General features: G+C 41.4%; 1 pseudogene across 1 annotated transcript; it reads left to right on the forward strand.

Annotated features, from left to right (window-relative positions):
• Window positions 1-29,929: 29,929 nt before the first annotated feature.
• Window positions 29,930-60,590, forward strand: LOC306877112 (polypeptide N-acetylgalactosaminyltransferase 5-like; annotated as a pseudogene). Its single transcript has 7 exons — window positions 29,930-31,067; window positions 31,172-31,338; window positions 37,700-37,819; window positions 38,015-38,150; window positions 50,452-50,571; window positions 59,268-59,385; window positions 60,543-60,590. The product of its transcript is annotated as a polypeptide N-acetylgalactosaminyltransferase 5-like (transcript).
• The last annotated feature ends 1,334 nt before the right edge of the window (window positions 60,591-61,924 follow it).

The raw sequence follows: 61,924 nt of genomic DNA on the forward strand, positions 1-61,924 counted from the left end.
GAAGAGCCTCATTGAAAGCGGCAGTGCGTTTGTTAACCACAGCACGAATTGTTCTGTCCACCCACGGTTTCTGATTGGAGAAGGTCCTTATAGTTATTGTTTCTGTAGCTTACTCGGTTAACGTGTTTACAAAGCTTAATGCTACATCCTTCAACTCGCTGACTTCAGATGAACTCGCCCGGAACATGTCCCAGTCGACGTCATCAAGAGCCGCCTGTTGCATAGCTTCTGAGTGGGAGGACCAGCGCATCACTACTCTCTGCACCGGAGGATCCTGAACGTGCCTTTGTTTATATTCCGGTGTGAGGAAAATGGCGGCATGGTCCGATTTGCCAAAAGCCGGTAGTGAGCGGGCTTTGTAGCTATTCTTAAACTGAGAGTAGAAGTGATCCAGTTTATTTGGTCCTCTAGTTGGACAGGATACATGTTGATGAAAGTTCGGCATGACCTGCCTGAGGCTAGCTTTGTTAAAGTCTCCCGCAATGATAAAGGCAGCGTCAGGATGTTTGTTAATGTAGCCGCTGAGCACATCGTGAAGCTTAAACAAAGCCAAGCCGGTGTCTGCCTGTGGTGGAATGTAAACAGCAGTAACAATGATCGAAGAAAACTCCCGGGGCAGATAAAATGGGCAGAAAATAATGGAAAGATGTTCCAGATGAGGCGAGCAGGAACGCGACAGAATGGAGATATTCCTGGGGTCACACCATTTCTTGTTGATCATGAAACACACTCCTCCACCCCTGGATTTACCAGCCTCTGCTGTTCTGTCCATCCGAAAAACAGAAAAGTTATCACTCGGCATTACAGCAGTGTCCGGGACCGAGGGCGTAAGCCATGTTTCAGACAAACAAAGGATGTTACAGTCCCTTATGTCCCGTTGGAAACTTATCCTTGCTCTAAGATTGTCCATCTTATTCTCCAAGAATTGGACATTTGTGAGCAGAATGCTCGGAAGAGGAGGATTATGAGCCCTTTTCCTGAGTCTGTCTTGAATCCCAGCGCTTTTCCCGCGGTGTTTCTTGATCCGTCGCCTCGGGGGGTTATTCGAGTGGCCATTGTTCATCTCCGCGTTCTGAAGAATCTCCAGTGGCCATGATGAATTCATGGATAATGTGTCCTGGAACAGGTTAGGGCGGTTTCCAATGTCCAAAAGTGTTTCTTTGTCATAAGTGATCAGTGCTGACGTTAAATGTATAAAAAGAGAAACTAAAAGTAAGTAAAAAAGTAAATAAAATCACAATCTAAGCGGAGCAACCTGGACGGCTTCCGAACTCAGCGGCGCCATCTTGGAGAAAGTCCCGCCCCCGAAAGTTCCAGACCTTTGAAAAAGTACTACCTCGCGAGCAGGTATTTTCTGAGGGGCATATTTGTACCCGGAACTTTATTTAGATCCTGGTTCCTGCAGTGGAAACACACCAAGTACCGGCCCAAAGTCCCTAGTTCCTGGATAAAATTCCTGCTGTGGAAAAGGGGCTAAAGAAAGGAAAAAAGGGGTAGCGCTGTAAAATTATTAAATAAATATGAAATAAATAGTGATAGTAATACACTATTTGCTTAAAGTTGTTTTGTGTTTGATGCGAAATAAACCCAAAACCTTAAGATTATTTTAATCAGTTTGTACATAAAGAAAGTTTTAATTCATTAAAGAATAGTCCAATGGCGGACACGACAAGTATAAAAGGCTTGTCCGTTTGGGAAGGATCGCGCTGCAGAGCTAGGCAAAAGTATAAATCCCACTTTAGATGCTAAGTTCTCAGGAAGCTTTGCAGCTGTGTTACAGAAAGCTGACAGAAAGCAAGATGTGATGCGTTACGGCAAAACCACACAGAATCCATTATATTCTGTTATTCCCAGTGCTTAAAGTGGGGAAAAAAATAATAATAAATATTACCAGAACTCTCTTGTGCACCAGCTGGCATATGCATTATTATTTCATTTAAAATATCTGGAATGACAAAAACATAATTTGTATTTTGTCGAGATAAAAGGACATTTCTGAGTGCCCCCTGCTGGGAAGTGTGATTTATAAAGTATCATTCCTAATCACCCAGACACTGATACTATGATATGGCCAGAGCTGGGTAGATTACTTACAAACTGTAATCCTTTACTGATTCCAGATTACATGACAAAAATTGTAGTCAGTAATGTAATCCGTTAAATTACAAATTTTAGGTAATATAATCAGATTACTTTAAGATTACTTTTAAATTACTTTTGATTTAACTTGTTTATCACATTGATTTAAATAGCATTATCTTGTACCATAATGATGTAAAAAATGCAAAGAGTAAGAAAACTTATAACATGAAGTGCATTAAACATTATATTACGTCAAAGTTTCCCAAACTAGGGTTCGTAAAGGAACTGCAGGGGGGTTGTGAGTTTAATGAAAAGCTGACAATTAATTAAATCATAAAAAATTTAAATGAAAATAAATCATTTTAATTCCCTTTCGAGAAAAGTCTCTTCACTCGGCGGCCATATTTTCACTTTGCTGTTTCTCCCATTCATAAATATAGGAGTGAACTGTCTTTGTATTTCTATAATCTTTGTTTTAAATAAAACAATTATTGTAAAAAAGATTAAATATTTTTATTTACCTGCATGCCATGTGATCATTAATCAACATCAAAGAAACTGTGAACATGCAAATGTGATACTTAATTATTTAAATATTTATTTTAAAATCTCAGGGGTAATTAAAGCAAATATATTTGGTGAATAAGGTTTAGATTACAACAAGTTTTGGAATGCCTGCATTACATGTAACTAAGAAATAACGTGAATATGTGTATTTTAATTAGTTATAATTAATAATTAATGGTTAAAAAAAGTAATAATTCAAATAAAAATAAATGTGTTCATCAGTAGCTGATGCAATGTTGAAACCCTTCTTAAACCTGAAATTATTTTTGTAAATCCAGTGGCCAAATGCTGTCACCACCTGAATAATGACTGATCTTTGTGTGAATGTCCACAAAACTGGACTATATATACATATATAATATGTTTGTAATCGGTAGGCTATTTTAGAAAGGGAAATTTAAAAGATGAAAAATAGAAATTAGGGAGAATCAATGAATTATGAATAATTTATTGCTATTGTGTGAATAATATGTAATCATGTAATCAATAAAAAAGTAACTGTAGTCTGATTATTGAGTATTGAGTTATTGAGTACTGATTACTGAGTATTTTAAAATGTAATTTACTCTAATTACAAGTACTTAATTTTTGGAATCTGATTACGTAATCCAGATTACATGTAATCAGTTACTACCCAGCTCTGGATAAGGCAAAGTACCGGCAATATGTGAGAAGCGGGGGTACATAAAAAAAAGTGAATGTACACAAAATATTAAAATATAGAAGTGCCGCTAGTGTGTACTGGTGTGTACCAACCCATTTCGCTGAATTTGCACGTTATTTGAGAATGGTTTAACTAATCAACTTGAATGCAATAACTTTTTGGCAGGGTCTAAAAATGCTTCGAATTTTGGGAAAATCAGAGCAACTGTCAAGGAGGAGTTTGAAACAAAAAAAAAAAAGTTTTTTTTTTCAAAAAATTCCAAATAATGGGAAATTACATAATGGGGTGCAATTAAATCGTCTTGAGCCAAGGAATCCAAGAAAAACAACAATAATTGTAAAAATAAATAAATAAATAATAATAATGGAAAAGTTTTGAAAATGGTAAAAATCTTTCACTGCTTTTAGGTTTGGGATTTTTATTTTTTTCAGTTTTATCCTGGCTTCATTTGCATATCCTGCAAATCCTCCTTTTATGTGTTATAGAAATGGCCATCCAAATAATAGCCAAAATAACTATTACAACCTAAATGGACATAACATAACCAAAATATTTTAATGTATTATAATTTGTTACATTTATTCATGACCTGATATTACAAGGATTTTATAACGCATTAAGAATTAAGAATTCACTTACAATCCATTATAAATACAGGCTTCCAAGAAACTGTTACTGAATGTCTAACATAAAACAGCACTAATAAGGAGAATAATCCATGGATTTGTATACACAGTAAATATAAATGTATGAACATAAGTTATCTTCATTTTCGCAGTAAATTTCTCAACAGGTATTTTACCGTCTAACCAGTCATAAAATATGAGTCAGGTCTCCTTTGAGGTCTGTATATACTCCTCCTGATTAAGGAGCTTGCCTGGAGCTCTACTTCCTTCAGTAAATATTTATCTGTGCGGACAAGCTTTCTCTTTCTGTCTGTGCCATATCTGTGGATGTAGACCAGCCTTCGTTCAATACGCACCACTGTAAGGGCTCTTGTGTCTGGAGGGTATATGCGGATTAACCCTTGCAACACACCGACGAGAAGAACAATGAGAGAAAGGTTGAGTATAAACTTGGCATCCCCCTCTCCTCCATGCAGTCCCCTAAAACCCCAACCCCCAACTCCATCTTCTGCCTCACCGTTCTCCAGAATCAGTTGTTGTAATATGCCTGGGCTACATCACAAAGCATTACAAATCACTACTCCAGTGCCCACAGAAACCAATCATTATAGCCACCAAACACAAACAAAAATATATGGCTATCCAATGAGAAATGTGGGGGAATGGTATTTTTCACATTCTAATACAATGGGAACACAAGAGCTCCATATATCAGGTTATGTGGCTGTAGCCCTGGGACATGCACAGCAGGCTGATATTAGTTTTAAATACAGATTGTGAGCAATAAAGCAGCAGAAGGGGTTCTGTTCCCACTGCACGCAGAATCAGAGACCAGCTCCTTCTCTACCAGAGAGCTTCAATCACAGACTGGAAATAAATGCACTTGTTGGTTCTGTCATGTATAAACTGTTATTGATCTCTCAAATGAAATTTGTTCATGCTGATCGATCAAACGCATTATCTTGTTTTTTTTGTTTCCCTTCCTCTACAGTCTATTAGCTGTTACACAGCCACCTCCCCAGGCGCTGAGAGCACAGAGGGCTCTGGGTGAAGTGGATTCCAGGCTGAGAGTGGTGGTAGAGTTGTTAAAGTCAAATAGCACTCTCTATTCTAATTTTATTTTATCTATATGTCTTTTTATTTAAAAAAATAAATAATAAATAATAATAATAATAATAATAATAATTATCTGTACTGCATTAGGCTAACCAAGACTTGTAATAGCACTTCCACGTTGTTGCTCTTTTGTTGGTTTTGATTGCTTCTTATGTCCTCATTTGTAAGTCGCTTCGGATAAAAGCGTCTGCTAAATAAATAAATAAATAAACTAAATAAATAAAGTCAGCCAGCAGACATAAGCACCAGTACTTAAAGGTAATGGAGTAACACCATGACTAAACAGCAGGGGCCTGAGGTGCAAAGCTCGATCCCCCCACACAGCCCCGTCAACCCGCCTCCCCAAACCCCAAGGCATAAGCCCGCCAGCTGGCATATCTCAGCACTTGGCAGGTCAAACAGACACGCGAGTTAAACCTATATGGCTTGTGTTACCCGTGCTCAAGTATCAGTGGAGAGCAGGATGACACTAGGGACAGTTCAATACTATCAGCTTGTGTTGGCTACAGGCCCACAAACATGTTCAGCTCACTGAAGGAGGAAAGTTTTAAAAGGAAAGTCTGTCCTGTATACGAGCAAGTTGGTTGGACAGGGCAATATCAAAATCAGTGTTAAAGGTGTTGTGTTAATGACTTTCATGGTTTCTTCGGGGTTGTTCCGAACGAGAAACTGTGATGTTTTAAAGGCTAAATCTCCTCTAGGGACACAGCAAAGATAATCCACTCATTCCACAGTGTGACTCAAAATGAGAAAGAAAAAAAAGTTAACAGTGTACGCAGAGGTGTCTGTCTCAGCACACACAAATACATACAAATGCATGTAGACACCAACACACAGACGTAGAAGGGTCCCTGTCACGTAACAGAAACGAGGTCTGGGTCCAAGAATGCAGGGAGGTGTCTTTAATAAAACAAACTAACACAAAGGCCAACACGGCACAATAAACAGAAACCAAAACATAACATTAGCAGATCTCAGAACATGAAGCAGGACATGAATCACGGGTAACAAACATATAATGAAAGCACACAGAGTGGTGAGAAGGCGGAAGCTATATAGTCCGTGGTGATGGGGATCAGCTGTGGGTGTAATGATTAGCCAGGTGTGTGCAATGAAACAGGTGTATGCGTGTAATCCTGTGAGTGGAGTCCGGGAGGAAGGGAGATGGCGACCTCTGGTGGGGAAGGGCAGACCTGCAGTCCGGCCTCGTGACAGTACCCCACCTTAAAGGAACGACTTCCAGACGTTCCCCAAGATCCAACAGTCCGGAGGGGGGTGAAACAGTGAACAGGGGGAGGGGTGGCGGGCCAGGTCCGTGTGGGGGCAGAGGGTCTGGAGATGGAGGCAGCGCAGGAAGCCAGGGCGGGTCTGGAGGAACGGACCAGGGGGGCTCCAGCCCAACAGGAACCCCAGGGCCCAGCCAGGGTGGGGCCGGAGGGACAAACCAGGCAGTGAGTTTAAGAACGGCCTCTGTGGCCGTGACAGGGGAGACAGTGAGTTCAGGAGCGGCCTCTGTGGCCGTGACAGGGCAAACAGTGAGCTCAGGAACGGTCTCTGTGGCCGTGACAGGGCAGACAGAGAGCTCAGGAACGGTCTCTGTGGCCGTGACAGGGCAGACAGTGAGTTCAGGAACGGCCTCTGGCAGGGTAAGGAGCTCGAGTGGAGCCGGCAGGGCGAGAAGTTCGGGTAGAGCCGGCAAGGCGAGGAGCTCGGGTGGCGCCGGCAGGGCAAGGCGCTCGGGTGGCGCCGGCAGGGCAAGGAGTCTGGGTGGCGCCGGCAGGGCAAGGCGCTTGGGTGGCGCCGGCAGGGCGAGGAGTCTGGGTGGCGCCGGCAGGGCGAGGAGTCTGGGTGGCGCCGGCAGGGCGAGGAGCACGGGTGGCGCCGGCAGGGCGAGGAGCACGGGTGGCGCCGGCAGGGCGAGGAGCACGGGTGGCGCCGGCAGGGCGAGGAGCACGGGTGGCGCCGGCAGGGCGAGGAGCACGGGTGGCGCCGGCAGGGCGAGGAGCACGAGTGGCTCTAAGACGGCCTCCTGGCCAGCAGTGAGCTCTTGGGAGGCCTCCTGGCCTTGTGAGATGGAAGCCTTCTTCCGTCTCTTCCTCCGTTTCCGGGAGCGGGATGCCGTGGCATACTCAGCCTCCACAGTGGGCGCCGCTGCGGCATTCTCGGCCACCTCTGGGGGATAGAGAGCGGCCACCGCCGCCTCGGGAGCGCTGCGAGCGTGCCCCGCCGACATCTCCGCCGCTAACTCCACCCTGAAGGCTGAGCCGCTCACCTGAAGAATCCTGTCGATGTAACCATCCAACGACTCCTCAGGGTCCCAGTATGGTGCTCGGGACCTGAACGGCTCAGCTAGACCACTCCAGAAAAAGACCACGAGACACTCCTTCTCAACGGTCGACTGCCGAGCCAACCCGATGAACTCCTTGGAGTAATCCTCCACGCTCCGATCCCCCTGGCGCATGTTCAATAACCTCCCCGCTGGACCCATCTTTGGTGCTTTCATTCTGTCACGTAACAGAAACGAGGTCTGGGTCCAAGAATGCAGGGAGGTGTCTTTAATAAAACAAACTAACACAAAGGCCAACACGGCACAATAAACAGAAACCAAAACATAACATTAGCAGATCTCAGAACATGAAGCAGGACATGAATCACGGGTAACAAACATATAATGAAAGCACACAGAGTGGTGAGAAGGCGGAAGCTATATAGTCCGTGGTGATGGGGATCAGCTGTGGGTGTAATGATTAGCCAGGTGTGTGCAATGAAACAGGTGTATGCGTGTAATCCTGTGAGTGGAGTCCGGGAGGAAGGGAGATGGCGACCTCTGGTGGGGAAGGGCAGACCTGCAGTCCGGCCTCGTGACAGTCCCTGCTTGTTGACTATTGCTGATCTCTGGATGATTCTTCAATAAGTTTGAAGAAATGTGGAATATTATTTATAGATTGTTTTAGACTTTTGTAAATTTGAAGTTTAAATTTAGATTTATTGTCATATATAGTAGTCATACTAGTTGTAGTAGTAGTCGTATTTAGTTGTATAGAAAATTAAAGTGCCTCCCAGTTTCATTGGGGGTGTTGGGCACAAGGTGGCCTGTTTCATTTGAGTAGATCACAGTTTCTGATATGGCAATGCATATTCTAACAGGGTAAACGAGACAAGAGACGTGTGGATCAATTTGCAATCTTTATTATACAAAGACATGGTCAAAAACACAGGCAGGGTTGAAACACCAGCAAACAGGTATGGCAAGGGCGAAACACAAGAGCAGTCCAGTGAACAGACGAGGTCGATCGGTGGCGAACATAATTCAGGGAGCAAAACAAAGAGATCCAAATACACAGAAATAGTCCACGCAGGGGCAAACAGAGGCCAAACGACAAGGCAAGAGAAAAATCCAAGACAGGCTATAAACTTAAAGAATGAACAAGACTAAACTAAACTGGTCCATGTAAAGGTGTAAGACCTTGGGACTGAGGAGGGACCGGGAAAACAGGGGACCATGATGGGGCCGGCAGAAAGGGTGGAGCTGAGGACCACCACAGCAGAGCAAACGGGCCCGAGGATCCCCACAGCAGAGCAGAAGATCACCAGAGCAGGACAGAAGACCACCACGTCAGAGCAGAAGACCACCAAAGCCAGACGGAAGACCACCACGGCAAAGCAGATGGAGCAGAGGACCACCAGAGCCAGACAGAAGACCACCACAGATGATGAAGCAGGAGAGCATCATGACGGAACAAATTGATCAGGAACCCACAGCAGAGATTGGAGCCTAGGAAAAGCTGAGACACAAGAGACAGACATAGCATTTACGATCTCAAGGTCCAAGGCAGGGAATACAAGAAGTTCATCAACAGTTTCCCTGGTGACAACTGAGTGGGCAGACAATTCGTAAACAGGCTCGTTGACTGAAACTGGGCTGACAGGTAGTTCAAAATCTAACTCATTGACTGGAACTGCACAGGCAGACAGTTCAAAATCATGCTCTTTGACTGAAGCTGGACAGGCCGACAATTCACCCTCAGGTTCATTAGTTGAGACTGGGCAGACAGACAATTCAGAATCAGATTTAACTGCAGAGTTTAAACCAAATGACAGTTCACAAAAATGCATTGACTGACACTGGATTGGCAGACAGTTCAGTGATTGAAGCTGGGTAGACAGACAATTCATATTCAGACCCACTAACAGAAACTGGACAGACAGATGGTTTAACATCAGACTTACTGACTGAAACAGGACTGACACAAGGTTCAAAATCAGGTTTTTTAACTGAAACCAGATAGGTAGACAGTTCATAAATGGTCTCTATGGCAGTGACAGGGTTAACGGGACCGACATGGGGTGCATTTATAGTTTCTGGGCTCAAGACAGGCAGTTGTAAGAGTTTTAAGGTTTTTGGACTGTGACAGGCAGAAATGCAAACTTGAGTATTGGTTTCCTTGAGAGTGGCTGCACAGACAGACAGTTCAATATTAGACTGCTGGACTGGAACAGGACATACAGATAATTCAGAATTAGTTTCACGGACTGAGACTAGTAAGACAATACGTGCAGACACCAGCAGAGCATCCTTCACACTAGACACCAGACTGGGATACCGAAAGACTGACCTTGAAGATCTGGGTGCAGCAAACAGGAAGTAACCGGACTCTGGGCGATCAACAGCAACGAGGCGAGACTCTGGGCGATCAGCTGGGACATGACGAGACTCTGGGAGATCAGCTGAGATGTGATGAGACTCTGGGATGTCAGCTGAGATGTGATGAGACTCTGGGATGTCAGCTGAGACGTGACGAGACTCTGGGATGTCAGCTGAGATGTGACGAGACTCTGGGAGGTCAGCTGAGACGTGACGAGACTCATAACGATCAGCTGTGACTTGACTGGACTCACGAAGATCAGCTGTGACTTGACTGGACTCACGAAGATCAGCTGTGACTTGACTGGACTCACAAAGATCAGCTGTGACTTGACAGGGTGTTGTTGTGGCCGTCATTTCGTGAACGCGCTTCGGTGCATCCGCCATTTCACGGTGTCGCATTCTTCCTCTGCGACACCCACAGTAAACAAAGAGCCAACAGTCAACAAGGCATAATCCATAAAGTGAGCGAGTGACAAACGCGGCCCCTCACGTCTAAGCTCAGATCGTAGGGGTTGGTTGATGCCATCACAGAAAAACTATATAAAGAAAAGATCAGAATAGTTCACGATGGCTAAAATTTGCGTATATAGTTCTGCAGCGATCGCGGGCCTTGTTTAAGGGCTAATAAAATTATTGCCATGTCCATACCTGGCCAATGTTCTTTAGAAAAGCTGCTGGATCCTAATCTAATTGTAAATGCACTTCAGGTCTTGATGACCAATTCCGATTTTGTGACTATATAATTTTTTTTGGATGACGTGCATACATTTCTTTTAAGTGACCCGTATCCAATGTGTGCATTTTACACTGCACTTGGTGAAGCAAGCCAAAAATAGCATATATGACATCACAAATAAATTTGAATAGTACATTGAGTTTAATTTATTGACATGGAAGAAACGTTTTTAATGCAATACTTACATCTATACATCAAAATAATTATACAGCCTAGTACAAATTCTTCAGGACAGTGATGTACACAGCTTCGCTGAAAACTTGTGAATAATAGGTGGTTGTTATTGTTAAGCATGTCATATTTTCTGTGTTTTTTTAGTAATTAAAATCAAATGCGTTCATCAATGATTGTATATCAAAGGCAGGGACATGTTTGTGTGCATTTTATTTTGTGGTTTCAATGGAACGAACTGTGCACGAGCCGCCGTCACTGACAACAGCAGCAACGAACACCCAGCTTGATTTCAAAAGCAACAAATTTCAGCATCAGATCGCCTTTTATTTAACACAAAATAACAAAATTAATACTCTGTTACTCAACTAGAGATGTTTCATTTGTTACAGGTATGTCTGTACCACGAAATGTTTTTAAAAAACTAACTTTTCAATGACGCATGAGTCGCATTTACAAGGGAATATCCGATTTGTCCGCTTACACGGCAGGCACAAATGCACGTATCCTGCTTACATGGTCGTGGGCCATCTGTGCCACATGGGAGGAAAAAATCTGAACCATGAACCATGCAGTGTAAATGCGGCCAAAGAGAGATAATCCAAATGCACGGAAATAGTCCAGGCAGGGGCAAACAGAGTCCAAATGACAAGGCAAGAGAAAAATCCAAGGCAGGCTATAAACTTAAAGAATGAACAAGACTGAAACACGGAATGGTTCGGTATAGCAGCTATCACTAGGTGAGTGATAATTGAAAGAGGAAGATCTGAAAGAGGAAGTCCAGGGCTTATTGGTAGCAGATGTGAGTGTGTAATTAGTGTAATGGATGATGGGAACTGTAGTCCGGAGTGACATGTAACAGTCTGTGTAGTGTGAGAGTCAATGTAATGGAAGAGCGACCTCTGGTGGCAAGCCAGAAGTCCATGGACTGGATTTGTGACAGATATCATCAAATGCTATGCTGGAAGTTAACAGGGCATCACAACAAAACAAGATCTATCTCCTTGTCATCAACAGATGAATTTTTTATTTTTGTGTCTTTTTTGTTTTTGGAAAATGTTTAAACTAAACCTTTCTATCAAACAAATGTGTAGACATATTTATAACAATTACCTGTGTTCATTAAAATCTTCTCTAAGCTATTTTTAACTCTGTTGATTGCTATTGACACATTACTTTGGGAGAAGATTTTTCGGTGTGGCAGATTCTGTCGTAGTGCTTGTTTATGATTAACAGATTCAAATCACTGAACACTTACTGGCAGAGACTTGTTGACTTGAGACTTGAGACTTGAGACTTGAGACTTGAGACTTGTTGACCAAGTACACACACACACACACATATAATGTATAGATATGTACACATATAATTAGAATTACCTTAATATTTAATATTGATTTAGATGAAAAGAAAGCTATGTCGATACTCAGAATAAACATAAAAGCTAAAGTAGTAACAGGCGATTTAGTAGTCGACTTTTAACTAAAGCATTTATATCTTCCCCATTTTGGTATGCTACTCCACACCACCTCCTGTACCCTGTTAAAGAAGAACGGATGTGTTCACAATCTGAAAAACTTGCTGACTTGATGTAAAAAGAAGCACAGCAGACTCATTTCTGCCCTACGAGTGTCAATTAGAGTACACTGTATTTCCATATTTCTGCATGATTTATTATAAATACTGTATATCCAACTCACCTTGCTTAAAATATTCTAGAATCTCTGAAAATTATTTGTTGCAGAAAGTTAATATAGTATTGCTGTAGTTAATTATTTATTCTTAAATGTTACTATGTGTCTTGATATAATTATGTGTGTGTGCTGGAAGTTTCAATATCAATATAAATTCCTTGTGTGTGTAAGCAAGCTATTTTAAAAAGTAATCTTCAACCTGAAACATGAAACAGAAAGAGGCAACCCCATTAGACTTCTATTAGAAGACTATTTCAAACAGTGGAAAATATGTTTCAATCCTCCTTTTCTTTTCTTCCCCTCCCATGTGTCTCCAGTTTTCTGCCTCTATCACTGCGCTATTGATAAGATGTCTAAATTTATTGCAGAATAATTCTGAGGGAAAAGAGATAAAAGGTTTCTGAATAAAATATGAGGAACAGGCTGTAAATTGTAGCAATGCATATCATTTCATTCAAACGTAGGACGCAATTACCATCTGCGACGCTCATCAGCCCTTCCTTTATGGCTTAATTATATGTTTAATGCTATCAGATCAAGGAAAGGGCAAAACAGATGAATGAGTCAGAGACAGAAAAGATTCCACAACAAGACAAAAGGCATATGAAAAAGTAACATAAAGGATACAATTGATTTCATTTACTGCCAAATTGGAAAAGTTAATTTAGACACATTGTGTGCTCATCTTCTCTGTTGTATGATAATAAAAAGACATGTTTGGAAGTAGGCCTCATATGTAACAAAGGGTGTCAAGTTCCTCTAAAACCACCATATGTCTGGCTTTTGATGTAGAAGTATTCAACTTATAAATCTTTATAATAAAATAATAATTTCATGGGTTTGCAGATACAAATAAATGGGTTTGAGATGTTTGATAGTCTGGATGTTTTTTGTACTTTTGTCTCTCCACATCTCTACATGATTTTTAGACCTTAAAACATGGTCAACAGTTGAGGTCATTTCTAGTACAAATTCAGTGAAATAATATAATTTTGTGATGGAAGGAGGGGAGTGAGTTTGATCTTTATTATTTGTTTTTCCCACAACAATCCAGCAGAATGAACAAACCATAAATAAAACAGATAATTTTGTTCTTACTTCATCTATATTCAAAATAATATGTCACAGTTTATTCTAACTGTTATATAAATTTATATGCCAGTTTAATGCTGGCCACACTATTATATTTCTTTAATTCTATAAATGAATTGGCCACATCAACTAACAAACATGCAATTCAAAATAATGCTGTATACTAATATTTATGAAAATTCAAAATTGATAAACAGGTGTTTGAGAATGAATAATGTTCAAACTCTGTAGCATTAGGAGTCAGCCTGCTCATGAGGCTTCAGGCTGGCCACAGGGCATGGAGGGGCCAATAAAGCCTATGTCTAAACTCTGAGATGCTGTCCAGCTTGCATTACAGACTGACATTTAACTGCTGCCATGCAAACACCTGCCACTGTATCAGACCAACTCACACACAGTCAGGCCACATTGTACTGATTTACTCAAGTACTGTTGCTGATCAGATTTAAGGCACGGGTATTTAGTATTTAGTTAGTCTTTTACCAATGGATTATTCTATTTTTATTAGTTTCCTGTGTCCTGATGCTACACTGTAAAATGTTTTGTGAGGTTATTGTAACATCTAAATGAATAAGTTTTAGTCAAAAATCATCGCTGAGTCAGCTGAATGCACTCAAGAAGTATTTTATGAGTCAGATAATGAGTCAGGTAGAAATAGCCCTTAAAGGAAACAACAGCATTTGTACTTTTTACAGAGTAGAATATTCATACCACATTCACGGTAAGTGGTTACTGTTTATTAAAGCCTTTTAAACAAATGTAGACTTGCTTATTATTTTATAATAATTAACAGTTGTTGCTGGAGTAAATGTAGTCTATCAGTACTTATTAAAATGCATAATGACAGGAAGACTACGTTTCTGTTAGAGAAATGTGAAAATAGTAATCTTGTTAATTTTTGTGCAAATTTTTTATTATTTTAAAACTGTAATTTTAAATTACATACTGAAAATAACTTTTCTTTAGGATTCGAAAACATTTCACAAACTGATTAATTGTATTGCATTCTACGAGCTTCACATACGTGAGCAGGACTGTTTATAGCCCTTCATATATATATATATATATATATATATATATAGTGTTATGGATATATAAAGATAAATTGTTGTATCTGCAGTAGAATTGTGCACAAGCTACACGCAAAATAAAGAGCTGCTTCATAACTGACAAACGTTAGAGGACATTTAACAGTTTTGTTTCCTACAGTGTAGGATCTGTCTCATTAAGTATCCCATTACTACTGTATTTTGGTGTGAGAAACTGCTGCAAATGATTCAGTGTGTAAGTGAACTGTTCAAAGGAATAAAACTGAATTGTAAACAATTTCAGACTTTGCTGAAAATCTGTTTAACCGATTAAGATTCAAGATTTTTATTTGTCACATACACAATTATACAGGGTATAACCAGCAGTGAAATGTTAGTCAGGTCTGCTCCAAGGACAGTGCAATTATATAGAATACAAATAATAAGAAAAAGAAAAGTAGAAAAAATAAGAGGAATAAAATAAAATAAAAGATAAAAAAAATATAAATATAAATATAAATGTGCAGGTCAGTATGTTGTTGACTTAAATAGTAATAAGAGGAATGTGCAAAAAGTTGTCCAGAGTATTTAAATAGCAGCAATATGAGGTAGAGAAAAATTATGAATAGCTATTGATATAGTGGTATATACGTGGAGTCATGTGATGTTATGACACAGAGTTAGAGTTTAGGAGCCTGATGGCCTGGGGGAAGAAGCTCCTTCTAAGTCTCTCAGTTTTTGCCAAGATCAAGGTTTTTTAATTTGGCCTCACAATCACTACAAATTGTTATTACAGTGTATTTGACTAAGAACTATTTGTAACAACATGACACCATTAAATATTGTATATATCAATCCAATTAAAATCCATATGAAACAGTTCATATCTAACAGGTGCTACTCTTTTAAAGGGACAGTTCACCAAAATTATTAACCTTAAGACAGACTTCCGTCCTGTGGCTTCTGGCTTGGCACTGCTACTGTCCTAAAACTACTTGCACTGTGGGTCTGAAGCTGGATATATGGTGTACTAAACATTGAAAAGAAAACAAACGGCATGAAAATTCTCAGGTCAGTATATGGTAATCTCCATTGTCAGACAAGGATTTGTATTATAAATATATTTTATGTAATAATGCAATTAATTATATTTAAAAGTCATATTTCACTGGGGCTCATGTCTCAAAAAAAGGGTCTATTGATGCTCCAGAATGTGAGCATTTCTCAGCACAATTTAATGTTTTGGTACACTGGATATATTAGTTTACCTGGGATTAAAAGGACTAAGCCGCCATCTAGAGGCAGAGTGTTCAACAGCTGAAGAAGGAATGAATCTCCCCTCTATGCAGAGTTCCCACTCTAATTAAAGACACCTCAAGTCTTTGAGTTTACCAGAAAATGACAGCTAGGTGTGTTGGAGGAAAGTTAAAACTAAAGTCTGCAAGAAAGTGACTCTCCAAAATCAGGAATAAAGAATCCTGTAGAATTTCCTAACAGAAATGTTCATTAATTAGAAGGTGTCTACATACTGGACATATATTAATCAGTCTCTCCAGTTTAGTATGTCTCTGTATCATAATGCAATTATGACTTCCGAATGTCTCTAATCTGTTATTTAACATTTCATATATTTTATACTATACTGTTCTAAGCCTTTTGCTTTGTCTTTAGCTCTGATTAGTTAGAAGCTTCATTAGAAGCATTTGCAAATTTGCCACGCTGTTTTCATATGGTAAGAAAGAAAAATTTTAAATGAATTTCAGGTGGGCAAATATTGTGACAAAGTAAGCTCATTTATAACATTGAATGTAATAATGTGTGATATAACTAGACTATTTGTCATGCATTTTGCTACTTCTGCCTCTCTGCCTGCAAAAGAGTAATTTACATATGAGGCGAGCTACTGCTTAAAGGCTATAGTTATAGTCATAATAGCTGCACCATCTCAACCACAAACATTACTATCCAGGACTAATTAAGGTGGGTGCTGCAGTGTGAGCATATAGGAAACTAACAACAACCATTACAACAGCCAAATGCGTTTATTTGACTGCTGCCGTAGCAGAGAGGGGAGATGATCACTCACTACAGCTATTTACAGCCAGTCACAGCTTCAGGAAATAGCATACAGATTTCCCACATAGTGCCATACTAGTTAAAGGGAGTGAAAAGGAAGCAATTGATTTCAAATTAATTGTCTGAAAGGTTTTCTCGATGGGAGCCATCTGTCCAAACAACCTGAACGTTTCGTATAAAATGTAATCATAATTAATTAAAGCCCTAACAATTTGCATACATCATAGTTAACATGGGCAGATAGTACAGCAGGAAATGTTATGAAACAAATTAGCTCCAACAATGAAAGAAAATGACCTCACATAACTAAATATTACGGTCGTTTCCATGAGCCATATTTCTTAATGAATTCTCTAATTAATTTAATTCACACATTGTGCATAATTTGAAGCAAGAAATGTCACTGGGTCAGATTTAACCATAGTCATGCTGGCTGTCGGTTTCAACAAGAGACACATTAGCTAAACATGACCTCTATGCAAATGAAAGACCAACTGTTGTCATTTTAATTCCAAATCCCTAATTAGCATGTTATAAAGACATAATGCAAGATTGTTCCGCTCAACTCAGAACATGCCAGAGTCACTTTTTCAGGGACTGAAAAGATCTCAATTAAGGAGATGTCTGCATTACAGGGCTCATTTCAAGATAACATGTTCAACCACACTAATTACATCTTCCACTGTTAGAATAATATCAGGTAACAGAGATTTATTAATTTTAATATGAATATATTATAATATACTATAATGTCTATGTTTTATTAATTATATGTATTAATTATATTTAGACTCTATAATATTTAGATTATATAACAAAAACTAAAAAACAACACTTTTTTTAGCAGTTTACCTGCATATAAAACAACTGGCATTAAAAATAAAAGCATAACAGTAGTGTTAATTTTGTCAGCTGTTTTCAGTTTTAATCTTAGGATACGGTTGACTAAATATGATAAAAACTAAGGACTATTTAGTTTTAGTAAAATTTTTGTCAACTCTGGCCTGGTTTCACAGACAGGCCAGGATTAGGCCATAGTTAAATTAGGACATTTAAGTAATTTTTATAAACGTGCCTTAGAAAAAAACATTACTGGTGTGCATTTTGAGACTAAATAAAGGCAATGATATATTTTAAGATCAGTCAGAGCAAGTTTCTTTCAGTTGAAACAGCTCAGATTTAGATTTTAGTCTAGGATTAGGCTTAAACCTTGTCTGTGAAACCGGGGGTAAAAGTCTCAACATTTTAGTCTAGTTTTAGTCAAAGAAAACCTGAAGTATTTTAGTCTAGTTTTAGTCAATGAAAACTAGATATTTTAGCAATAAGATTATTATTAATTAACCGTACAGCAGTATTAATTTTGTCAGCCATTTTTATTTAGTTTTAATCCTTACTCATATGTACATTTTAGTTATCATACTTAGTCAACCTTGTCCTTTTTTGTTTCATCAATTTATGACAATGAAATGTATGAGCATATCAGTAAGGCTTTTGTAATGAGACGTGAGGCATGAGGATCCATTTGCAAGGCTTTATTAGAAGGTGTGGTCATGAAACAAGAATTGGTCAGTAAACAGCAAACAGACATAGACGAGGCAAGACAAAGATTAATCCTAGGGCAAGCGTAGGTCGGCGATCGGCGAACAATATCCAACAGGGCAAAACAGAGAGATAATCCAGGTACACGAGCAATAATCCAAACGAGGAGTAAACAGAGTCCGAACGGCAAGGCAAAGGGTTAATCCAGGAAACACGGGCAGATATCAAAACACGAGTAAACACACAAGGCAAGGAAAGACTATGACAACTCCACAAGGAACAGCTTCCAGACGCTCCTATACAATCCAGGGGGGCGGTGGAGCGGAGGCGGAAGAAGGGGAGGGACGGAGGTTCAGGTCCACGTGGAAGTGGGAAGACCGGGGACTGAGGCAGAGCAGGACACACAGGCAGAACCGGCGAAGCAGGAAGCCAGGGTGGAGCCGATGGAGCAGGAAACCAGGGTGGAACCGGAGACCAGGACGGAACAGGAGCCCACTCGGACAGAGCAGACGGTACAGGAGCCCACCAGGGCGGAGCAGACAGAGCAGGAGCCCACCAGAGCGGAGCAGATGGAGCAGGAGCCCACCAGACCGGGGTAGAAGACCACCACGGCGGAGCAGACGGAGCAGAAGACCACCAGACCTGAGCAGTAGACCACCACGGCGGAGCAGATGACCACCAGAGCCAGACAGCCAACCTTTACAGTGGAGCAGACAGAGCAGGAGCCCACCAGTGGCAGACAGGGCAGAAAACCTCCACGGCGGAGCAGACAGAGCAGGAGCCCACCAGTGCGGAGCAGGCAGGGTAGGAGACCTCCACGGCAGAGCAGACAGAGCAGGAGCCTACCAGTGCAGAGCAGACAGGGCAGGAGAGCACCACGACCGATCAGGAGAGCACCACTACAGATCAGAGGAGCACCACGGCGGACATTGGAGCCTATAATTAAAACTGAGACACACGAGACAGACATAGCATTTACGGTCTCAAGGACCGAGACAGGGAACATAAATAGTTAATCTATATTTTCCCCGGTGACAACGGAGCGGGCAGGCTCTTCAGTGACTGAAGTAGGACAGACAGACAGGTCATAATTAAATGCATTGGTTGGAATGGGATTAGCAGATAGTTCACAATAAAGAGCATTGACAGGGTCTGTAGTGGACAGTTCATTATTAGTTGTCTTAACTGAAGATGGACTGGTAGACATTTCAGTGACTGAATCTGGACAGACAGACAATTCATACTCAAATTGAACTGCAAAATTTAAACCAACAGACAGTTCGCAATTGGATGCATTGATTGACACTGGATTGGCAGACCGTTCAGCATAAAACTTGACTGAAACTGGACTGACACAAGGTTCAAATTTTTTTTCAAAAGTTGTTAAGTGAAATCAGATAGGTAGACAGTTCATGATCAGATTCATTGGTAGAAATGGGACAGACAGATAGTTTAGAAGTCAACTCATTGACTGACACAGGATGAGTAGGCAGTCCTTTAATGGTCTCTTTGACAATGACAGGGTTAACAGGGAATACAGAGGGTTCATTAAAGTCTTCCATGGCAGTGATAGGGTTAATGGGACAGATATGGGGTGCATTTATATTTTCTGAGCTCAAGACAGACAGTCCATGTTTAGATTCCTGTACAGAGACAGGCAAGACAGACAGTTTGAAATCAGACACCTTAGTTGAGGCGAGACAGACAGACAGTTTACAATCAGCTACCATGGCTGGTTCAGAATGGGGCGAGAGTTCAGAGATAGCTCTAGGCAAATGTTCAAAAGCGGCCTCCATGGCTGTGACAGAACAGGACGAGGATAGATAAGTGGATACCACTGACACCTCTGGAGGTTCTGCAGCAGTTGCCACCACCTCTGGAGGTTCTACAGTGGTAAACTCCGGACACAGGGAGAGTTCAGTAACGGTCTCTTTGACCTCAACACGACAGGCTGAGAGTAAATTGCTGGGCGCCACCACCATACAAGGAGCTGAAGCGAGCACCGCCACTTCAGGAGGTTCTGAAGCATGTGCCACCACCTCTGAAGAAGCTGAAGCAATTGCCACTACCCCAAGAGGTTCTGCAGCATCAGCCGCCACCTCTGGAGACATCACAGTGGACGTCGCCATCTCGGGCAGTTCTGTGGTGGTGTACGCAGCCCAAATGCAACACAAAGCGATCCCCATCATGGGGAACAGGGGAATTAGTGCAGGAGCAGGAGGGTTAAAGTAAGTGGGGTTGGGGATACCAGCTGCGCGTGCAGGCACCAGCGGTGCATCCCTCACACTGGAAACCAGACTGGGAAATCGAAGCACTGACCCTAAATATCTGGGTGTGACGGACAGGACATCACAAGGCTCTGGATGATCAGCTGTGATGTGACGTGGTTCTGGATGGTCTGCGGTGATGTGAAGAGACTCTGAAGGGTCAGCTGAGATGTGAAGCGACTCTGGAGGGTCGGTGGAGACATGACTTGCCTTGTGAAGATTAATTGTGACGTGGCGCGACTCTGGATGACCAGCTGTGACGTGGTGCGACTCTGGATGACCAGCTGTGACGAGAAGAGATTCTGGAAGATCAACGGTGACTTGGCTTGACTCACGACGATCAACTGTGGCTTGGCTTGACTCACGATGATCAACTGTGGCTTGGCTTGACTCACGAAGATCAATTGTGACTCAGAGCATTGTGAGATTGGTGACAGCTGTGTGTCGTCAGTGCAATGGATGATGGGAATTGTAGTCCAATGGTGAAGTGCAACAGTGGTATAGTGCAAGAGTCCATGCGGTGAGCGGGTAACCTCTGGTGGTGAGTGAACGGAAGTTCATGGACCGGATACGTGACAGTTTTAGTCAAATCCCAGTCACATTTTCATCATGCTGTATAATGGTTAAACTGATAAAATTCATTGTAATGATTGTTGTCATTTGAGAAATTTACTTTTGCATTTCAGGTACTGCACTTCACCAGTAAGCACAATTCAGTAGAATGTGGACTCATGGTGTATTTTACCTGATTTAGTGTACTGATTTATTATAGGCTTTTATTATATAAATTAATACCAAAGACTTGTGCAATCTCTCTGACTACATAATGAAAACTATTAAAACAAACAAAAAAATATTATAACCGTTAAATTCCAAGTAATTCCACTATAATTCCAAATTGCAATAGCATTTGTTTCTCTACTAAAACAACAGCAGTTGAGTGAGTGCATTTATTCAGCAAACAATATAGTCGAGATCTCATGACAGAACACAGACCGGCTGAGTGACGCTTTCATTTAGATCGGTAAACTCCAGCTTGTTTGTCAGTGTTTTCGTAGTCAAGCGTAGCCAGACTGACGGCTGAAGGTTTGGAATCTATGGTAGCTTTCATTGGCCAAGGCCCGCCCATAAGACCGTTTGACCGACATGTCAAACAACCAATCACAGTTAATTTCGTTAAGCATCACGTTTCGGGGCCTGGAAATGTCACCACAATAACTGTTTTTGTGTAAAACTCTCGGACGTATTTTAAAGATTCTATGCCGTGAACTTTAAATATTTCACATACTTTTGAAAATCCAGCGTTTATTTGATCCTGATAAGCGTTTGTTGTCACAGTTGTAAACACGACGGCTTTCTTCTTTCGTGAGGGAGTTTGGCGTGACAGCATTGTTTCCAGGCGGAACGTTAAAGAACGCAACACACATGTCTCCCGGAAATCCTCTATAATTCAAACAATCCGACAACAACTTTGGAACTCCTGAAGTGTTTCCACTTTCGTGTGCCATATGCATCAGACGTTTAGTCAACGTTCCGTGGGTGTGACATCTGAGGGAGGCTGAGACTAGTGTTTTCAGATCATCGGCGGCGGCGCTTCCACAATGAGGAGTGAGCGCGTGTGCACGCATTGCCAGATTTCTTAAAATAAGCAAAATAGAAAATGTATCCTTGTAACAGCAAAGCTCTGATTTGGGTACTTGAACTTTTTATATCTGGCATCCGCTTTCATGAAAGCTCGCGTAGTAGCGTTGTGTAGTCCGCAATAACATTTTGTCTCCTTTTTTGACGAAATTAAAGAGGTTTTAATTTTTTGGAATACATTTTAGTCTCATCTTATTTAGTCAACGAAACTGCATGTAGATATAGTAATAGTTATGGTTTATTGACCTTATTTTCATCTCGTCTTTGTCTCGTCTTAGTAGGGTGACCAGACCAGACATCCCGATTTTCCCGGAACAGTCCAGTATTTCAGCTATATTTTTAGTCACGACTTATTTTGAAAAAAAGTCATGTTTTGTCCTGTATTGCAAAATTTCTTTACTACTGGGTGATCAGCGCAAGCAGTAGAAGTGTTCTGTCACCCGAGAACAGCCTAATCGAAGGTAACCAAGCTCGTCGTAGAACAAAATTACCATCCAATCACAATTCGTCATCGATTAACTTGCAGTTTGTGAAGGCGAGATAGATAGGCGGAATCATGCTGAATGACACAACAGAGTCTCTCGGCTCTCTCTCTCGGAAATTAAAATGGTTGGCAGGTGGGTAGAACGCTTGGTTGAGCATTGCATGTTTCAAAATCGAAACCTGGTGCGGGTATTTTTATATCACTGTATTTCTGAAGGAAACCGACTGTCTTTAGAAAATTTTGGATGTCATTTTCATTTCATCTTGCATGTAATGTCTGATAAAGCAGCGTTTGTGAGCAGAGCGCTGCTTTGTGTACAGCATTACCACGGAAACCTTGCTCTCTACCACTCCAACAGCGCCTCCTGCTGGCAGAGAATTAATTTGCATATGCCACCACAAATAGTGTAAGTCTGTGGGACTTTGGCATAAATTCAACTGTATTACAGTTTCACTGCAATTCATGTTATAATCTTAGAATTAAAGAACAATAAACATAATACATATTACCGTTGCACTTATCTGTACCAGTGGTGGCCAGTAACGAAGTACCTACTTAAGTACATTTTTCAAGTATCTGTACTTTACTGGAGTAGTTTTATTTTGAATAACTTTTACTTTTACTTCACTACATTCCAAAGCATAAGATCGTACTTTTTACTTCACTACATTTCATAAAACACATCGTTACTCCTTAAAATATATCACGAGCTCCGAGATGCAGAAGCTGTGTCTGATTCATGAACAAACTGATTCTTTTTAATGAACCTGTTAAATCGGTTCGCAAATCGCAACAAACGATTCATTCACGAATTGGAATGATCCAATTGCAGCTGTTCTCGAGTCGACAACTCACTGATTCAAACGATCCGTTTAGAGCGAGTCTCCAGTGAACTGAACTCACAAGTAAACACTGGAGATCTTGTGAGCGCCCGCGCGCGCAACTGATGCTGCTAAAAGTAAGTTACTAATGTCGAATTTTAGGATTCATTATTGTAACTGAAAATCATATTTACGTCAAATCTTCTGTAAAGGGTGATCTATTTAAGCCCACTGAAATGCTTGAATGCAAACAGATCAATGACAGTGTCTCTATGTTTTAGGTCAAAAAATGAAACATTAAAATAACAAAGATTAAATAAAATAACTGATGCACGTTCATATTTCCTGCTGCTGTAACGTTAGCAGTTTATTAAAATGCTACATCTAGCCCTATGTTTTATATTGTTTATCAACAGTATACATTTTTATATTGTTTCGATCAACTAGCCGAGTAGACAGATATGAATGTTTATTCATAACCATACTGAAAATAAGTAAATATTGTTAGCTGATGCTAACTGTCTAGCTAGCAAGCTTGCTGGTGCCAAGTTGAGGAAATTTTTAAATATAAAGTCCAAATATTTTTATTCAACCACCTAGATAGATTCCATCTGAGGGAACAGAACATGGCAACTACAGTATCAAAGTGTGAAGTGATGCCCTCTGGGGGCATTTGGCCAGGGGGGTTTTTACACCACAGACAAGGTTTGAGAAGAAAAAAAAATCATTATGAAAATATAGTTATATTTTCCTTTAAATGTTCTTCCTAACTTCAGGCCTTATTCTCGTGTCATATGTGACATTCTGCAAAACAACAAGCTTTAAAACATTTTTTTTCTTACTGGTGAAAATTAGATGGTCAGATCAGTTTTCTCTCAGGTTCATTACAATGTAAGGTTCATAGTGAACATTACTACATCACTCTCATCAACATAGGCCATATCAACAACAAAATATATATCTTGACTCCATATAGTGGTTATTTTGGGAAAATCCCAGGTATTTTGAGCAGTAGGATTGTAAAAATATGCGTTAATATAAAATTAAATCAAGTAGTTTATAAAATTGCAAAATAAATCTATCTATCAGTACTTTTTTACTTAAGTACATAAAAAATTGAGTACTTTTGTACTTTCACTTGAGTAAAATTGAAAAAGCAGTAGCCTACTTTTACTGGAGTAATATTTTATAATACGTATCTGTACTTTTACTCAAGTACTTGATTTGTGTACTTCGTCCACCACTGATCTGTACATAGTAAATGCAGTTATTTTTAAGCTGTTGTTGACATCCTATTTAAAACATGATTTTAATATGATAAAAAACAATAACCACTTACCACTTTAATATGTCTTGCAATATCCGTGTGTGCAAAGGTTCTGCGCGATCCTCTTGTTCAATATTCTCGGGGTCTGAATCCGGCTCAAACTGATATGGCAATATTGATGAACTTGCTGCTTTGGCAAGGGGTGGTGCAGTACTGAAACGCCATCTAAGCTGTTCGTCAATCACAACGCACTGGGACAGCTAACCAATCACACCACATTTCAAAGGCGGGCCTTCGTCAAACCTGGAACTAATCAAGCCGTTTGTGACAGGCTGGGGAGAAAGGTATTGTAATATTGTAAATTATGTGAAAAATAATGTGATTTTCGAACCACCAAACATGAGAGCATGTTCTAGTACACCCCAAAACAAAATCAAGACTTTGTAAAAGAGCAATAGGACCACTTTAATGTTAATCAAACAACAAAAGATAAAATAAAGGTTAAATAAATGTATACATGTTAAACCTACTGAATTAGAAAAACGAGTTCATTTAATATTTGATTTGCATCTACTGTATTTGACTTATGGTTTGTAATTTGCTTCTTTATTTTTATATAAAAAAATAATATGTACGTGTGTGTGTGTGTGTATGTGTGTGTATATATATATATATATATATATATATATATATATATATATATATATACTGTATATGTAATGAGAATTAGATGTCATGAAATAAAAATTTTCATATCGTGGTCATATATAACTGGTTTCTCCCAAGGTTTTTTTCTCCATTCTGTCACCGATGGAGTCTTGGTTCCTTGCCGCTGTCGCCTCTGGCTTGCTTAGTTGAAGACACCTAATTTCCAGCGATATCGTCGACCTGATTGCAAACTGAACTGAGCTGGAAGATGACATCACTGAATTCAATAATGAAATGCCTTTAACTGAAAATTTAGTGTTTAATCTTGTCATTTTACATTATTGACACACTATTATTGACACACTTGTCATTTTACATTATTGACCGTTCCACCCATGCTTTTCTGGATGTGGTTGTTACCGGGTGATGGTCACGATCGCTGCTTCACGTGCCTGGGCATTTGGCATGCGTTCGTGGATGAATATATTCATTGTGGGAAAATGACCATTTCAGAGTTGCGGACCGGGCTCTGATTCCTCAAAATGAAAGTGACGTGTCATGTGGCCAAGTATGGTTACCCATAATCAGAATTTGTGCTCTGCATTTAACCCATCCATAGTGCACACACACAGCAGTGAACACACACCCGGAGCAGTGGGCAGCCATTTATGCTGTGGCGCCCGGGGAGCAGTTGGGGGTTCGGTGTCTTGCTCAAGGGCACCTCAGTCATGGTATTGGAGAGGAGAGAGGTGGAGAGAGCGCTGTACCTACAATTCCTGCTGGACGTGAGACTCGAACTCGCAACCTTTAGATTGACTCTCTAACCATTAGGCCATGACTTCCCCGGTGCCTCTGCCTCAATCTGTTTCTTTTCCTGGCAGAAGTCAGGAAAAGACAACTTTGGGTAGTCTGAGGATGACAGTGGCGGTGACCCCTCTGAGGAACCAACCTTCGAGGGACCATCACTCCTCTAGCACTCCGCAGCCAGTCGAGTTGTCCAAGGAACATGCTGGGCCCTCTAAAAGGAGCATACCAGCCATATCCTTTGGGGCTCCTCCCTGACGAGCGGATGTCGATCGCTGCATCAGAGGGCGAGACGGAGCTCTCTGGAGAGGAGGATTCGGCTGCGCTGCCACCCTCCGGGACAGTGGCAATGCCTGAATCGGATCCAGAGATGACGGCTATGCTTTCCTGGGCCGCCGAAAGAGTAGGGCTCAAGTGGAAAATTCCACAGTGTCCCGATCCCTCGAGGTTGGATGATTGGTTTCTCTGGGTGCCCCGCCCCGGTGCCTTTCTTTCTGGATGTGCATGAGGAGCTCACCAGGTTGTGGATGGCACCTTTTACTGCCAGAAACCGGCCTGCTGGCTCCTCTTCCCTCACCACTCTCGACAATGGTACAGCAAGGGGGTATACAGAGGTCCTCCCGGTGGAGCAGTCAGTAGCGATGCAGTTGTGTCCTAATACTGCCTCCAAGTGGCGGGGCAAACCATGCCTTCCCTCCCGGGCCTGTAGGTACTCATATGGTCTAACCAGGCAGTGCTTATGCAGCCTGTGGAGAAGCTGTCTCCACCCTACACGCTATGGTGTTACTGCAGGCTAAAGCACTGGAGGACCTGCACGAGTGTGGTCACGACCCAGAGGTTCTGAAAGAACTCTGAACCGCATTGACCTTGTGCCTCAAATGACAAAGGTCACCACAAGTCCTCCGGGTCGTGCGATGTTCACACTTGTGGTCCAGGAGAGCAATCTCTGGCTGTGGACGTCGACAAAGTTCGGTTCCTCAATGCCCCCTTGTCCCATGCTGGCCTCTTCAGTGACGCAGTCGAGAACTTTGCCCAGCAGTTCTCGGCTGCACAAAAGCAGACTGAAGTGATCAAACGCATCCTGCCCTGGTGGGCAGCTGCTGCCTCCACCCACCCACCGGCCACAGCGCCTCAATCTGCTCATCGCCAAGTGATTTTACAAAAGCACAAAGCTTTGTTGATATGATGAGCATACACAAACAAAAGTAGACCCTTTACAGATTCAAGTGATATATTACTTTTATGTGTCCAATCAAAAGTGACAGAGCATTTTAAGTTATTTTCTCTGTCATCTGTAAAATATGCAAGTGCTCCCACCGGTGCCTTTGCTGACCCCAGGCTGCTCCCTTCAGGAGTCACGTAGTGAACCTGCAAGCACTGCTCCCAGAGGAGGCAAACTCAGTCCTATCTTTGCTATATCCCATCTGTGCTCTAAGATTGTATGTGGACCGAACACAAAGCTTCAAGACCTCAGAACAGCTCTTTGTCTGTTATAGAGGTCATCAGAAGGGGAATGCCATCTCCAAGCAGAGGATGGCCCACTGGATAGTGGATGCCGTTGACCTGTCTTATCAGGCACAGGGTGTGCCCTGCCCGCTCAGGTTGCAAACTCACTCTACCAGGAGTGTTTCATCCTCCTGGGCACTGGTTGTGGCGCCTCACTAACAGATATTTATAGAGCTGCGGGCTGGGCGACCCCCAACGCGTTCACTAGATTCTAAAGCCATAATGTTGAGCCTCAAACGGGTAGAAGCACCGAGAGGCCCCGGCTAGTGTCGGCTTGCTATGTCACAAATTTGACAGAGTTTTTACAGAGTTCCTTTGCAGACCCTGTCAAGCTCCTCCATCACCCTCGACAGCCAGACGTGGCGGAGCGTCTGGCGCCAGGCCTTCACTCAATGTCTCCATGAAAACCGGTTGGAGGCTGGGTGCCGTATGTAGTGACCCAGAGGGGCTTTGGTAGGGATCCCCAATTCGTCAGTCATCAAGTAAAAAACATGCGTTGCATCTGTTGCCTATTTATACGTGCTGCAATCAGCAGCAGCTGGATGCAATCATCACGTGCCAATATGTTTAGTTTACACTCGAAGTAGATTGGCCTCTACATTTACATGTATGCATTTAGCAGACGCTTTTATCCAAAGCGACTTACAATTCGAGTTACAGTTTCTACATTTTATCAGCTCTTGCTTTCCCTGGGAATCGAACCCATGATCTTGGCGTTGCTAGCGCCATGCTCTACTATTTGAGCAACAGGAAAGCTCTACCGAGATTCCCAATTCATCGGTCATCGACGCGACGTCTCTATTTCCTCCTTCAGGGAATGAGGGTTACATATGTAACTGAGAAGTTTCAGGTCTTTTGTATTGTATCACAAGTTAGTTGTATTTACTGTCACAGGGTATAGCTGTAGTGTGTAGCTGTAGAGTTTTTTAAACAGTGATTAAATCTGCCATGACAGAAGACATAGAAATCCATATAATCTAACATAAAAAAACAAGCAATTGCATTAAATGTTTTTATTGTGTTTCCAATAACATTTCTTGTTTATTTACTTTTTATTACTGTTTACTTTTTATTTATATTATCTAGGCTCACATAAATAAATAAATAAATGACATTTCATCTAAACTACAGCATTCTTTTGTTTCTCCTTACAGATTGTGTGTGTACACCTGTACTGTATGGTTTAAAGTCTATTTTAGAGGAACAAACAGACAAGGCAGTCAGGTAGGCCTATTGCAATAAAACAGGTTAAACCAGACTTGATCTAAATACCAGTCTTTACAATCTTTCAACAGACTACACGAATATAAATATCTTAAAATGTTCCACTTTACATACTCTTCAAAAAATTACTGTGGCAGTGCCATGGTACAGGTAAGGTGTCATATGGCAATGGTGTGGCACTATGAAAAATATGGAACTGAATGATCATCCAGCAACTTCCATGGTATTTACTGAGAGTCAAAAGTTGGACAAACTGTTCCCCCATCCTAAAGACTAGCTTTAAATGTGTGTTTAACTCTAGCCACACCCTGATCGGGAATTCATTTCTTAGTGCGTCCAAATTATCGCTCTAAATATTGACATGTCGTCACATAGGCTAAGTGTGGGTACGTGTAAAACAGGGCAGGTCTGATGTTCAAAACGCCAGCAGGAACTGCGGATTTAAAGTAGGATGTCTAAAACACAGTGGAAGACATGAACACAACTGTGTGTGTGTGCTCAGAAGTATCAGAGAACTGTCGAGGTGAATCTCTCGGAATATCGAAATGAGTGCAGAAAACATTCATTTGAAAGGACCGGAGCAGCACGCCTCTCATCAAGGAACTTTAACACGACTATTTCAGAGTGTCATTTGAAACGAAAGCTCTAATATGAATATATTTTGCTAATATGTCTTTAAGTGTAAAACCACGAAAGTTTGGCAGGACAACAGAGTTTAGTTTCGGTCATAGGCTACGGCAGATGTTGCCACGCAGTCGTTTTTTAGTTCGGGATGCCCTTCTGTAGTTACATTCAGACACTCAGTGTTTGGCATTAACAGCATTCACTAACAAGTTGTGTGCCCTTAAATCGTCTATTTACAGCAGTCGTGAGGGTAATGAACATCGTCTGTGAGTAAACCACAATCTAATCCCGTTTTTATTATCGCGATAGTTTAAATAACGCTTGTAACCATAGCGATAGAGTGGTTTCATTTTAGTTCTGCTGGTCATTTCGTGCAACGTTCGCAGATTCTCTGCTTTGTTGTTAAAACTGATTCCATTTTAACCCACTGCGTTTGTCCCTTCTTAGCCAACATACTTAACAGAAGTCATATCTGTTTCTAATTTGTTTCCGACTTTTTTTTAACATTCAGAAAGTCACACTATAGAGTGTGGAATCACTCTCTTTCAGAACCGAACTGAGCGTGAACTGAAAAGACTTGAGAATAATTCATAGTACTAAAATGATGAAACTTAGGAATTATTTAAGGGGCAGTGGGAGGGTCTTGGCTTTTGTGTTTATCGCGTCTGTAATCTGGCTCCTTTTTGACATCGCAGCATTGCGGGTATCCATCAGTGATGTGAATCAGGATCTGAAAGAGAGATAGATTGTACTAAAACAGGGAAGAAGAAAAGACAATGTAGAGGATGTGCTCAAACACCCGATGCAAAAAGTAAACATAGACAAAAAGGAGTTTTTGAAAAACAGCATCAGGTTTGAAAGGAAAGTTGATAAGGTTTACAGAAAGAGGCCAATGGCAAGGCCAGACAATCAAGCTGAGTTAAAACAAGACAAACATTTCAATCCAATGTCTATGGCTGACAAGTCTTTTGTGAAACAAAATGAGGTAATTAATCAAAGTAAAGTGAATCTTATTGTGAACTCACTTGTAAAGGGAACAATTATTAGCATCCCTGAAAAAATAAACAAGACAAAAACTGTTATTAATGGCAGAGTGAAGAATATAACCACAAAGATAAACAAAATAAAAGCTGCTTTTAATGGACAGACAGATGCAAATCTAGATGTTAAAGTACATTTACTTACTAAAGCACTGCCTGTTATCCAGGAGAAAACGCATCCTCCTGCGCTCAAAGAAAACAGTGTGAAGAAAGTACATCATATTAATGATACAGTAGTGATGCCACATAATGAAGTACAGTACATGTAGATGTGGGTTTACAAAAGAACTTGAGTAATGAATTGCTGAAACCAGCAGAGGGCGATAAGCCGGAGAACATAATTGAAAATTCAGAGAAACATGGAAATACTTTCAACAAAACGAAAACAGATATTATTCAAAAACCAAGGGAACTGAGGGCTCAGGACCCAGCAGAGGAGGCATTACAAATACCGCAGTCTACAAGTGTGCGGGGAGGAGGTCAGGAGGGCATCATAAGGTTATGGCCCTTGATGTGACAGACAGGCCCAGAGATCCCAGGGCGGTGGGACAGTTTGGACAGCCTGCAAGAGTTCCCAGAGATAAAGAACTGGAGAGTCGAAGAAGCTGGAGTGAAGGATTTTTTAACGTATTCCTGAGTGAGCAGATACCTATAGTGCACGAAATGACCAGCAGAACTAAAATGAGACACCAGACCTCAAATGTGAGATTGAACCATAGATTATTTTTGTTGTAGTTCTGCAGGTCATGGCAAATTTTCTGTTTTGGCAAGGTATGTGTAACACCTCCATATCCTCTGTTGTTTAGATGTTCAGAAAACCTTGTTCATGATGACCTGCCCAGTACCAGCGTGATCTTCTGTTTTGTGGACGAGGTTTGGTCCACTCTGCTGCGTTCGGTGCACAGTGTGCTCAACAGGTCTCCTCCACAACTGCTCAAAGAGATCATTCTGGTGGACGACTGCAGCACCAAAGGTTTGAGCGATTTGCTCACATTTTAAAGAAATTATTTAATCAAGTGAGTTCAAATAGTTAATAGTTACAGGGTTTAATAGTTAAAAGCTTAAGTCCTTTACACAGCTTTAAAATTCAGTTGGTATACAAACTTGTGAGTGAGCAGCACTAAATTATAGGTAAATATGGCCCAAAACAAGCTAATGTTTCACAGATATCCATAAAGTAGGTAGCAGGCGTGGCTCGTCTACATGAATATCAAAATTTTCATCCACAACATAGACCTCTATATAAACTGAAACAATAATAAATTGTAAATGTGTTCAGCATTCTGCAACAAATGTTTTTCAGATTTTCGATACTATTTTAAGTCGTAAATTAAGCAGTATATATTAAAATCCCGTGCATGGCTTTAGCAGACATGTATACATGATACTACAGTTTGTTTGTTTTTTCAATTGCTAACAAGCGTTTACCAATACTTAAAGTACTTTTTCTAAACTCATAAAACAGCAACACACCTACATTTGACAGTTAGCCAAATAGTTAATTTTCTGGCCAAAAACACATTTTGTTAAATACAGTATCTCACAGCAGTGAGTACACCCCTCACATTTTTGTAAATATTTTATTATACCTTTTCATGTGACAACACTGAAGAAATGACACTTTGCTACAATGTAGTAGTGAGTGTACAGCTTGTATAACAGTGTACATTTGCTGTCCCCTCAAAATAACTCAACACATAGCCATTAATGTCTAAACCGCTGGCCACAAAAGTGAGTACACCCCTAAGTTAAAATGTCCAAATTGGGCCCAAAGTGTCAATATTTTGTGTGGCCGCCATTATTTTCCACTGCCTTAACCCTCTTGGGCATGGAGTTCCCCAGAGCTTCACAGGATGCCACTTTAGTCCTCTTCCACTCCTCCATGACGATATCACAGAGCTGGTGGATTTTAGAGACCTTGCGCTCCTCCACCTTCCGTTTGAAGATGCCCCACAGATGCTCAATAGGGTTTAGGTCTGGAGACATGCTTGGTCAGTCCATCACCTTTACCCTCAGCTTCTTTAGCAAGGCAGTGGTAGTCTTGTAGGTGTGTTTGGGGTCGTTATCATGTTGGAATACTTCCCTGCAGCCCAGTCTCTGCTTCAGTATGTCACAGTACATGTTGGCATTCATGGTCAATGAACTGTAGCTCCCTAGTGCAAGCAGCACTCATGCAGCCCCAGACCATGACACTCCCACCACCATGCTTGACTATAGGCAAGACACACTTTTCTTTGTACTCCTCACCTGGTTGCCGCCACACACGCTTGACACCATCTGAACCAAATAAGTTTATCTTGGTCTCATCAGACCACAGGACATGGTTTCAGTAATCCATGTCCTTAGTCTGCTTGTCTTCAGCAAACTGCTTGCGGGCTTTCTTGTGCATCATCTTTAGAAGAGGCTTCCTTCTGAGACGACAGCCATGCAGACCAATTTGATGCAGTGTGCGGCGTATGGTCTGAGCATTGACAGGCTGTACACTCACGACTTTACATTGTAGCAAAGTGTCATTTCTATAGTGTTGTCACATAAAAATATATAATAAAATATTTACAAAAAATGTGAGGGGTGTACTCACTTCTGTGAGATACTGTAAATACAAACTAGATAAAAAAGTTTGTCTCGACAAACTTTAAGTTGGCTTGAGAAAGCCGGACCAGAAAGTTTGAAAAAGTTTTAAGTTTGATGGTTTTCAGTATGAGATAGTTTAAAGTAGTTTTACAAGCTTAAGGCAATACAGTCTGTCAGATGATAGATAGATTGAATTTTGACAGTTGGACTTTGAATAGTCTTGGCTCATCGGAACATTCCGTCAATGTAAGTCTATGAGATTTTTATGATTTTTTTATCTTAATTTTTATGAAAACCATAAGTCGGATCAGTTAGAAAAGATATAGCACACTAAAGGCTAGTTCACACTACAGGATTTTAAGCCCGATTTGCAAGTTAACGACAGGTCGGGCTGTAATCGGGGGAAAATCAGGGGGTGATCGGCGCTCCGCAATCTTTATGTGTGAACTACACAACGATGCATCAAAGAGGCACGCTGACGCATCGCCGACACCTCGCAGATGCCAAACAAATATCTAGCATGCCAAATATCTAGACCGGTCGGCCGACTCAACATCACGTGGTGTCAGGTGTCGTGACGAGCTTCAGCCAATGAAAGAGCAAGGCATGGTTTGAGGTCACCGGAAGAAAAACAACAGCAGCAACTTCGCTTAAAGAAAAGTTAGGCTTTTATTTTTGCACATAAGTGTCTTTCACTCTCTTTCACAGGCTTTTGGCTGCTATATTTTTTATTAACCACCAATAGTTACTGTTGCCATGTTACAAACACTCTCAGACTACACATGTTCTTACGCAGTGAAAAACACATCGCAGAGCAAAGAGGAAACTGACAACACACCGACAGAGAAGATTACTGCTTATATGAAACAAGGTCTCGGGACTCTCAGCTTTTAAATTGAGTCATTTTAAAAGAAATTCAAACAATAAATACCGTTTTGTGGCTCTTCAATGTGTCGATAACTGTATTGCCTCAGTTCAAACACATGAACCGATCACATGTACAGCGCTCTCTCCACTCTCAATACCACGACTGAGGTGCCCTTGAGCAAGGCACGAACCCCCAACTGCTCCCTGGGCGCCGCAGCATAAATGGCTGCCCACTGCTCCGAGTGTGTGTTCACGGTGTGTGTGTGTTCACTGCTGTGTGTGTGCACGTTGGACGGGATAAATGTAGAGCATGAATTCTGAGTATGGGTCACCATACTTGGCCGTATGTCACTTCACTTTGACTTTCTTGCTGATCAGGAGTCATGCTGCAATAGTCCCAGTGAGACTTCGCAGTGGCAAAAGGTTTCTGGACACTCATGCAGTGTTGGACGACGGGTTTGAAAAAACAATCATGCTACCTGCAGCAGTTAAACATCTGCATTTGGAAGTGTTGGCTCTTCGAACAATAAGATATGATCTTGTTCAACTGAGAGGAACCACCGTCTTCTTTGAGGTATCAGGTCTGTCACACCTAAATGTAAAACACCAGATTCAGAATGCTTTCATAGTTGCAGATCTTAATCTCGCTGAGTAGTCTTGTCCAGTGGACGCGTTGAAGAGGAAATATGGACACCTCAGGGACATTCCTTTACAAAGCTTCACTAAATTATAGCCTCTGCTGCTCATAGGATCAGATTATCCGCAGCTGATGACACCAAACTGCCCAATCCGTATGGGTCCGCTTGGTAGCCCTATAGCAGTACACACACTGCTTGGCTGGACAGTTCAAGGACCAACAACCTTTCTCCAGCAACCCTCAAACATAAGCTCATGCCTCCACACCACATTCCTTTCACCTACAAAAGAGTTACGTCAACATGTTGAGCGATTGTGGCAGCTTGACATACTGCCAACGAGAAATGAGAAAGAAGTAGTCCGCTCCAGACAAGATAAAGCAGCACTTGGCATGTTGGAACAGAAAACGGTACATGTGACAGTTGACGGCGTGAATCGCTATGCTACTCCACTACTGCGAAAGGGGGATGCACCCAAATTTCAGGCATCACCAAACAGTGTCATGGCTCTTTTAAGAGCCACAGAACGCCGCCTGATTAAGGACATTAACCTGGCAAATGTGTATAACAAGGAGATACACAATCTAGAGGATGCAGGTTATGCAGTTCGAATAACCAGTACAGAAGCAGGCAATTCCAGTGAGTCGTGGTTTGTTCCTCACCACATTGTGCACCACAGTGGCAAAGCCGAGTAGTGTTTAACTGCTCTTTCAGCCACGAGCAGACAAACCTGAATGACAATCTACTGCCTGGTCCCACTCTTGGTCTACCACTGCTGGGAGTCCTGCTTAGGTTCAGACAGTATGCCGTTGCCATAAGTGGAGACATATGAGCCATGTTTCACCAGATCAGAATGCTACCTGAAGACCAGCCACTGCTCCGCTTCCTCTGGAGGGACATGGAAAGAGATTGCACCCCCGACATCTATGAATGGTGAGTATTACCATTTGGGACCACCTGTAGTCCATGCTGTGCCACAAATGCTCTCCAGAGGCATGTCAGAGATAACACAGAGGGCAATGAAGAGGTAGTTGTGTCTATCCAGCAGTCTTTCTATGTAGACAACTGCTTACAGTCACTTCAGTGTCAGCATCAGGCTAAGAAACTCATTGACAAAATGAGAGCATTGTTGGCGACTGGTGGTTTTGACATAAGGCAGTGGGCTAGCAACGTTCCTGATGTGATTGCTCATCGACCCACCAAAGTGAAATCAGAGAGCTGTGAACTGTGGTTGTCGGCAAATAAAACTGATCTGCAAGAGTCAGCACTTGGCTTGATGTGGAACTGTTCACAAGACACTTTCAGTTACAAACACAGACCTGTCTCCACAAATGGTGAAACCTCAATGAGAACTGTTTATCGCATCCTGGCGAGCCAGTATGATCCACCCGGATACATCATCCCCTTTACTACAAGGGCCAAAATCCTGGTTAAAACTCTATGGAACAGGGTTGGAAGCTAGGATGAACCTCTACCAGCTGACCTCCTCTCGGAATGGCAGGCATGGGAAGAAGAGCTTCCAAACCTACAAAGAATAACACTACCTAGGTGTTACACACCAGCATGCAACAACACCTCCTCCACTATCGATATGCATGTTTTCCGTGATGCTTCAGAGAAAGCATATGGCTCTGTGGCATATTTACTGATAGAAACTGGTGACTACATCCAAGTTGCGTTCATAATAGCGAGGTCACGCGTGGCACCTAAGAAGCAACTCTCTGTGACACACTTTGAACTCTGTGCAGCATTGTCTGGACCTCAGCTTGCCAAAACACTGAACTCCGAACTTACCCTTAACATCAGACAGACAGTCAAGTGGTCAGACTCAAAAACCATGTTACACTGGATAAAGTCTGAGTCGTGTAACTATAAAGTGTTCGTAAGCACACGAATTGCAGAGATTCAAGACCTCATTGGATGTGAAAACTGGAACTACGTGGATTCAGACAACAACCCTGCTGACGATATAACCCGGGGTAAGACCCTCATAGATCTGTCCCACACCTGCAGATGGAACCAAGATCCAGAATGTTTTCATTCAAGCCAACAAACCTGTGCATCCAAACAGTCGATTAAGGTTCCTTGCTCCAGCATTAGACCCTGATCTGGACCTGATTAGAGTTGGTGGTAGATTACGCAAAGCTGCAACACTACCAGAGGATGCACTTCACCCTATTGTGCTGGCACCAGAACACCCAATAAACAAACTGTTAATCCAAGATTTTTATAACCGCCTGATGCATGCAGGTCCTGAAAGAATCTTTGCCGAGTTAAGACGAACCTATTGGGTTCTCAGAGGCGGCCAGATGGTCAAAAAGCACCAGAGACAATGTGCGGAATGTAGGAAATGGCATGGCAAGCCTGTTGTACCTAAAATGGCAGACATGCCTGCTTCTCGTCTGGATTAATCAGCCTCCATTCTGGTCGACAGGGATGGACTGTTTTGGTCCCTACACGATCAAAATCGGTAGACGGCAAGAAAAGAGATGGGGCATAATATTTAAATGTCTCACTACAAGGTGTGTACATCTCGACTTGTTATGCAGCATGGATGCAAATTCCTTTTTATTAGCCCTCAGACGCTTTATAGCAATGAGAGAAAAGCCTTGACGTTTACCTGCCACAGGCTGTCTATGGACCCAGTAATCTGCTTGGACGACGTCGCTACAGACACAGCAGAGTGATCGTCGATCACTTCTGGACCCAGTTCCTCAGAAACTACCTACCCAGTCTCCAGCTTCGACAGAAGTGGCAGAACATCACACCAAACTTTGCAGTCGATCAAATTGTATTGATTGGGGATACCCGGCTTCCTAGAGCCCAATGGCCAGTCGGTAAGGTAACCAGAGCCCTTCCAAGTGATGACAGTGCAACATTTTTTTTAGATTAGTCGATTTGTGAAGTTGCTGGATCCGCAATTCATTGTTGAAAAAATAAATTGCACACCTAATTGAAAATCTGGTGTTCAAAGTAGAAGTTTCTTGATTTTACTATACACTTCTTTTAAAAGGGAAGTTAAAAAGTCTGAACGGGATTTTTCTTTAAATTTCTTTTAATTAAAAAAGGTAATTCAAGTTAAATTAAATTACAGTGAAAAAGTTACTGTATTGTGATCTTTAAAAATATATAAAAAAAATTCCAAGCATTTTTACTTTAAAACTGTCATAAAAGAAAGAAAAAATTACCTCTAATTTAAGAAGACGTTTCTGGATTTTTGTTTCTCTATGACTAAATTTATTTCTGTTTCTATTGTAGACTACCTGAAGGAGCAGTTGGATGTGTATGTGTCTCAGTTCCCTAAAGTACAAATCATCCATCTGAAAGAGAGACAAGGCCTAATAAGAGCCAGAATCGCAGGGGCCACCGCTGCTACAGGTACTGTACACTCACATTCGATTCAGTTCAGTGTAGTGGCAAAGATTCAATCCATGGATTTGTGCTTAATTTAATCTGTTTGGAATACATAGAATAGAATCGAATAGAATATCTCACATATCTGTTGTATAATATGCATATTGTTTTAGTGTATGGCCTTATTGGTTGTTTCAGCAGATGTTGTTTCATCTGCAGTTGAAGTGTTGACATTCCTGGACTCTCACGTTGAGTGTAACGTGGGGTGGCTGGAGCCACTGTTAGAAAGAGTTTACCTGGACTGCAAAAAAGTGGTTTGTCCTGTTATTGAGGTCATCAGTGATAAGGATATGAGGTAATGACGTTTATTCAGTCATGCAATTAAATAAATGCTTTGCTCCACTGTTACGTCCCCAGAGTTCTGGGTTCGTTTTGTAGTCATTTTTTTCCTGGTATTGCTTGTGGTTTGTGTTTTACCAGGTAAGATGGTTTGTGTGACTGTTCCGGCAGCTGATTGGTGGTTCAATGGCTGACTTGGAACTCCGCCCACTCATTAGTGGCTTCAGCTGGCTGCGCTCTTTAAAAAGCTCAGTTTTGGATCAGTTCGCTCTCTGTCCCTGCTTTTGGTGGTTTGTACCCTGTGTGTGTGTGTGTGTGTGTGTGTGTGTGTGTGTGTGTGTGTGTGTGTGTGTGTGTGTGTGTGTGTGTGTGTGTGTGTGTGTGTGTGTGTGTGTGTGTGTGTGTGTGTGTGTGTGTTTGGTTTTCTGACATTTTGATTAAAACATTTGACAATGGTTTTAAACTGTTTTTGTGTGTTAGTAAACCTAACTTGTTTTCCATTTTTTTTTTTTTTGGAACTTGTAGTAGCAGGATGGAGAACTTGTTTGTTTGTGCATTCTTATAATTTGTACTAATTACTTTTTTTTTCTTCTTCTCTGTTGTTCATAGGGAGTTGGGGAGTAGATTTAGAGCTACCACGGGGTATACATACATCACCCGTAGGTATACTTTTCTGTCTAGAAACACCAGTTAGACCTGGGCGGACCACCAGCTGTAAGTTTGGTTAGGGCGCCTTGATCGCGTGCCAGATAGGGATTGTTTTTTTTATTTTTATTGGGGATTAGTATAGGTTAGGGGTGGGGTCCTTTTTGTTTAATTCTTTGCTTTGGTCGGTCCATCCCTCCCCTTTTTCCTAGAAAATTATTATTGTTTATTATTTACAAGATTACCGTGGCTAAATAAAAGCTTTGTTTTTATACGGTATTTGGTGTTTGTGTCCTTTTCTCGCACCGTGACTCCATACCTCCTTTGCTGGCATCGGTGGGCCCGAGCAGTGGGTTGTCAGGCTCCCTCTCCCTTTGGGGAGCTAGAACGTGACAATTGGGGGCTCATCCGGGATCTTGGTGCCCCGCTGCTCGGACCACCCGCCCGGGGTTCGGTTGTTGGGGTGTGGCGTTGGGGTGTGAGTAAGGCCTAGTAGTGTTGACTTGCATAGTAGTTGTTGTTCTGTCCTGTAGTTTGATTAGTATTTGTAGTTTGTAGTGTCCGTTGTGTACTGAATAGTTCAGGATTGTACTGGATAAGGTGTGAGCATGGCGGCTACTTCAGATGTGGCAGTCTGGAAGCAGATCAAAAAGACAGGGAAGACAAACGGAGGTATGAGATAGAAATTAGAAAAATAGAGGCAGACAAGGAAGCTCGAATTCACATTCGGCGAATGGAGCTTGAGGCTGGGGTGTCCTCTCACCCAGTTGGCAAGCCAGGTCATTTTGATGTGGGGAGGAACATTGCGGTGGTTCCCCCATTCCGTGAGTCTGAGGTAGACTCATACTTCTCTGCCTTTGAGCGGGTAGATGTTGCCCTACAGTGGCCAAAAGATGTCTGGCCTCTACTCCTCCAATGTAAGCTAACTGGGAAGGCCCAGGAGGTTGTGGCCTCTCTCTCTATAGAGGACAGTATACATTATGATGTGGTTAAAGCTACCGTACTGTGTGCCTATGAACTGGTGCCAGAGGCTTATAGACAACGATTTAGAAATTATAAGAAAAGCGGTAGTAAAACATTTGTTGAGTTTGCCAGGGACAAAGAGTCCTTGTTTGACCGCTGGTGTGCAGCCAATAAAACATCTACTTATGAGGCTTTGAGAAATCAGATATTGTTGGAGGATTTTAAGAACAACCTACCTGAAAGAATCGTGATGCATCTTGGTGAAAATAAGGTGGCGACGTTGGGTCAGGTAGCGGTCCTGGCCGATGAATATGCCTTAATGCATAAAACGGTGTTCACAGCATCCAGTCAGAGCAGGACATCCGCATCACCAGTGGCCGGTGCGTCACGCTCTTCAGACCCTCCTACTGTTCCTAGGAAAGAGGAGAGGGAATGTTTTTATTGCCACCGGAAAGGCCATTTAATCTCAGATTGTTTCTTACTTAAGAACAAGCCTAAGTCATCTTCGCCTGTCCGTAAGAGTGTTGGTTTAACTCAGTCTGTTTCTTACCAGGAAGCTAGAAGTGCTAGCAAGGTACTCACAAGGAAACCAGACCTGGTGTATGCTCCGTTTGTGTCTGTAGGGTGTGTTTCATGCACAGGGAAAACTGAAGACCAGAGGGCAATTAAAATCTTACGTGACACTGGTGCGGCTCAGTCAGTTATCCTTATAGATGTGTTGTCATGGTCTGATCAAACATACTGTGGTTCACATATACTTTTGTGTGGTATTGAAGGCAACCCAATTTCGGTGCCTTTACACTGGGTTCACTTGCATTCTGATTTGGTTTCAGGTTGGTTCCGGGTTGGGGTGGTGCCTACGTTAGCAGTGGAAAGGGTAGCATTATTGCTAGGAAACGACATTGCTGGGGCTAAGGTGTCTCCAGTACTGGAAGTAACAGACAGACCACAATCTAATGTCTCTGACATTGTCCTGGTTCAGAAGTACCCTCAAGTGTTCCCTGCATGTGTATTAACAAGGGCACAGGCTCACATGCAGAGGGATACAGTGAATTTGTCTGATACTATTTTTGAACGGGTTGAAACTGTAGATGTAGAGTCTAAACCAGAGGGGTTACCTTCTGTGCAGGCTGAGAAAGTGGGATGCGGAGTCGCTCCCCAGTTAGGTGATGTGTTGTCATCCATCACATCAGAGAGGCTGATTTTTTCGTATTGTTAACTATAAACACCGGTTTCTTTTTGTAAGATGGCCATTCTTACATACGACAGGGCCACTCTTATTTCTATTGGTGCACAATGCACTAACCTTTCGCCGTTTTTGAACCCGGACCCATCCTGGCCAAGCGAGATCCTGAGGAGGAACAATGGACGCGACCCGTACCGGCGTCCTCGAGGGAAACGAGCCGGCGTCAGGAACAGGCTGAGGGCACGCGCACACCGCGCTCCCTTACCAAGTGTCCTGCTCGCCAATGTCCAGTCGCTGGATAACAAACTCGATGACCTCAGGGCAAGAGTCAAGTTCCAGAGGGACATTCGGGACTGCAACCTTCTCTGCTTCACCGAGACATGGCTGAACCCAGCGGTACCAGACCACGCCATCCAGCCGGCCGAGTTCTTCTCGGTTTACCGCATGGACAGAACGCTGGACTCGGGGAAGACTAGGGGAGGTGGAGTATGTCTGATGGTGAACAAACACTGGTGCGACAGCGCGAGCATTGTACCCCTCTCACGCTCCTGCACACCGAATCTTGAACTTCTGACCATCAAATGTCGCCCTTTTTATCTCCCTCAGGAATTTAGCTCGGTCATCGTCAGTGCCGTTTATATTCCACCTCAAGCGGACACGGACACTGCGATATGGGATTTACATGAAACACTACACCTTCACCAGACAAAGCACCGGGACGCCGCATTCATTGTTTTGGGAGATTTCAACAGTGCCAACCTCAAGCGTGCACTGCCGAACTTCCATCTGCACATCAGCTGCCCCACCAGGGGCGAAAGGACATTAGATCACTGTTACACCCCATACAAGAACAGCTACAAGGCACAGTCACAACCACCGTTTGGGAAATCGGACCACGCCGCCATCTTCCTCATGCCTGTTTACAAACAGAGGCTGAAACAGGAAGCCCCGGTGCAGAGGGAGGTCCAACGCTGGACGGACCAATCGGTGGCCGCTCTGCAGGACGCGCTAGATGACGCAGACTGGGACATGTTCCGGCGCAGCTCTGATGACGTCAGCTTGTTTACGGAAGCGGTCGTAGGATTTATAGAGAAACTAATGGATGATACGGTGCAGAAAACCATCATCAGGACGTTTCCCAACCAGAAGCCGTGGGTGGATAAAACCTTCCGCGACACCCTGAGATCCCGCTCCGCTGCCTACAACACAGGGCTCATCACCGGGAACATGGATGACTACAAGGCTGCATCTTACAGCGTGCGCAGATCGGTGAAGGAGGCGAAGCAGCGCTACGGGAGGAAACTAGAGTCGCAATTCCAACACTCTAGGAGCCTGTGGCAGGGACTTAGAACCATCACGGACTATAAAACACCACCCTCCAGATCGGGGAATGCGGACGCTTCTCTGGCTGACGAGCTGAACACTTTTTATGCTCGCTTCGAGGCTGCAGCTAATCACGCTAACGGCGCTAGCAGTGCTAACTGCATGCACGCTGAGGAAGCCGGTGAGGACAACGTATTCACCATCACGGAGCATGACGTGAGGAGGGCATTCAGGAGAGTGAACATCAGGAAGGCAGCAGGACCAGATGGCATCACAGGTCGGGTTCTGAAGGCCTGTGCTGACCAGCTTGCACCGGTGTTCACCGAGATCTTCAACCTCTCCCTGGAACAGTCCATAGTCCCCTCATGCTTTAAGCAGTCCACCATTGTTCCTGTACCCAAAAAACCGCAGCCCACCTGCCGAAACGACTATCGCCCTGTAGCCCTCACATCAGTGGTGATGAAGTGCTTTGAGAGACTGGTCAGAGACTTCATCATTGCATCACTACCAGACACACTGGATCCACTACAGTTTGCATACAGACATAACCGCTCCACGGAGGATGCCATCTCACACCTCCTCCACACCACAACAAGTCACCTGGACTGCAGAAAAGGGAATTATGTAAAAATGCTGTTTGTGGACTACAGTTCAGCGTTTAACACCATAATTCCCTGCACACTCACCTCCAAGTTGGAGGTCCTTGGTCTCAGCACATACTTGTGCCAATGGATCTCCAGCTTCCTGAAGGACAGACAGCAAGCCGTACGGATGGGTAAACACACCTCATCCTCCATCACCCTAAGCACTGGAGCCCCTCAAGGTTGTGTTCTGAGCCCCCTGCTGTACTCACTGTACACTTATGACTGTGTGGCCACTTCCAACTCCACCACCATCATCAAGTTTGCTGATGACACTGTTGTGTTGGGCCTGATCTCAGACAACGACGAGACGGCCTACATTCAGGAGATTAAGAACCAGGAGAGTTGGTGCCAGGTGAATAGTCTACACCTGAACATCAGCAAAACTAAGGAGCTGATAGTGGACTTCAGTACGAAGCAGGAGCGGTCATACCAGCCGATCACGATCAGTGGGACTCCAGTGGAGAGAGTGGACAGCTTCAGATACCTGGGTGTTCACATCACGCAGGACTTGACTTGGTCCTGTCATACCAGCACCCTGGTGAAGAAGGCCAGGCAGCGTCTGTACCATCTGAGACGCTTAAGGGACTTTAGACTTCCCTCTCGGGTGCTTAAGACTTTTTACACCTGCACCATCGAGAGCGTCCTGACGGGCAGCATCACTTCCTGGTTCGGGAACTGCACTATGCAGGACAGACGAGCCCTCCAGAGGGTGGTGCGTTCAGCGGAACGTACCATTCACACCGAGCTCCCTAACCTGCAGGAGATCTACAGCAAGCGGTGCCTGACCAGGGCCAGGAAGATAGTGAAGGACCTCAGCAATCATCCCAACAATGGACTCTTTTCTCTGCTGCGTTCAGGGAGACGCTTCCGCTCCATGAAGGCGAACACAGAGAGAATGAGGAGGAGCTTCTTCCTGCAGGCCATTCGGAGTCTTAACCTCTCTCCACTCTAAGCACATCACCCCACACTTCCACTTTGCACATTTTCAAATACAATCTGCACTAATTTGTAGAAGGGTTACATAAGGATAAATGAGTGGGACTTACATACCATTTGTCTTTGTCTTTAGTATTCCTTTACTCACTTATACACTTTACTGCACTGCACAGCACACGGACACTTTATCACTGACATACACTTTACTTTTTATAGAATCTATATAGAATCATATTCTATATTTATTCTTCATATCTATTTTTATTCTCATATCTATTTGTTATTTTATTTTATTGCTAGTTTATTTCTGTATATATGTTTACTGTGCTTTTTCTATTTGTATTTTTGTAAACTTGAGGTTTTTCTTAATTTTGTTGGATAATTTGTTGGACAGTCGTACAATACATTTCACTACATGTCGTACTACGTATGTATATGTATCATTGCCAGCAGCCATATCACCCTTCAGCCCAAGACTGGTTGCCCACTGAAGCTAAGCAGGGTTGAGCCTGGTCAGTACCTGGATGGGAGACCTCCTGGGAAAACTAGGTTGCTGTTGGAAGAGGTGTTAGTGAGGCCAGCAGGGGGTGCTCACCCTGTGGTCTGTGTGGGTCCTAACGCCCCAGTATAGTGACGGGGACACTGTACTGTAAAAAGCACCGTCCTTCGGATGAGACGTTAAACCGAGGTCCTGACTCTCTGTGGTCATTAAAAATCCCAGGATGTCTTTCGGAAAGAGTAGAGGTGTGACCTCGGCATCCTGGCCAAAATTTGCCCATTGGCCTCTGACCATCACGGCCTCCTAACCATCCCCATATCTACTGATTGGCTTCATCACTGTCTCCTCTCCACCAGTAAGCTGGTGTGTGGTGGGTGTTCTGGCGCAATATGGCTGCCGTCGCATCATCCAGGTGGATGCTGCACATTGGTGGTGGTTGAGGAGATTCCCCCCCTTCTATGTAAAGCGCTTTGAGTGCCTAGAAAAGCGCTATATAAATGTAACAAATTATTATTATAATTATTATTATTATTATATGTGACAAATAAAATTTGAATTTGAATTTGAATTTGATTGAGTGGCAAAAAGAGGATGTCAGCCTTAATAAATGCTTTGATTCTGTGGTCTCTCTTGAAAAAGCAAAAGTACAGGAGACTGCTTACCTTGTGGACGCTGGTGTTCTAATGCGTAAATGGACTGCGCATAAAACAGGTGAGGACTGGGATACAGTTTGGCAGGTAGTTGTTCCATCACCACTACAACAGCAAGTATTGTCACTGGCTCATAATCCTGCGTGGTCCGGACATTTAGGGGTAACTAAAACATACAACAGAGTCCTCCGACATTTCTTCTGACCAGGATTAAAATCGGACATTGTACAGTACTGTAAAACCTGTCATGTATGCCAACTTACAGGAAAAGTGAACCAACCTGTTCCTCGTGTGCCACTTCACCCAATTCCTGTGATTGGAGAACCGTTTGAGCAGGTGATTATTGACTGTGTGGGTCCATTACCAAAAACTCGAACAGGAAACCAGTTTCTGCTTACCATTATGTGCAGCGCCACTCGGTACCCGGAGGCTATTCCTCTCCGGACAATTACAGCTAAAACAATAATTAAGAGTCAGATCAAGTTCTTTTCCACCTTTGGTCTCCCCAGAGTGATCCAGACGGATCAAGGAACTAATTTCATGTCCAAACTGTTTTCTTCTGCATTAAAAACATGTTCCATATCACACCAGGTCTCCAGCGCTTGCCATCCAGAGAGTCAGGGGGCTCTTGAACGCTGGCACCAGACGCTCAAAACCATGCTGAGGAAATATTGTATGGAAACAGGTGTTGATTGGGATGAGGGGGTGCCCTTTGTTTTGTTTGCTGTTAGGGAAACAGTGTAGGAATCGTTGGGGTTCAGCCCTGCTGACCTCGTGTTTGGACATACACCTAAGGGTCCGTTAAAAGTGTTAAAAGAGCGTGTTCTATCTGATGCACCTAGTAACACCCCTAAGAATGTGTTACACTTTGTAAGTCAGATGCGGGAGAGGCTGCATGCTGCCTGCATGCTAGCTCAGCAGTCTCTCTCTTCCTCTCAGTCACGTATGAAAAAACAGTATGATAAACAAGCAAAAGACCGTGCATTTTTGCCCGGGATCAAGTACTGGTTTTGTTACCAATCCCAGGTTCATCACTGTCTGCCAGTTTTTCTGGACCGTATGTTGTGGAGTGCAAAGTTAGTGATACTAATTACATTATTAAAACACCAGATCGCAGGCGCTCTTCTCGTTTGTGTCATGTTAACATGCTTAAAGCCTATCATGTGCGTAATTCTTCCGACAACCCCTCTAGTGCTCCGGTTCAGTCTGCGGGATCCAGCATGGCATTGGTTGTGCCTGTGCCTACTGTAGACCTAGAGGAGAACAATAATGATGGTTTGGAGTTGCGTCATTTATTACAACAGTGTAAACGTCTTAGTAATTCAGAAATGCTACAAAACTTACCTTAGGATGGAACATTTAGATGACAGTCAAAAAGGTGATCTTGTGTCTCTAATACAGTCTTACAGTCTTACTGTGTTCCAAGATGTACCTAAGAGCACATCTGTTTTGGCTCACGATGTGGATGTTGGCAGCACATCTCCTATTCGCCAACATCCCTATCGGGTAAACACAAAAAAATGTGAGTTAATGAAAGGTGAGGTTGACTACTTGTTAAAACATGACATGGCAAAACGTAGTCACAGTGCTTGGAGCTCCCCGTGTATTTTAGTTCCGAAACCAGACGGCACGTCCCGTTTATGCACGGACTACCGTCGAGTAAATGCAGTAACTGTGCCAGATTCCTATCCGCTACCTAGGATAGAAGACTGTATTGACCGAATTGGTTTGGTTGTTTTTGTAAGTAAACTCGATTTGCTTAAAGGTTATTGGCAGGTGCCCCTAACCCCACGGGCTTCTGAAATTTCGGCTTTTGTGACCCCCGATAATTTTATACAGTATACAGTTATGCCATTTGGAATGTGCAATGCTCCCGCTACTTTTCAGCGTTTAGTTAACATTGTATTTGATGACGTTCCCAACTGTACAGCTTACCTTGACGATGTAGTAATATACTCACCCACATGGGTTGAACACCTCTCCACATTGAGGTTGGTGTTCCAGCGTTTAGAAAACGCTTCGCTAACCCTCAACTTGGCTAAATGTGAATTTAGTAAGGCTACTGTAGCATATCTGGGGAAACAGGTGGGTCGTAGTCAAGTGCGTCCTATTGCTTGCAAGGTGGAGGCTATTGCTAGCTATCCTGCCCCTAAAACACACCGTCAGTTACGTCGATTTCTTGGAATGGTGGGTTACTACCGGACTTTTTGTAAAAACTTTTCAACGGTAGTAGCACCCCTAACCACCTTGCTCAGTCCTAAAGTTCCTTTTAAATGGTCCGCAGAGTGCAGCTCTGCTTTTGAGTCAGCAAAAGCACTGCTTTGTAACACTCCTGTGCTAACAGCTCCTAACTTTGATAAACCTTTCAAGCTGGAGGTAAACGCCAGTATGGTGGGGGCTGGGGCGGTCCTTTTACAGGAAGATGAGGAAGGAGTAGATCGGCCAATTAGTTTTTTTTCCAGGAAGTTCAATCCGTGCCAGTCACGGTACTCTACCATTGAACAAGAAACGCTTGCTTTATTGTTGGCTTTACAGTTCTTTGAGGTATACGTCGGTTCTAGTGTTGTGCCTGTAAGAGTATTCACAGATGATAATCCTCTTACATTCCTCAAAAGAATGTACAATCAAAACCGCTGCCTTATGCGGTGGGCTCTGATCCTACAGGGATACAATGTTTGTATTACTCATGTCAAAGGAACTTCCAACATAGTTGCAGATGCGTTGTCTCATGTTTACCAGGACTAATTGTGTGCAAAAGGTAGTTTGCACCCTGGGTTCGTTTTGTAGTCATTTTTTTCTGGTATTGCTTGTGGTTTGTGTGTTTGTTTGTTTTTTACCAGGTAAGATGGTTCGTGTGACTGTTCCGGCAGCTGATTGGTGGTTCAATGGCTGACTGGGACTTGGAACTCCGCCCGCTCATTAGTGGCTGCAGCTAGCTGCGCTCTTTAAAAAGCTCAGTTTTGGATCAGTTCGCTCTCTGTCCCTGCTTTTGGTGGTTTGTACCCTGTGTGTGTGTGTTTGGTTTTCTGACATTTTGATTAAAACATTTGACAATGGTTTTAAACTGTTTTTGTGTGTTAGTAAACCTAACTTGTGTTCCATTTTTTTTGAACTTGTAGTAGCAGGACGGAGAACTTGTTTGTTTGTGGATTCTTATAATTTGTTATATTTTTTTCTTCTTCTCTGTTGTTCATAGGGAGTTGGGGAGTAGATTTAGAGCTACCCCGGGGTATACATACATCACCCGTAGGTATACTTTTCTGTCTAGAAACACCAGTTAGACCTGGGCGGACCACCAGCTGTAAGTTTGGTTAGGGCGCCTTGATCGTGTGCCAGATAGGGATTGTTTTTGTTTTTTTTATTGGGGGTTAGTATAGGTTAGGGGTGGGGTCCTTTTTGTTTATTTCTTTGCTTTGGTCTGTCCAGCCCTCCCCTTTTTCCTAGAAAATTAGTATTGTTTATTATTTACAAGATTACCGTGGATAATTAAAAGCTTTGTTTTTATACGGTATTTGGTGTTTGTGTCCTTTTCTCGCACCGCGACTCCATACCTCCTTAGCTGGCATCGGTGGGCCCGAGCAGTGGGTTGTCAGGCTCCCTCTCCCTTTGGGGAGCTAGAACGTGACATCCACATTTTGTACATGGCACATTACCTTTGCACATATCCATGTTCCTATGAGACTCAATAGCCCTTTCCAATGTATCATTCCTCCACTGCTGCACTGAACTGTTAAATTCATGCACTAAAATGTATTCATTTATTTTTTGTGTGTATGCAGTGTAGGATATCAGAGACTGAATCAGACAATTTTAAGATGCATCAGAACATTGAAACCTGAGGAGCTGGAATGCAGAGAGGCCTCAAAGCTGTAGCAGGAGAACGCCATAAATCGGATTCCTGGCTCTTAACTAGCAAGCATCTTTCACCAAACAGCTTGCAACACTGAGACAAAAGAACACTTATTGATAATTCCAATTCAACAAGGAGACTGTCAAATTTGTTGCAAATAATCAAGACTGATGGTCACATGTAAGCCTGTTATAGAAGATAACTCTCTCTTGGGCGGATCTCCACACATAGAAGACAGACCAAACCAAAATTCCTTTGTCTAAAGAACATGTCTTCGCTCTCCTTAGAACTACACAAAGACTTTCTTTTCCATATGCACATAAAATCATCCTAAAAGGACATTTTTATGCAGAACCCCATATTATGTTTGTAAACCACATATCATTTAATCAAATAATATGTATGTCTTTTAATCATTATTGAATAGCTGAAGGATTCAAATGCATGTTTAGTATCTATGAGTTTGAAAATTCATGCTTTAAATGTTTCCTCCAATCAATTCTTTGTCAAATGCATCAGTCTTGTTATTAGAAATCATGGACAAGAGTATACTTTGCAAGGGCCTGTAAAATTCGGACCATGTGACTGATAACAAGCTGATTTATGATGTAAAGAACACCTCTAGCTAAGATAATAGCCTATCTAATTGGTCAAGACATCCAGATGGGATGGTCTGAAAGCCGAGTTTAAAACTCTTGTCCTGCTTTCTCCTCCCTCTCTCTTGCCGCGCTCTCTTGGATCTCTGGTCACTCTCACTCTCTTCTTCTCTTTTGCCACCGCGTGCTGCTCTTTGAGCGTGCTCTGGCCCACATGCCATAATGAGAAGGAAAACAATTTAGTCTCGTTACATCCTTTTATTCTTTTACTTTAGTTTCTTTTCTTTCCGTGGAGTTTCGTGTTCTAATGTAAGTTTGCTACAAAGTCCAGCTCAAACTGCACTCACTTCAAACTTCGACCAGACCAACTCCGCATCCTCAGCCAACGCCCAAGACCTCACTTCAAAGACTACTGAACTCTCAACCAATCAGACACATCGGGGAACCCCCTGTCTGCAACGACGACACAACCCCGTAACACAGGCAAAGCAAGCAAGTACACCTCCAGATTCTAACTGAATCGGGTGCAGTTAATATAAAACTTAGCCTCATTGAGAAACTCAAAGTGAGGGTTAAATAAGTGATTGATGGTTGTTCAGGTCTATGCAATTGAACATATTGCTGTAAACTTGGGATTTCACATTTCCATTCTCTTAAACTCATCCTTTCCTCACTTTCTCTCTTTCTGCAACGTGTGAATGTGTGAATGCTTGTGTACATGTTTTAAATTAGTTTATGTCTTAGGTTTATATAAATAAAATCTGATTTATATTGAAAAGAGAAGTATCTTGTGTTTTCTGCTCACAAGTTAATGTCTTAATCTGCCGATCTAGTTACTGTGCTGTTTAATAGTGTTTTCACTATATTTGGATTTTAATATCCAGTGCAGAGTTTGTTATACGGCTCATTCAGTGAATCGCCGTAACACTGATTCTGTTCAAATCCCTATAAAATCATAAAAGATTCCCTTTGATCTAAATTAAACTATTTCTTTAAATTACATATTAATATTATATGTATTACGCTTACATGCTTGTTGATAACTTCCAAAGAGGCATTTTTAGATGGCCACTGGTGTTTGGCTGGAGTGCACTACCAGAGGAATATATTAGAAAGAACCAGATCAAGGATTCAGACCCCATCAGGTAACATCAACAAAATGGCATACACTATATATAATATAGTGTGTACATATATACATACATACACACACACATACATTATATGTATATATACAGTGCCCTCCAAAAGTATTGGAACAGTAAAGACAAAATTGCTCTGTTGGCTGTGGAGTCAAGACATTTACAAATATGATTAAAAGATGAATATGAGAAACTCTATAGAATGTCATATTTTATTATTGGGTGATTCAACACATAGATGTTTTACCAGCTAAGAAGTTCAGCACTTTTAGAGTTTAATCTCCCTATCTGATGTGAGCATAAGTATTGGAACAGTTGCCTCACAGGTCTTTCTAAGTGATCAGCTGTGTCCTGTTGCATTAATTCTTCAGATATTTAAAGCAGGGAATGTGTCGTATCAGTTATATCCATTACTTCTGTATTCTGAATCTTGCATTCGATGCACAAACCAGGATGAAGGGGAGGGAGCTGACTTTGAAAGAAAAGCAAGCAATTTGGATACTAAAAGAAAAGAGGAAGTCAATTAGAGCTATAGCAAAAACAAAGGGCATGGAGAAATCAAGAGTTTGGAAACCATCAGTGACACCAGCAACCAACAACTACCTGATCGGCAGAGAAAACAACAGTAGTTGATGACAGACAAATCATAAAAGATGTGAAAATCACCAACAACTTCCAGAAAGCTGGGGTGATGCTCTGACAATTTACTGTCCTCAGGAGACTTTGACACAGAATTACAGATGCTACACAGCAAGATACAAACATCTGACCAGCACCAAAAATAGAAAGGCAAGATTAGAGTTTGCAAAAAAGCACAAAGGTGAGCCAGAGGAGTTTTGGAACTGTGTTTATGGACCGATGAGACAAAGATGAACCTTTATCTAAGTGATGGGAAAGCAAACATGTGGAGAAAAAAAGGGAACTGCAAATGATTCCAAGCATACAGCCTCATCTGTAAAGCATGGTGGAGGTGGTGTCATGGTATGGGCATGCATGGCTGTCTCTGGAACAGGCCCTCTCAACTTTACTGATGACTTAATGTATGATGACAGTAGCAGAATGAAGTTGGAAGGGTACAAAAACATCTTGACTACCAATATTCAAGAAAATGACACCAGATTCATTGGGAAGTGCTTCATATTGCATCAGGACAATGACCAAAAACACCCTGCCAGTTCAGTCAAGGAATTTATAAGGGCAAAGAAATGGAAAGTCTTAGATTGCCCAAGTCAATCTCCAGATTTAAATCCGATTGAACATGCTGAAGAGGAGAGTAAAAGCAGAAACTCCCCAAAACAAGCAACAATTGGAATTGGCCGCATTAAAGGCTGGGAAAAGTATTTCAAAGGATGAGACCAAGAGTCTGGTGATGTCTATGGGTCACAGACTCACTGCTGTGATTGTGCGCAAGGGATCTGCAACTAAATAATAGCTTTTAATATTTTATATCTGCCTTATGTTCAACTGTCCCAATACTTATGCTCACATCAATGAGTGGGATGAACTCTAAAAGTGCTGTTCTTTTTATTTGGTAAAACATGTATGTGTTGAAACGGCTAATAATAAAATGTGACATTCTGTAGTTTTGTCTCATAGTCATCTTTTAATCATATTTGCAAATGTCTTGACTCCACAGCCAACAGAGCAATTTTGTCTTTACTGTTCCAATACTTATGGAGGGCACTGTATATATATATATATATTCAGAGCAAGTTGACTGATCAGATTTGTTAAATTATTTGTTTATTGATTTGTTAAGATTTGTTTGTTGATTGGTTTAGTTGTAATTTTGCAGGTTACAAAGTTGACAAGTTGACAAGTGTTTTATTCTGTACTTTAGAGCGTGTTACTGAATCAAACGATTTACTACAAACAGTCATTCACAAGTCCTATTATGTTCCATTAAAATCTGTTAGTCTGCAGAAATATTTTGTTAAACATAAGGTTTCCCCACAAAGGACAGCAAATCAGATTATTCTTTCTCTGCTTGGCTTGACTTTTTATTAAAGGGGTCATATGATGCGATTTCAAATTGTCCTTTCTGTTTGCAGTGTTACAAGCTGATTGTGCATAGATAAGATCCCTGAAGTTACAAAGACTAAAGTCTCAAAACCAAAAAGAAATTCTCTATCAAAGTTAAGACTCTGTTATGCCCCCCTAAAACAAACTCATTCAAACACGCCCCCACATGTCTACGTCACGATGTGGAAATATTTGCATAAGGCGTGGTTTCAGTAACTGCAGTAGTGTTGATTCAGTCATGACAGGGAGAAGCTGTGTGTTTCTAGGTGAAGGCAAAAGCACTTTATTTGGCCTTCCAAAAGTAGATGCAACAGAACAGCAATGCATTTTATGGATGACCGTTTCGTCAGCCGAGGAGAAGGAGTAATTCTGGCTTTGCTATGACAATCTGGCGCTTCTGAATCAGCGACTGTATGTATGTTTTGTTATTAGTTTAATTATTTGCTATTGACTGTTCAAATGTGCAGTTTTGCACGTTGTGTGTGTGTGTGTGTGCTCGTGTGTGTGCTCGTGTGTGTGCTCGCGTGTGTGAGAGAGGGAGAGAGAGAGACACACACTGTCACATCACAGCGGAGTGTACAGCCCGTCAGAAATCGTCTTAATCGCTGCTTGTGTGCAAACACATACGAGCATCATCACTGTGTCTGTCACACGACTCTGTTCCCCTCTCGGGCTTGAACTGATGGTAAAACTAAGTCTTTACTAAGTCTATTAACTGTCTTTACATTTATTTTGAAAGCTAAAGCTCACGATTATGGAAAGGGGCGTTATATTTCTGACGAGACTTGTGGTGTTCGGCCAATCACAATGTACTGTGCCAGTTGGCCAAACAGAGCAGACTGCGCTTGTCGGAAGGAGGGAATTTGTAGAAAACGAAGTGTTTGAGAGAGGCGGGGCATAGAGGACTTACAATAATGTACAATATTTGAAAAATGTGTTTTTGATCATTAAAGCATGTCAACATATTCTGTTACACCAAATACACAAAATATTGATCTTTAAAAAAGCATCATATGACCCCTTTAAGCTAAAAGAAAAAAAAAAACAATTCCTACATCTTTAGTGGTCCAAGCACCAATCTTCACTAAATTTTGCACACAGCGGCTAGGGATGGTGCTGGTAAGAAGTGTTGGTTTCACTTTATTTTGATGGACCCGTTAACACATTCTGTTGACTATAAGTAAACATAATAAGTAAACTTGATATAATATCAAGTTTACATCTCTACTCTCAACAGAGTGTTAGTAGAGTATTAGTAGACTATAGGGTTAGAGTTAGAATAAGTTGACATGTACTTGCAAAATGACTTAGAGTCAGTAGCATGTTTGTTGGGCATCACAATAAAAAGTTAGCCGATATTAAGCCTACTAATCCTAAATAGTAATCCTTCTAAGCCTATGATCAGGGCCGCTGCTGGCCAAATGGGTGCCCTAAGCAGAATTTTATTGTTGTGCCCCCTCCCCCAAATATTATGGAAGTAAAAACAAAAAACAATAGAACTTTAATAAAATATAAAAGTACATAAATAAATTGTAATTAAATTGTATTATTTACAAATTACAATTTTAGCTCTTGACAGTTACCTATGGCTATTATTAATAGAGTTGTCTGATTGACAAAAGAAAATTGAGCACTTTTACTGCGATAAAACCATTGTTAATTTTTGTAAGGGTTGTCCACATGTTTTGAAGATAGAGACTGTAGTATTTCTATCACACAAAAGGTGGCCAAAAATTAAAGAGTAAGTGGATATTTGAATTAACCTAAATATTTGGTCAATTTAAAGGACTTGATCGTTCTGTAAGTGTATTACCAGGCCTTTGGCTCCCTTTACAGGTATTTGTAACAATATATAGGCTAATGTAAATATCTACATTGTTTATTTTGTATTACATCATGTAGCCTATTTTAACAGTGATTTTCAACAAAACCATATAATTATTAATTAACAAATCATTATTGCCTCATTGTTTTTATCAAATGCAGTTTAAGGCTGTTGTTGGCTTAGGTCTGTTTTTATAACCACAAAAAATATTATCTTAATACTTCTTTGTATTCTTTGTAAGCTATTATATGAAGTAACAAAATCATGGCTATTTTGTGGTTACAATCCATGGGTACAAGAACCATGATTTTTTATTTTTATTCGTAGTAAAACCATGGCTAGTTTTCGTAAGGGAACATGGAAAGTCAGAGAGAATATGATATGCATTGTTGGTGGTAAAATTTTTACCGACATTAAAACATGTTAACAGCCAAAAAAGTTTCACAGGATTATGAATGTAGGCTACCTAAAAGTGATGCACGGGCTTCATCTTTTTTTTCTTTTGCTGATTGCTGATGTCTTTTCACAGGCATAGCTGTCCAAAAATTATGATCATTTGCTTTCATCCGCAAACATGAGGCGCGAGCGGTTGCGGGAATGCTGTGCCACTGTGTGATTAGACTACTGCATCTGCGTTCACCGTAAAACCGCATTTTTTATAATTATATATGTTAATGTTTAGATTTTTATTTATGCATATGTTCATTTTAATACTAATATAGAACGAAAGTGTTTATTTATTTGTTTATTTATTGAGCAACTGGGATGGTGCCCTACGCAAACTGCATACTCTGCGTATAGGGAGCGGCGGTACTGCCTATGATATTAGTCTACTAATATTCTAATGAGAGTTAGTTGATATGTAGGTGCAGCGTTACTTATTGTCAACAGATTGTTCAAAAGGGACCATTAAAAATAAGTGTTAACGAAATTTCTCCAATTTTATTTGAATAAACTAACAAACATAGCCGTCAACAGCCAATCAAAATTAATCACCTTATAACATCAAATCTGAATGGCAGACCATCACAAAATTTGGCAGGTTAAAGAAAAAAATTGCTGAACATTTACAGGCAATGCAAGATGTACAGTAGATGAATTTCTTATTCTTAATCACAAAATAATTTGGAGAAATTTAGCATTACATCACTTCTTCACCAATGTATCCTCTTCAGTGAATGGGTGCTGTCAGTCCAAACAGCTGATAAAAGCATCAGAATAATTGACATAACATTTAGTGAAAAGTGGAAACGTGGGTTTGTGATAAATTAATGCATTTAGACGGTTTAAAATCACTGCATCCAGCTAAAATACAAGTCTCCATAATATTGCTTTCTCCAGTGAAAAAGTCAGCTGGTCTAAATCGGGACAGAAATATGCACAGATCAAGTACCGTTTACAGACAAAAACAGGAAAAACAGTCCCAACAAATACATTGGTGGATTTTAATGAGAGGACAACAGAGGAAGAATTTTGCACTAAAGGAAGCATTATTATTGATTGTTGACTTGATTATTAAAGTTAAATTAGATTTTTAAAATATTGATGTTTTTTACAAGCACACAGCTTTTCACTTCACAAGACATTAATTGATGGATTATTGTGATGTTTTTTTATCAGCTGTTTGGATTCTCATTCTGATAGAGAGCAAGTGATGTAATGCTAAATTTCTCCAAATCTGTTCCGATGAAGAAACAAACTCATCTACATCTTGGATGGCCTGAAACTAAGTAAATTTGCAGCAAATTAAAAATTTTGGGTGAATTGCTGCTTTAAGGTGTTTATTGAATTTGGTAAGAATTAACCACAAGGTTATTCTTTACGTATGATTTTGCTAATAGCTATGGATTTGTAATAGTTAAAATCAAAATGTATCTCTCTTCCAATTCCATCAGTTAATCGTGTTTATTTATTTACATGAAGTTTTCCACCATTTTGAGTTAATAAAAGAAAAATATATATAAGGGTATCCACCATCTGGAGATGCCCCTGACAAAAAGTTGTCAAAACAGTTTTGGTAACACTTTAAAATAAGGTTCAGTAGTTAATTTTAATGAATGCATAACTAATATTAACTAACAATGAGCAATACATTTGTTACAGTATTTATCCATATTTGTCAATGTTAACATTAATTAATGAAATTACAACTGTTCATTGTTAGTTAATGTTACCTCAGGTTTAATAATTTATATAGATATATAATATAAAACTTTGGATTTTAATAAAGTATTAGTATATGTTGCAATTAATTTGAATTGAGATTAATATGCTTTACAAGTATTTTCCATTGTTCGTTTATGTTAACTAATGTAGGTAATTAATGTTAACAAACCTTATTATAAAATGTTAGCGATGTTGCAACCATATAGGCCAGTATATTTGTGGGTATTGTCACAAATCTTTTGAATCTTATGTTGTGAATGCAATGTCCAAACTTCACAAATCTTATAACATTATCTTATTACACATCAGGACATTCATATTAAATTTAAAGTTTTTGCTCAGAGGGTAACAATTAACAGTTTCTAAAATATCAGTAATTTGTTATCAATAGTAGTGAATGTAATGAAGACTGTAATACTAACGTTGTCCACCAGAGAGAGCCACAGGATAAGAATTCTTCTTAGGTCTTTCAAATGTTCAATATATGTGATATATTCATGTTATTTTAATATAGTTTGATAGAGTTTAATATAGTAAGTTTACCAAAACATTGATCTTCAGAAAGCTTACAGATAATTACATTACCTTCACTTTTATATATCCTAATGAAATTGTTTAAGATATATGAACATAATTGTCCAGTGACTTGGCTGAATGTGTTGCTGTCCAATTACATGAAAAGACTAAATTATTTGTCTGTTTTAATTTAATACAATAATACTTCCTTAAAGAGACATTTTAAGAGTCACTTTAAGAAAAGAGACAGGTCTACTGTACCATTGTTGTATGAGCCATTGGTGCTTGGGCCATGATAATTGCCAGTTGCAGATATACAGTGCTGCATGGAAGTTTGTGAACCCTTTAGAAATTTCGGTTACACTTTATATTAGGTGGCCTAAATTACTATGTACTTATTACAATGTACTTATTGTGTTCATATTGTATTGCAAAACACTCTTGCTGCTATTGAGGTGGGATATGGGTAAGGTTAGGGACAGGTTTGGAGGTATGGGTAGGTTTAAGGGTGGGTTAATGTGTAAGGGATGGGTCGACAGTGTAATTATAAATGTAATTACAGAAATTAATTACAGATGTACTGTAAGTACATATACAGTAGGTATTTTTAATAATATAAGTACAATGTAAAAACATGCATGTACACAATAAGTGCATTGTATCAAAGTGTTAATTTAAATGTAAGTACATCGTAGTTAAGGCCACCTAATATAAAGTGGGACCGAATTTTCTATATTTCTGCATAAATGAGACCCAAAACATCATCAGATTTCCATACAAGTCCTGAAAGTAGACAGAGAACCGAATCAAACAAGGGAGAGAAAAATATTTTCTTTGGATTATTTTTCTCAATAAATAAATGACAGTGTTACATATCTGTGCATTGCAAAAGTATGTGAATCTTTGCTTTCAGTGTCTGCTGTGACCCCCTTTTGCTGCAGTAACTGAAGGTAAAGTTTCTTGTAAATGCTGATCAGTCCTGCACAATAACATGTAGGAGTTTTAGCCCATTCTTTAGTGCAGAACCACTTAAACTCTGTGATGTTGGTTGGTTTCCTCCTATGAACTGCTTGCTTAGGTCCTTCCACAACATTTTAATTGGATTAAGGTCTGGACTTTGACTCAGCCATTCCTAAACGTTAACTTTGTTCTTCTTTAACCATTCTTTGGTAGAATGACTTGTTTGCTTGGGGTTGTTGTCTTGCTGCATGACCCAAGTTCTCTTGAGACTCTGTTCTTAATGTCCTGACGTTTTCCTTTACAATTTTCTGGTATAATTCAGAATTCATTGTTCCATCAATGATGGCAGGCTGTCCTGGCCAAGATGCAGCAAAACAGGCCCAAGCCATGATACTACCACCACCATGTTTCACAGATGGGATAAGATTCTTAAGTTGGAATGCAGTGTGTTCTTTTCTCCGAACATAATAGCTTCTCATTTAAACCAATAAGTTCTATTTTGGTTTCATCCATCCATTAAACCTTTCTCCAACAGTCCTCTGGCTTGTCCACATGATCTTTAGCAAGCAATTTTCTTTTTGGAGAACAGTGGCTTTCTTCTTGCAACTCTGCCATTCACACCATGGTTGCTCAGTGTTCTACTGATGGTGGGCTCATGAACATTAACAATAGCCAATGTGAGAAAGGCCTTTAGTTCACAAACTTTCAAGCAGCACTGTATTTTTAATTGTGTGATCATCAGTCATTTTTAAATGTAAATAATATTGTGCACTTTTTCTCTTTGCTGTGAACAACTGATTCATATGCAAAGCTGAACAAACCAGGGCCATAACCACCATAGACACTGACATTGATCACACTAAGGTCTGAGGTTACTAAGGTAATAAACAGCACTCTGTTTGCTGTTAGGATGTCAAGAGGTTTAAAAGTTAAATTTTTAGCCTGGTCTGCTCAGTGGCCCCCCAGTGTTCAAGACACGGTTATGGCCCTGGAAGAAACATGAATGGAACATCATTATTGTATTATTGTATTGGTTCTCATGTTTAAGTAGATAAGCACTTACAATTTAACTATCAAGAATAGTATATATAATAGTTTCAATGTACTTTTAGTTCTAATTATAGGTTATACTACATTTATGTTGTAATATGTAATAAAATATCTAAATCTAAACTGCAGTTAAAGGTGACTTTTTGTTTTTTTTCCACAGGTTTCCTGTGATGGCATGGGGTCTTTTCTCTATAGACAAAAAATATTTCTATGAACTGGGGGCATATGATCCAGGCCTGGATGTCTGGGGTGGGGAAAATATGGAAATCTCTTTCAAGGTAAATAAACCAAATGTTTATTTGCAGGGTCAAATCATTTTTAACCCAAGATTTAAAGGGATCTCATGGGGAATGGCTTTTTTTTTTTTTAAACCAGTCCAGAATTTCTACATTTTTAGACATGGTCTCTTACTGTGGGATTCTAGAACACCCAGGTCTTTAGCAATGCTTTCCTATAGACTATCCCATTTTTGTGTATCTGCATTTTAAGCTATTTGGATCAAGGCATGGTTCACACTGAATAAGAAGACCAGATTTGTCAGTAGCCAGGCTTTGTGTTTCTTTATTTAAAGAGCAGTGCACCTGTGCAACCCATACTTCCAGTTTCATTAACTGACTAGCTTGACTTAGTTTTTGGAGAAGACATAACACAGAGTATTACTTACTTTTTCCAGCTTGCTCTGTTATCGATCGCTAAGTGTCTTGAATAAATAATAATTATAATAATAAAGTGTGTTATTGGTTAATCAGATTGTTTGTCTTTAATTGTGACTTAGGTGAAGGTCAGACCACATTTTAATTACAAAAAAAATAAAAAATCAGTTCCTTACTTACTATACATCAAAAATAAGTGCTATGTAAAAAACGTGCACAATAAATTCACAATAAAATGTTCACAATAAATGCATTGTATCAAATGATTGATTTAGCCTAAATGTAAGTACATACTGTAGTAGTTAAGGCCACGTAATATAAAGTGAGACCAAACACATAATTTTTTAAAGTGTTAACAAACTTACCATTGTATATAATAATTAGCATGCCCTCAAGTGCCTTTTTACCCTATTATGAAATTGTTAACACATAACAAAAATATTAAGGACATTTAATTTTTTTAAGGAAATTCAATCACTTTCCACTAAAAGGTTTAGTTTTTGACATATAAACTAGTGTTACTATTTTAATCTATTGGTACTGCATAGTGATACACACAGTACAGTAGCTGTGGTGTTTTACAATGTTTCTGTGGTGTATTTTAACATTGACCATTAAGCAACCAAGAGCTGTTTTATAACGTTTTATATGAAAAGTATGAGGTTCTCTTATAAAATCATCTTGTGTGCAGTTGCACTCTTGATTTCATATATCAAGATAGGAACTGTGCTCAGTTTAAATGTGTAAACATTGTTTGACCAAAGTCTGCCATCTATGTCTAGACGGAGCATGTGATGATGGTGGACCATTTGCCTGGAAGCTGGGGTTAAAGCTGACAGCACTGCCCACTGCTTCAGGTGTGTGTTCACGGTGTGTGTGTTCACTGCTGTGTGTGTGTGGATGGGTTAAATGCAGAGCACAAATTCCGAGTATGGGTCACCATTAGAGTGACCACCCGTCCCGCATTTTGCGGGACAGTCCTGAAATGGGACGCTTTGTTCCGCGGAGGGCTTTGCGGGTGAGACGGGTGCTGTAAATGTCCTGGAGGGAGGGGAGAGAGACACCAACGATCTTCTCAGCTGCTCTCACTATGCGTTGAAGTGACTTGCGGCAGAATGCGTTGCAAGCGCCATACCACACAGTGATGCAGCTAGTCAGGATGCTCTCGATGGTGCCTCTGTAGAAGGTGCACATGATGGGGGCCGGGGCTCTGGCTCTTCTAAGTTTGTGGAGGAAGTAAAGACACTGCTGTGCTTTCTTGGCCAGTGCTACAGTGTTGTTAGTCCAGGAGAGGTCCTCTGTGATGTGCACACCCAGGAACATGGTGCTGCTCACTCTCTCCACAGTCACACCGTTGATGGTCAGAGGGGCATGCTGAGTGTGTACTCCCCTGAAGTCAACAACAATCTCCTTCGTCTTCTCCACATTCAGAGAGAGACTGTTGTCACTGCACCACCCGGCCAGGCGGCTCACCTCGCTCCTGTAGTTTGTCTCATCTCTGTTGCTAATGAGACCCACCACAGTCGTGTCATCCGCAAACTTAATGAAAAGGTTGGAGTTGTGTGACGGTGTGCAGTCGTGGGTCAGCAGAGTGAAGAGGATGGGGCTCAGCACACATCCTTGGGGGGCCCCAGTGTTCAGTGTGATGGTGCTGGATGTGTTAATGCCGACCCGTACTGCCTGAGGTCTCCCTGTCAGGAAGTCCAACAGCCAGTTGCACAGAGAGGTGTTGAGCCCCAGCTGGACCAGTTTGTGAGTGAGCTGTTGAGGGATGATTGTGTTGAATGCTGAACTGAAGTCTATGAACAGCATCCTGACATACGAGTCTTTTTTTCCAGATGTGTGAGGGCTGGGTGGAGGGCAGTGGTGATGACATCATCGGTCGAGCGGTTGGACCTATATGCAAACTGGAAGGGGTCCAGGGAGGGGGGGGGGACAGACTTGATGTGGTGCATGACTAGCCATTCAAAGCACTTCATGAGAATAGGAGTGAGTGCTATTGGACGGTAGTCATTGAAGCAGGATTGAGATGACTTCTTCGGGACTGGAATGATGGTGGTAGCTTTGAAGCATGTGGGGACAACGGCCTGATTTAACGAGATGTTGAAAATGTCTGTGAAGACATCAGTGAGTTCCACTGCACAGTCTCTCAGTACACGCCCAG

The sequence above is a fragment of the Barbus barbus genome (genome assembly GCF_936440315.1).
Source record: "Barbus barbus genome assembly, chromosome: 11".
Taxonomy (NCBI): Eukaryota; Metazoa; Chordata; class Actinopteri; order Cypriniformes; family Cyprinidae; genus Barbus; species Barbus barbus.